At 43.6% G+C, this 72,089-nt stretch overlaps 1 protein-coding gene across 1 annotated transcript; it reads left to right on the top strand.

Annotated features, from left to right (window-relative positions):
* Window positions 1–30,549: 30,549 nt before the first annotated feature.
* Window positions 30,550–41,080, top strand: ISL1 (ISL LIM homeobox 1). Its single transcript, XM_059834188.1, has 6 exons — window positions 30,550–30,577; window positions 31,403–31,592; window positions 34,571–34,830; window positions 36,835–37,121; window positions 38,563–38,730; window positions 40,964–41,080. The coding sequence occupies exons 1-6, from the start codon at window positions 30,550–30,552 to the stop codon at window positions 41,078–41,080; spliced, it is 1,050 nt and encodes a 349-aa protein (XP_059690171.1).
* Window positions 41,081–72,089: the final 31,009 nt, after the last annotated feature.

Below are 72,089 nucleotides of genomic sequence, written 5' to 3' on the forward strand. Positions count from 1 at the left end.
CAAAGAGATGTCCTGCTCAAAAAGCTGCTAAAAGATTAACAGATATCTAATGCTCTAAGACACATTGCATTATGCCATTTTTGGAATGCCACAGTTTCACGGTTGCCTTAAAGCATAATTTTATTTCTATGCTGAGCCTACAGATTGCAGATGGCTCTATTTTCCACTGGTTTATTGAAACACAGGCAATTTGAAATACAGTACTAAAGGTCACACATTATATACAAAATGTATAAAGTGCATATTTACATGAAATTAAAATGAGGGTTTGCATGAATTGAAGGTTGTGAGGCTGATTTGGGATTTTACCCAATTTTTAGATTATTTCCTTTGTTACATAGTTAGTTACCACCTGTAGAAATGTTACTGCACTAAAAAAATAAAAGGCACTGGAGTGCTTGAGTTCAGCAAATATACTGAAAATGTCATTTCAGTTTCTGTATAGTATCCAGTGGTAGCATTTGAACAGGATGGTTTCCAGCTGAACACACACCTTAAAGAAAAAAAGAGTTTGGTGAAAATATTGCCAGTTCTCAAACATAAAGGGCTTTTTTTGTCTTTGAAAAATTAGCTGGCTCTATCACATTGTCTTTTTCATCAAAACGTAACTTATTCCTGAACAGAGGAGGAAATGTAGATATCGATTTTCTTGAGTGTTTGCAACCAGCATATTGACACTTTTTTTGGAGTTACAGAGGTAAGTAATCATAGACATGTTTATACCATTTAAGAAGGAGATTTTCTAACAAAGTTTTCTAACAATTAAAAAATGCATGTGATGCATTTTGGAACATTTGGGGTGTGTTAGGTTATTAACTTTCAGGTATGCAAAACATTTTTTCTTGCTGTTACAGTGGAGGGTTCAAAGTATTGTACTCACTCTGACCCTTGCTTTACCCACAGAAACTGGCAGAATTACATGTACTTATGGTCTCCTTGCTGCACCCATGGGGATTAAGTGGCAAGAGCTGTAGGCCTGGAATGCCAGCTTGTGTAGTATTGTTGCTGAATAATGCAGCGTGTAAGTTTTAACTTGGAATTAAACACTAATATGTGCTGTTAAATGAAGGTATTATGGTTCCATATCGGGATGGGGCAAATGCAGTGTCTGATCCCTGTCATGTGCGAGATAAGCATTGCTGGAGCCTGAAGCCCTCTGCTTGCACCTGGTGTTCAGGTACCAGCAGCAATGATGGCGGCTTTGGACTGGGTGGCCCCTGGAGCACCACAGCTCCTTCTCAGTGATGATCCACTGCTTATTTTCAGACGAGCCTGTTTTCAGAAACAAGGAACCTGTTTTGGAGATACTCTGAAAAGGTTAAAGAACAGAGATCAGGCCCCTCAAAAGGGTGCAGATTGATGTCACTTTTAGGTCTGCGAAGAATTTGTGTGAGGGGTGCCTATCCACTTGGAAAAGGAGTGGTAGATCCAATGAAGGTATTCAGATAAATCACTGAACAGCCTAACACTGTGAGCCTGTGATTCTTTAGGCATACATTACCACTTGAGGATAGATTTTGAACTCATGGACAATGCTCTCAGTGTCTGTGGATTACTGTGTGAAGATACTAGATGGAATAATTTGCATAACCAGAGTCCCTGAGACCTTCTCTTGGGCATTATATACAGTGGCCATAGAGATGTTAGAGGAGTCATTCCCCTTCAACAACATCTGAAGCAGGCAGTCTTCTGGGAACTGACTTTAGAATAAGATTGTTTTAAAAGTTTGACTTATACCTAAAATGTCACCAGTTCTGAAATGATCCTAAATATGAAGCACGTTAAACAGAATAATTCTATTATTCCATTCACTTTTCTATCTTCCATTCTCTATGCATGCAGATGAGCTCACATTACTTTTAATGACATACAGTGTCATTTTTAATGACATCACACACTATGCCTGATGTCAAAGGGAATTCTGTAGTATTTGGTAAGAGCTTAGCTCCCTTGGTAATGGGCACAACTTAGCGAGAAATACATACATGTAAACAGAATGACCACAGGGATCAAATTCCAGTCTTTGTTCTACTAGCATAAATCTCAAGTAAATTTCCTAAATGAAGTAGCTAAAGAAAGTTCAGAATTAATCAAGGTCAAGCAGTGAATGAATCAGGTAGTTTAAAATCTGTCTCTGTTAGAAATTTGGCTGCATCACAAATTTTAAAAACCCCTTAATTTTGTCTAAGCTGCAAACAGATGGCAGGCTTTGGAGACCCAAATCAGTAAAATCAGTGAACAACTGGCAGCCAGGAATAGGAATAAAGGTTGTGCTGAGAATGTGACCAATGGGGTCTTGGATTCTGCTTGACCAAAATACTCCCCATTTACATCTGCACTGTGAAATCTAGCACAGTGGTCATTGCAGGGGCTCTAAAGTAATCCAGATTAATAAAGCAACAACTGTGGGTGAAGGTAAAAATGTGAGGATGGCTTTAAGGGTCGTCCTGTCATCAAGGCCCATCTATCCCCATGTTCTGTGCCAATCTGAAGCTATAAGCTGATTTTTCACAGAATCACAGAATCACAGCATCACTACGGTTCAAAATTACCTGTAAGATCATCAAGTCCAATCATCAACCCAACACCACCATGCCCATTAAAACATGTCCCACAATGCCTCGTCCACACGTTCCTTGAACACCTCCAGGGATGGTGACTCCACCACCTCACTGGGCAGCCTGTTCCAGTGTTTCACCACTCTCTCAGTAAAGAAATTTTTCCTAATATCCAGCCTAATCACCCCCTGGTGCAACTTGAGGCCATTTCCTCTTGTCCTATCACTTGTCACTTGGGAGAAGAGACCAACACCCACCTCTCTGCAACCCCCTTTCAGGTAGTTGTAGAGAGCGAGAAGGTCTCCCCTCAGCCTCCTCTTCTCCAGACTGAACAACCCCAGTTCCCTCAGCCACTCCTCATAAGACTTGTGCTCCAGACCCCTCACCAGCTTCGTCGCCCTTCTCTGGACACGCTCCAGCACCTCAATGTCCTTCTTGTAGTGAGGGGCCCAAAACTGAACACAGGATTCGAGGTGCGGCCTCACCAGTGCCAAGTACAGGGGCACGATCACCTCCCTGCTCCTGCTGGCCACACTGTTTCTGATACAGGCCAGGATGCCGTTGGCCTTCTTGGCCACCTGGGCACACTGCTGGCTCATCTTCAGCCGGCTGTCAACCAGCACCCCCAGGTCCTTTTCTGCGGGGCAGCTCTCCAGCCACTCATCCCCAAGCCTGTAGCGTTGCATGGGGTTGTTGTGACCCAAGTGCAGGACCCGGCACTTGGCCCTCATACAATTGGCCTCGGCCCATCAATCCAGCCTGTCCAGATCCCTCTGCAGAGCCTTCCTACCCTCCAGCAGATCAACACTCCCTCCCAACTTGGTGTTATCTGCAAACTTGCTGAGGGAGCACTCAATCCCCTCATCCAGATCATCAATAAAGATATTAAACAAGACCGGCCCCAAAACTGAGCCCTGGGGGACTCCGCTTGTGACTGACCATCAGCTGGATTTCACTCCATTCACCACAACTCTCTGGGCTCGGCCGTCCAGCCAGGTTTTACCCACCGAATAGTGCACCTGTCTGAGCCATGATTCGCCAGCTTCTCCAGGAGAATACTGTGGGAGATAGTGTCGAAGGCTTTACTAAAGTCCAGGTAGACAACATCCACAGCCTTTTGTGGAAGAGTAAGAATTTAGCAACTGTATACCCTCTTATGTCATTCTAGCTCTAGGAGTCTCTGACCCAGATGTGTTTTCTGCAGAAGAGAGATGTAACAAAGATCACACAGACACCACTGGTTACTTTTTGTCTCCACAGTCTGTGATAAAGTCCATGTTTGGGAGACTTTGTTCAAGGTAAATGGAATGTATGAGGTCACATTATACCATATACTCTCATAAGATGAAAGGACCCACACTTATAGGACAGCTTTTATAAAAAACAACCAATCAAACAAAAGATAAATAACATGACAGAGCCTCTGGAAGGAAAATTACTCCATTCCCAGGAGCTTCCTGATGACTAAATGTGACTGGTACCCCCTGCTCCCGACCCCTGGTAATGTGGTTAGCATAACTAACACCATTTTATGAGGCAAGCAGCCATTCTCTGTGACCCAGTGAGTCATGTATTCATTCCCTTTCCCTCATTATCAGGTTCTGAAGGTCTTGTAAACCAAGTAGACAAACCAAATAGATTTCTTCTTCCCCTCCCTACCGACCTCAAGGCTCCTGGGCGCCAGGCTGATTACTCCCTTTCTCACCAGCCTTGAAGGTCCCAGGCACATGGCCAACCAGGTGGTGGTGATGATCCACCACAGAACAGGGAAGCGTAACAGTACCCAGAACACTGTCCATAAAATCAAACAGTTACAAGTCCTAAGTGGGGAACCTGGACCAGAACTGCTGCTGGACAGTGAGACCTGTGACCCCTCCAGTGGCCAGGGACACCTCCACCATCCTCTGCTTCCTCCGAGGACTGACTGAGCAACTCATATTCTTTCATATGATTTTCAAATCTAGACTGTGATTGTTATACTGTTACAGTAAACCATGTATTAAGATCTGACATGATCTGCAGAGGGTCTAGGTGATTAGAAATCATAAGTTGTATTACAAATTCTATAATATGTTACTTGTAGATTGTACTGCATTGATTCTGCTTGTAGAAATCCTGTGCCATTCTAATTGTAAATTCTGTGCTATACTAATCATAAAATCCTGTTAAGAAAATAAAGCTTTAATTGTAACTACAATTTAGTGCCCTCATCATTCTGCCAAGGATCCCTAAAAGAACCTGTCTGTCCCCTCAGTGTCAGATGACACTAAAGCTGTGGAATTTCCAGTTGGAAATACAAGAGCAAAAACAAAGAGCTATTTCCTCATCAAAACAGAGATCCTGCAGGTGTCACGTTTCACAGGAAGAATCCAGAAAAACATCACAAAATAGTCACTTCCCTGCAGCAACAGGACTCTGTTCCCTGAAGATTCCCATTATACCTAACTACAGATGTGGGGTGGGATCCAGGAGGTCATCCCAGGCTGCTTCTGACTCCATGTTGGGTGACAAGACTCAGACATTAACTGTCTCTATATCAAACTGTGATTCCACACAAAGCAGAACTGTTATAGAAGGCAGCAAGACACAGTAGCACGTTTTAACAGCCTCCTTGATTGAGACCATTAGGAGCCAGGCCTGCTCAAGACGTCCTTTTCCCACAGTAAACATGACTCATAAAACTGACCATCTCTTTCCTGATCAGGCCATACACTTCCCCCAAAACACATATCCAGAGAAAGAAGCAGTTTGGCATAGAGGAATTAATGCCAGTTCTGGGATTAATGCCAGTTTTGAAGCAACTTCGAAGCAGGAGAAAACATGATTTGGCCCTTTCTAAAGTTGAAGGGGAGAAACAGGAGATTCATCAGCTGTAGTAAAATTGATAAAGCAAAATACGTCCTCAAATAATTCCCCACTGGGAAGGACAGAGGAGCAAAATGATAAACAGATGACCAGAAACTTTGAAGCAGACTGTAAAACTCTCTTCAACATTTACTGTCCCATGGAAAACAATATATTGCAAATAACACGCCCTGGGCAATATCATGTTTTGCTCTCCACTTGCCTCAGCTTTAACCTTTTATTTCTGGTGGCATTAAACAACATCAGCATGTCTTAAAATAAGAGGTTGCCTACAGGTAGTAGAGATCACTGCATGGGTGTCTCTGGTGAGGACCTCTTGAAATCCACATAAGAGCTCAATGGGATAATTTAGATCTCAGAGTATATTTTTTGGTATATGCAAGAAAAGGGGCAGGAACATTTTGCATTCTGGAAACTTTGAGAAAGGCAGAGGCAATAATGAAGGATAAAACCAATTAGGTTTACAGGAATAGATCTGAAGCAGTTTCACGGAGGGGGCATAGTGTCTGGGTGACTATAGTCAGCCATAAGCCTCCTGAAACATGAGACAAGAGACACTCTAGGACAATGAAGCAAATCTCTGAGTGGCAGCCATGAAAGCAAATGGGAGGAAATAGAAAAGGAGAGTAAAAGCTAACTTTTAAAAACTCATTTTTTACCTGTCCTAAAAAACACTCGTTTCTCAGATGTTTTTACTTCAGGAAGCTAAGACAAAACCATGATTTCCAGTCAAGACAGAGAGAAAAGAATACCTGAAAGTATCAAAAGGCATGTTCAGCTCTGTATTATCAGTGTGAAAATGCTACAGGTTCTTAAATAAAGTAACTGAATAGATTTTTTTAAGAAGCAAAGAGCTGAGAATTTAACTTTTAGAACTTTATAGCTAGTTCCAATTCTTACGGCTGCAGCAACTCCACTAAGACAAGCTAGGCAAACCCAACCAAATGGTGTTTGGTCCCATATGCCTACAGGTATATGGGACCAAACGTGTAAAGTGGCATATCTAAAGTAGATTCTTTATAACTGAAATGGGCTTCCTCTGAACTTTAGCAATGTAGAACATTTTAACCTAGCAAATAAATTCATATTCTTCTCCCATATAAAAATGTGGATATATTCCACTGAAATAATACATGCTCCTACAGATTTACTTTTGGTCTTGCATGTATTAAAGTCATGCTATTAAGAACGTCATCCTTTTAAGGTGCTGTCCTTAAGACATCAAACCTGTAACTATTTCAGCTGGTAGTACTGTGTCATCTAATTAGGAATAACTAATTATCCATAATGCCAAGTTAAAAGAAACAAGAGTACAGTGAGACCAGAATTACCTGCAGAAGCCACGAGGAACTTGGAATAGGCATGGGGAGGTGGAAAGAGAAGTTTTCTATGGAGCAGTCTCCGCCAGCCCTCTGTACCTCCAAATGGCAAGTTGATGGCACTACTTCATAGAGCTATTGGAAACACACCACCTTTTCTGCACATTGCTACATCTTTGTTTTATACATGAGCCAACTCAAAGCCTAATTTTCAAAGATCTGTGAAAAACGTATCTTCACATTTGCATGGCTGAAAAACTTTCAACATCTTTATGAAAATCAAACACAGGGACTGAAACATCGTTCCCTATCCTTAGAATGTGCTGGGAAGAGAAACAAAAAGTATAGCCTTGAACTGCCTCTCCCTTTAACCTATGAGCCTTGACAGAGCTTCACTGTAGACTTCTGGGCTGTGGGTCCCTCCATGGGTCATGCTTCCCACACAGGTGTATTCTGATGGATGTGGTCATCATGTGAACAGCCCAAGCTCATTTAAGAGTGCCCATCCTCCTTCAGATTCATCTAACTGTATGGACAGCTGTGGTGCTGTAGAAATGTGATGGAAGCTAGAACCTAGCCCTAGATGTAGGCTATAGTGCAATAACCTAAATTGGCGCACAAATTTTCCTGTCTAGCCACGCTTTTAGGAAAATTTCAGCACCGTGAAGCTGTGAACTTTTTTCTATGACAAGGTTGCTGCATTTATTTATTCTTTGGAAAGCTTGTGACCCTAAACTTAGCAGGAGATAGTTTTAAGCAGAGAAAGGCGGGAGTTATTTGAACAGTGTCATTTGTCTAAGGTCTCAAGGCCAAAATCCACAAAAAATAGCAACATAAAGTGTGTAAACAATGTTGGTTTGATCAGGCAGGCTGGCAAATACAACAATGAAATGAAAGAGGCAAAAAAATGTTTTGTGCCTGTTAAAAACCTAAAGAATTTTAATTTAAACTTAATTAGAATTTCAAGTAAAGTATTTCACATTATCCAGTCACCAGGGAACATGTGAAATAGTGCTTTTCTGGAGGAAGTTAGTTTGGTTTAGTTCTGTAAAGCTGCCAACTGTCAAACTTAAGTAAACATTTTCTTAAGGAACTTGTGTGCACATAAATGAAAATATACAGCAGCAGAAACAAAAATGAGGATGAGACTGGAGTGGTACAGGAAAAGTCCTCTCAAGTCTAGCTATAATTTGTCTGGGTGGCTGATAGGTTTTGTCCCTATTGCATCAAAAAAAAAGTAAAAAGAAAAGTTATGAGGTTTCTTCTTAAGTATATCTCCATCTGGAATTGTGAGACCTTTTGCCAAATCAATTCTAATATAGTCACTAGAGACACTCATGTCTAACTGTCCTCACCTTTCTAGTACATTTATTTGTGTCTCCCTCGAGCTCAGAGGCAGAAATGGGGCTCCTACCCCCACTTTGGCAGGCTGATTCACATGGGTGGAGCCTGAAGTCTCCTTCTGTCTCTATGTGAGGGAGGAGAGAGAAACCCACGTTCATGTGGGGCTCAGCCTGTGTAAATCACAGAGCATCGCTCAGATGTCCGCCTTTCAGTGCGTACTCTGCCGTCTGTCTGACTCCACAGGTTTTTATAACACACTGAAAACGCCAGTATTTAGGCACCTAATGGTGGAAAGCCACTAATGAAAACTATTGCTAATGAGATGCAGTGAGATTTGGATTTAATTAAGCTATGCTGATTTTGGCTGCAGTAAAGAATTTCTGGGTGAACCTTATTGGCATGTCTTAGGATTTTACTGACACACAATATTTCACTTAGGCACTAACTCCTGGAATCAGTGCTAGAGGAGGGTCTTGGCTTTCACATACTGAGATATTTTAATTTTCTCGGTTGTAGACAGAAGTTTAAAGCCACAAGCTCTTAATATCTGAAATACCAAAGGTGAGCAGAAGGAACAAAAGTATATTGTGTTAAAATCTGATTGTTGGCGCCCCATTTAACAGTTGTGGCTCCTTGGTAACTGGCTGAAAGCAACATCAAAACTAAATGTAAACTTAAGCAACCCTTTTTTACGCCGTGCTATATACAATGCATAATCCACACCTGGTGATGCTGCCTTCATTTAAAGTCAAAGTGGACTCCAAATGTTTATCAGCCCATCACACTGACTCTGTGGACAAAAGGAAGAAAGAAACAAAAAAGGTTGATTCTTTTACACAAGGATACTGTGACAGATGCCCCCACTCTGAGTGAGGGAGCCGAACTTTGATCTGGGCGTCACCGACAAATAGGCCTGACTGCCATCAGCCCTGCTGTGCACACCTTGAGAACTGTGCGAGGCCGTATCTTCTGGGGAACCAAGGAGTCTAGGCCATGTCTTATCAGGAGCTAACAGTACCAGCCTGAGCCGGGACTAGACAAAACTAAAACTGCTACAGCTGCACAAATGCACACACACCAAAGGAAGGGTTGATTCCAAGTCAATCACTTTACGCTATAGATATCTGTAGCCCCACACCCCCCCCCCCACCCCCGAGCCCACTGAGCTCTCCTGTAGGGCAGTGGGCTGCATAGTGGTGATCTCCTCTTGAGCAGGGATGTCTCTCAAGGTTACTCCTAAAGGTTGAGAGACCCCTTACCCAGTATCCGATGCCTATAATGAGGTAAGCGGCATTTTACACTAGACCTAAAACTATATTGTATGCTAGCAACATTTCTATATCCAGCTATAGCTTAATTATTAGAAGTTCAGTAAGTTGTAGAGTGTTTGATCACCATCTAATCACCATCCAAATTATTGTTTAAATCATCATTTAAATCATTGTCAAATCATCGTTACATCATTGTCAAATCATCATTAAATCACTGTCTAATTGACATTCAATTATTGTTTAAACACTATCTGATTATCATTCAGTCATTAATTAATTATAACTGGATCATCATGTAATCATTAATAAAACCCTTCTGGTTAAGCCCACAATGACGACTTCTCTAAACAATTCACCTGCGACAGATACCAAAAAGAAAATTAGTCTTCTCCTGTCCTTCCTAACTTACTGAGCTGCCAAGGAACTTCAGGAGAAAATGACAGAACTTTAGGTAAAAAGCATAAATCCAAGCCCTAGGTACTGCAAAAAGGCTGAACATTACTAAATCTGTACTACAAAAATATTAGATTCATACCATTTGGCTAGAGAAAGTGTCAGGTTAAACATTCAAGCGAAATAAAAACTAGGAGGTAAATGTGAACGTAGTGCTGATGTTCCTCAGCTCATTCCTGCTGCAACTGAAGTACTCTTCTAATAATTTATTACTTCAAGGTTTACCTCCTTCTTGTTTACTTGTTATTTCACCAGTCCCATTTTCCTTCTGTATATTACAGGCTTGAACATAACCTGTTTAAGACACTACAGTGTTTATTGATTAAGCAACAGGTTATTAAGAAACTAATAACAATCTGAACACACCAATGTTAGTAATTTATCATTATACTATTTTTCACATTGCTATACACAGTAATACACAATACTATACACAATAATATTTTTTGTCACTCTTTAATTTGGTGGTTGTTTTACTCTTCTGAAGTAACTCTTCTTTAAGGCATAAGGCAGTATTGCCTTCTACTTCCATTTGCTGCCTCCAGACTCCTGCATACATGTCCTGTTACTGCTGGCTTGGACTATTCGGCCTCTGTTCATATATTGTTCAGAATGGTACCACTTGCCGGTTCAGTTACGGATTGCAGTTTCATCATCATTTTTCTGGAATATTCAGGGTAAACAGAGTCACCTATGCTACTTAGGTTTATTCTGGCAAATATTTGTGCACTGAGTAACATGTGATCTGCCCTGTTACCCATACTATTTTTTGAAACAAATGTAAAACCTACTAAAACTTTCCTGCTTAGAATTAATTTCTAGTCTCATGTATTCCAAGTAGTTTCTACTTTATACAGCATGTGCACAAACACGCACAAGAACCTAAGAATCTGTGTTTAGAAAATTTGTCTCACTGAGTAAGCCTAGCAGTGGAAGTTGCTGCAGCCTGCCATCCTGTTCAGCTTTGGTGATAAACTAGAGCAGCATGATGGGCCAAACGTGGCACAGCCAGGACCTCAATGAGAAGTGTCACCAGGGTTGTAGCCCAAACACTCACGTTGCAGAACAGGTGTGCAGAAATTGTTAACTTGCTGTTAAGGTTCACCAGGTCCAGAAAATGTAGAGAATGCAGCCGGGGGCAAGCAATCTGGACAAATTATACCATGAAACATACAGAACAGAGCTGGTTAATGTGCCAGTGCTGACCTAGCTTGGGCTACACAGAAGCATTTCAGGGATTAGAGAATAACCCTGGCACAATAAGTTTAACATCAAATATACAGATACGGGCTTAGCCCCAAAATTTACACCTTCAGACTGTGAGGCATTACAGAATATGAGTGGAGGAGTCCCCATTACATACATTGATTATTGTTCCCTTGAGAGTCAGAGTGGAGACTTTGTTTGGGTTCTCCTGAATGGGGTTGTGGTCTCCTATCTCCAGCTGCTCATTGTAATGGATGAGAGACAAGAATAGGAAGGGTTTTGAAGCAAACTCCAATTTACACACACACACATACAGAATCACACAGAATCACAGAATCATTAAGGTTGGAAAAGACCTTTAAGATCTTCAAGTCCAACCATCAACCCAACACCACCATGCCCACTAAACCATGTCCCAAAGTACCACATCTACACATTTTTTGAACACCTCCAGTACACACACACACACACGTGCGTACCGTTATGAAGGGAGTAAAACATAAAACCAGTGGAAACAAAAGGGAGTCAGATCGTGGGACAGAGGAACAATCTGGAACAGCAAGAAAGAGACTTCAGGGCTGTAGTGCCTTATTGTATGGACCTGCTTTGAGGAGAACCTGTACCACGGACCAAGGCAATGGGGAGTCCCACCACATACCAGAAGACAAGAGCTATGCCACACACAGTGGCAAGAGAGCTAACAAGCTCAGAGCTGTTGCAATTGCAGTAGGGGCAGAACTTGTTTCTGAGGTACAATTGACTCAAACCATGTAGGAATTTATAAATTAAATTTGGCATCACAAATTGACCCACAAGCAAACTAGAAGTCTGGGGGAAAAGAGATAATGTACTCCTTATAAACAACAATGCTAATTAGATAAGAAATTGTGCTCTGAACTGCTCACATACTGTCAGTGGACTTCAAAGCAATCTCAGAAAGAAAGCTCTGAAATCATCCAACAGAGTTTATAATGGCAAGAATAACTGCACAAGGTCCATATCAGAGCAATGAGAATAAAGGCTACAACCTCTTAAACAAATGGAAGCAACTGGAAATCTCTGCTACCTTGCAATCCAGGAACAGCTGTGCTTTGCTAATTCTGAAATTCAGGGTGGTCATATGCCTTCAAAAGAAAGAAAAAAAAAAATCACAAGGTCTTCTAGATGTATCCAGTTCATATATATCTAATATTAGGTGTGAATCTACTTCCATTCACTGCTTATAACCTGTTCAGTCCTAGAAACCCTTAACTGCTGATAAAAGCAGTTACAGAATCAGGCCCCAGATGGCTCTGATGACCTAGAAAGTCAGTACTGGTTGTGAAAGGTTCTGAATGTCAAAGTTAATCTGAGCATCCATGTCAAATAGAAGGTCCTTTTTCTTTACAGAGACATGCTTGAAAATGTGAGCCAATACAAATCAGTGTAGACTGATACTCCAATTAAATTTTGTCACTTTTTTTTCCCCCCTGAAATTCATGGGTTATAAGACTGGTCTTTGTAAGGCTGTGAAACTCCTAACAGTTCCTCCATTATCTGAGGGAAAAGGGCAGGCTAGGAGAGACAAAAAGAAGAGCTGAGGAGCAGAACACTGTACTAATTGGTGTTTGTAATGGAACTGAGGTGTCCAGGAAGTCATTAATGATGTTGAGGCCAATGCACCCCCACTCATTTAGCAGCCTGCAGCTGAGCAACACCTTTCCCTTCCTCTGATATAAAGGGGAAAGTTTCATTCTGAGAGAAGAAGTGCAGACTGGGAGCAAAGGTGGCTACTCTGTAGTCCTTCTCCCACGCCTTTCTAGCAATTCACTACTCCTCCATTGCAAGAAAGACAGAAAGGAGAATGAAATTTAAGAATGCCCTGAAGAGACATTGAGAGATTGCAGAGGGCAAAGTAAAAGAATGGGAAGAAAAAGGAATTGATAGTGCACACATGATGATGGAAGAGGTGAGCAGACCAGGAGTGTGTGAATGGCAGAGAAAGACCAGGAGGGGGGAAAAGGACACTTTTCAGAAAGAAGAATAAGGACAGGAAATAATGATCTGTCTTATAAAAATGTCCATTATCTGGATGCCTCCATCAGCACAAGAGAGCTGTGGGGTAATACCAAGACCATCCACAGTCGACTTTTCTGCTGCATTTGAGGGCTTGGTGGAGAATGGAAAGAGATGCAGTCATGGGGTTTCTCCATTGTCTATTCATTTCTTGCTACAGTTTCCAAGCATTCATGAATGTAAAACAGATACTCATGAAAAAATCTGCATATACTCATAGCACAGACACTTATTTGTTCCAAAAGTCACATTGAAAGTACTTTGTTGTTGGTTGTTTACTATGCATTTGTGTTCTCTTGGCTTGCAAACAATGAGAAACAATGCTATGTGTCACTGACAAACAATTATTTCTCGGAATTATCTGACAGTAAATAAGCGAACAAGTAATAGGAACCTTTCAGTTTTAAAGTATTCTTTTAATTCTCTTTTGTGTTCTTACTGATACACTACTGGGACTCAGTATATGGCACACAGATGATGAGACTTTGGAGTATGTCCACCCCAGGTCCACGTGGTGTCACCTGAGCTCACACTGAGTAGGCTGTGCTAATGTGTGTGCAGTGTTTCTGACACTTTAACTGGCTTCTTCAGAGATCAGAAAAGAATTTAAGATTTATAGGACCAAAAGATGAGAACCAGAGGAACATGATTCTTTAATCTGCTGGTTGAAGAGCAGAGAAGGTCATATTTCTAGCTCCTTGTCCAACCACTATATGAAGCATCCATGAACAAAATTTGTTTATAAGCCTTGAGACAGAGATCACACCCTGGGTTTTTCTTCATCCAGGTCAGTGACCCGTCACTGAGCCTCAGAATCATGTTTCTTCCTGTTCTCGCTTTCTGGTTCGGCACATCTCTTCTTCACAGTTGTACATCTTCAGCAGAGTGGCTGGAAGATGTCTATCCTTTCCCCTGTACCCTGCTCCCACTAGGGTAATAATAACGAGGTGATAGGAGCTCTCTCATGGGACGTGGAAGGTGTCATCTTGAGTCTTCTCAGGTACCTCTGGGCCAAGCCCTGTAATCTCTAGGTTATTGTATAACAGGTGCCTGACAACAGCATGTTTTGGTTTGTTTTGTTTTCTGTTGGTTTTGTTTGTTTATTTTTAATAGGCACTTCAACTCTGCTTTTTCATAAAAGATCTGTGACACCACTGAGCTATTACTCCCAGACACACTAAAGTGCTTTTTTGCAGCCATGGCTAAGTAGTTGAAGCTATGAACAGGGAAAAGACTGAAGACCTAATAGTTTTCAGGTGCTTCCCACCCAGGAGCTCTACACATCTCCTTGATCAGCATGCTGACTGCCGGCAAACATTATTATGGCGGATGTGCATTTGGGATCACGTACCTTGCCCTACCCCTGCAAGATGAGACACCTAACCGGGGGTTCCAGATTTTCCTCACAAAAAAATCAAAGAGTTTTGGAAGACAAGACGTAAATCTGCTGTAATTACACCACTTTTATTGGACCTAGCCCTCACTGTACTTATGACGATGTATATTCAGCACACAATATATACGGCTATTCAATAACATGGAACACAGGAAACCTGTATTTCATTCCGTATTCTTTTCATGCAAGCTGTTTAATCTTCAAAAACTCAATTTTTGTACCATTTCTGTTTCCCCTCCTTCCCTTTACCAGTATTATAGACTTTAAAAGGTTCAAGGCAGACTTTTTTTTTATTATTATGTTTTTATGGTGGCAAACATGCTACACCTTGATTCCTACTGGGGACTGTAATGCTAATAGTATCCCTGGTGATGTTCAAGGCAACCAGAACCACAGCTTTTAAAGAAGGGACAGCTAATACTACCTTAGTACGTTTCTGTACCCGTCATGAATGTACTGAGGCATACCCTGAGAGCCACTCTGGTCCCCTTCATGTCAGTGATGCAGAGAAGCTGTTAAGCTTTGTATTCAGTCAGATGCACAGAAAACAGTAGTAGCTGCTGAATCTAAGACATACTGAAGAGATGCCCCATGGTCAGAGCATCGCTATACTCCAGTGGTGCACACATCATGCCACAGTCCTGTAAAAAGGGCTGTGCGTTCTCACATCAGCTCTTAGGACCCCAAGATGCAGGAACTTGAAGGATGGTCTCAAAGTCATAAACCACTCTCAATCAGTGCACTGAACAGAGATTTTTCACAAGCATCTGCATACAGCAGTATCTGCCAGTTCCTCAGCTTTTTGGAAGTTTTTTTATATCTATTTTTACATGGATACAAAAAGGTGTTTTTCAATAAGTTATAGGTCATAAATAGTCAACATTTAGGCATTACTTCATCAGCAAAATGACCTCCAGCACATTCATGTCAGGGTTCAGTTCACCTTTGCAACAAAATCAACAGGTATCAGTCAATAGTAATTTTAAGCTAAGTTGTAGGACTGACCCTGGTAGTCAGTATTTATAAAAGTAGGTCCCAAAAACACAACTCTGTGACACACCCCTTATAGTTTTTTTGCCATGGCTCAGTCACAAGAATCAGGAACTGAGGATATTTCTCTTTTTCTTAACTAATTGAATTGTTAACAAGAAAGTTAATAGTCATAGCAATTAGTTTGTCTGTTTCTGCTTCAGAGTTTGTCTGCATATCCCTGCATTACCTAAGCAAAAACAAAGTGCATATTGTCTCAGATATTCAGCATTTCATACCCAACAAAAGCTTGCCATGGTTTTAAGTTAGTTTCACAAGCTTAATGTTGTATCAGCACTCTCTTTTGTCTGTGAATGTAATAGCTCTATTACTGACATATTAAGGGGGGAAAAAAAAGAAAAAAAAAGAAAGCTTCTTGGTGAAAGCCTGCAATTAATCAGTTAAAGATCTAGCTGCAAAGTCATAATTTACTGATGGTTGCACAGAGGATACTGAAATGGTAGTGAGTTGGTAGATTTATACAGATTATATGTGTTCTATTCACAAGCACTAGACACATTTTGTCCCTGTAAGTTTCTGAATATAATTGCATCAAGACGTTTATTTAGCAATCCAAAACTTTCTTAAGAATAATATGGGGTAGTGGGATTATCATAAAAAGTAAATATTTACAGTACATGGAAAAACATGCTCATTCTGTGTTGGAAGTTTTCTAAAAATCTTGTTGATGTTGGCAGATTAATTGCATATTTGATTGAATTTTTTTAAAAAGGACAGAACAAACCTAAAAAAAGGAAGTATAGTACAACTTAAATATACTCACTGTTTAGGATTCTGCTACTAAAGTAAATCTGCTACCCTATCGGTTTGACTCCTAATTATATGTGGTTCTACTACCAATAACCAGCCACAAGATATTCCTTCTATGAAGAGATATAGTTTGTGTATGACTCCACTTAATTCCACTTCACTTCTCACCTCCTCCTTTTTTCTTTTCCATTTTATTTCTATGTCATCAGAACATGAATTGGAAGACATTAAAGGATTCATAAAATTATACTTCATTTTTAATATATATTTAAGCCTAAGAATTCAATTTTCAACAGTATTTTGATGTCTGTAAGTAATTTCCAGTGCTCATTTTCTTTCCTATAAAAGCACTTTTGTTAATTGGTTTGAACAAATTGGGTTTATCTTAGGTACAATTTTATGAAGCTTATATAAATTTTGTTTCTGTAACCGGACATAGATTAGAGAGATATTTCCAGCTTCTAATGAAAAGTATTCTAATGACTATGATATACTCAATCTTGTTACTTTACTGATCATTCCTTGACTTTCCAGTTGACAAATCAACTTATGGATTGGAACCAGGGAGTCTCGAACGGTGCAATATTGTCGCCAGTGCACTGTCATGGTAGCAATTGGCACCTGCTGTTCTTTAACTTGCAGCAACCCCACCACAGAAGGATCCTCTGAGAGACCGGGCAAGCTAGACAGCTGTTTAATTTCCTCCGTACTCAAAGCAGCTATACCAAAAGCCCACAGGTACCCTTTTGGGTCTTTGAAGTACCCTCTCCTGAGATACTCTATGCCAAGGATGCACGGAGCCTCTGGACCAGTCACAATAGGGTGCTTTTGCCACTCATTCCCAGTTAGGCTTACTTCAGCCTCCAACACAGACAGTTCTTGGGATCCCCCCATCACTCCAGAAATGCAGATGGATTCTGCCCCCTTGTAATCTGATAGAATTACAGCACACTGTGCACCAGTCTCCACTCGAGCTTTATACTCCCGTGGGGCTGATGTGCCAGGCCATTGAAACCACACAGTCCCGTAAACCTGATTGTCCCTTTCCTCCACCTGACCGAAGGCAGGGCCCCTCTATTCCTGGTCTGCGTCTTCATTACTTGATTTTGTAAGTGCAAAACAGAAGTCCCTTCATCAGGATCAAAAGTACAGTCAGCCCTTCTACTCTTTCCAACAGACACTGGAGCAGTCATTTTCCTGGATGGATGCTTTTTAGCTGTTGTTTTCCCTTGCAGTTCCTGCACCAGAGCTTCTAGTCCCCAGGTAGGTTGACCATCCCACTTCCTCATGTCCTCCCCCTGGTCACGCAGGAAGAACCACAGGGTTGCACATGGTGTGCGCCACCGGTACCCTTTCGCTTGAACAGGAAAAAGCTGACTCTTAATAGCTGAGGCTTTGGTTGGAGTGGATGAGGAAAACCTACCCTTCTCAGCTTGCTCGAACATGTTTTGAGTCAGTCTGTGTCTGTCCACAGCCGAGACACAAGCACACATGGAGGGAGCAAGATTATCTTCGTATTCTTGGAGCTGCCTGGCCAGTTCATCTATAGTTGGTGCCTCAGTGTCTGTCCAGCTCATTATCGCCAGGGTGTGGGTGTATGACGTCGCTGCATTTCATGCAAACTTTCGCCACTTGGACCGTGTGCATCGGATTTCATCTGGGTCTTTGGATGCCTGGTCATTATAGATCACCTCCAACACGGCCAATTCCCTCAGATACTGGATGCCCCCCTCAATGATGGTCCATGTCCTTCAAGAATTTACAAGTTCTTCCTTGAAGGGATACCTGTCCTTCACACTTGACAGGAGTCGCCGCCAAAGACTGAGGACTCCCGCCTTTTTTCCAATCCCTTTGTCAATGGCCTTATCCTTCACAAGGGATCCCAGCTGCCGGGCTTCCTTACCCTCTAATTCCTGACTACTGGCCCCAATATCCCAGCATCGAAGCAACCAGCTGAGAATTAGATCACTTGGTTGATGGCTAAAATCTTTTCGCATATCTTGCAGCTCACTTAGGGATAGGGAGCAGGTGGTTTCTGTCTCATTGATTATCTCAGTCTCTTCCTCCTCCTGTTCTTGTGGCTGCTCTGCCGCAGAACAGGCTGCCTCTTCTGATTCTTTCTCCTGCTCCTTCTTAGGAGAAGCTTCTTCATCCCTTACTAAACGAGCTGACTTCGGCTTCCACTGTTTGTTTTTAGTTATAGGGGTGACTGATATAGTGCCTGGTTTAGCCACGGTGTCTGTTGGTTTATTTCCCCTCTCTTTTTCCTGGGGGTGCTCTATGATATTGAGCAGTGTTTGGTAGATGCTGGCCAGGGCCCAGCACAGTGCTGTAAGTTGTGCCTCTCTGGAGTAGCCATGGCATTTTTTTTTCAAACTTTCTACCACTTCATCAGGATCCTGTAGTTGTTCCGGAGTGAAGTTCCAGACCATTGGAGGTGAGAAGTTCTCTAGATACCTCCCCATATTCTCCCACATGCCGTGCCACCCATGATCACACTCTTGCGGAGCCCAGGTCATGTTCCTAAATTGCTTGTTAACCTCAGACAAAACTGAAGCAATATTTCTAAGAAATACCAATAGAAGTATTTTAACTACCCAAGGATGTTCAAGATACTGAGAAGTCGTCGTAACAAGGGAGACAACATCACAGAATAAGGTAGCAAGGGTGCCGTTCTCTATTTCCTCCACAAAAAACCTCTCAGAGGAAGAAGTATAATTGTTAAATGTCTCCATGACATGGTACCCGAAGTACAGCAATGGCTTCAGTACAGAGAGACCAAATACCAGATTAAGCTCAAGGTCAGTGTTTTAAAAATTAATCTCCCAGGCAAAACATCACCAATCACTACAGAGCACAGCAAACTGGAAAAGCCAACACCAATCTTTAACAGGTACAGCAAAATAAAGAGCATGGTGCAGATCAAATAAACTAATGTCAAGAACAGATGAATCAATAATGTGACCTGTAACTTTTAACAGATAGAAACCCCTTCTAATAAGTTCTGTTGAATCTATTATTATCTCAAACCCTTCGAGCTCCACATTGGGCACCAAAGGACTGTCGTGGTTTAAGCCCAGTTCGCAACTAAGCACCACACAGCCGCTCACTCACTCCCGCCCTGCCCCAGCAGGATGGGGGAGAGAATAGGAAAAGTAAAAGCGAAAAAGCTCATGGGTTGAGATAAGAACAGTTTAATAAGTAAAATGAAATAAAATAAAATAATAATAATAATAATAATTATAATAATAATAAAAATTGTAATGAAAAGGAAAATAACAGCAACAACAAACAAGAAAGGCAAGTGATGCAAATGAAAACAATTGCTCACCACCCTCCAACAAATGCCCAGCCCAAGCAGTGGTCCCCTGGCCATCTTTCCCCCTAGTTTATATGCTGAGCATGACATCATATGGTATGGGATATCCCTTTGGTCAGTTGGGGTCAGCTGTCCCGGCTGTGTCCCCTCCCAACTTCTTGTGCACCCCCAGCCTACTCACTGGTGGGGTGGGGTGAGATGCAGAAAAGGCCTTGACTCTGTGTAAGGACTGCTCAGCAGTAACTACAACATCCCTGTGTATCAACACTGTTTTCCACACAAATCCAAAACTCAGACCCATACTAGCTACTATGAAGAAAATTAACTCTACCCCAACCAAAACCAGCACACTTTCAGAAAGTCCTTGCTTCCTTTTCCATAAGAGTTCTTAAGGGTAGAGGCAAGATTTCACCCAAAACAACTGAAATTGGTCCTTTGATGATGAGAGTATGTGAGAAATATTGTAAATGAATGAAAGGTGACAGAGATTCAGGAAGCCACATACTTTGTGTGCCTACCTTCAAACCTATGTGCCAGGCTATTTATGACCCTGGACTGACAGTGGTCCTTAAAAGGATAGGACAGTGGTCCTTAAAAATAGGCAAATGCTTAACCACTTTATAAATAGAGGTCTTAGGCCCATAAGGAGTTCACTTGCATAATAAATAACCTTACAGTCAAAGGTCATTTATGTGTACTGTAAAGTACGTAAGGAAGAAAATACTATCCAAAATGTTGTGAGTTTTTTCATTTTACAACTTCTTGCTACTAGGCAGGAACATCTGTAAGATTTGCAGATTTAGTTGGATCACAGATGAAAATGTATGTCAAAGTATTTGAGTTTATGTCTGCTTAAGTATTAAAGCTGATGCCCCAGTATAATATTGCACACACAGCTACCTTTATAACACAGACATTTATTTGCCGGAATGTAAAGATGCAGAGACAGTGTTACTTTGATTCTTAATTACGTCAGGGTGTTGCACTATAAATCAACACCAAGACTCCCACTGTCAATATTGGCAGTAGAATTTCACCCTTTTTCACTTGAAGGACAGTTCAGTGTATCTGTAAAATGGGTATAATGACTATTTCCTGCCTCACCGTGTTGTTTGGCTATTGACTGAGTCCTGCAGATCCCCCCCGTGCACAGATATCCACAACTCCCATCCTATTATTAAGGACTGAGTCCCTGAGGTAATGACTGCGTTGAGTCTTTGAGACCCTGAGAAATCAACAGATGAGCGTAGTATTATCATTAAAGGCAATAATTACAGCCTTGTTACAAAGTATATTCTAAAATAATTTTCAGTGGTGCTTCTAAACAGGTGCTTCCTGCGTCTGGTGTATCTTATTTTTGTCTTAATATGTTAGCCATTAGCTCAACTTTTGAGTCATGGATGCTGTAACTGTTCATATCCGTGAAGCTTCACGGAGAAACACTGCCAACTATCTTACAGAGATTTGAGAGAGAGGAAGGACTATTCTGCTCATCTATTCTGACCTCCTGTCATAATTCCTGCAACAAAGTTGTTTTTTCCTTTCCACCACATAAGCAAATGTTGTCAAAACCAACAGTTTCAGTATCAACAAAGTAATATTTATGGTGCAGTCTAGGTAGCGAGGCAGGAGGCCTGAAACAAATAAAGCTGACCCCAATTATCTTTGAAAATCCAAGTATGGCAAAATATACACATATCATAAAAACTTTCTTATCTTGTCACACAGAGGTGGAAGAAGGTTCATTGCAACATGTGGTGCCAGTATTAGGGTTTCTAATGTCACACAGCAAATCAATTTCTAAATTAAAAAAAAAGTCATTTTATGTTTTAAAAAATCTGATAAGAGTTCTCCATCTGCCATGTGCCACAGTTGACAGCTGCTTCCTTTTGCATAGCTAAGATCAACCTGACCTTATCCAGTCAGCCTGTGTAGGGTATACGGGCATTGTTGAACATATTAGTGGAAAAGTATTAAGGCTTGGCAGAATTTTATGTTCTTTGCCTTCTGTCTTTTGCTCTGATTAATACCTATCCCTTTCTATACTGTTCCTGTCTGTCTCATATTTCTTCTCTGTGGTAGATGCCTTTTAAGAGTAGCTTGATTCAGCTGCAGTTGACCTTTTATGGAGCAGTGCTGACTCACATCAAGTTTTTATAGGCCTGCTAGTTTCTGCACATATGCGGAGCAGGGGTCCTCTTTGACCTACAGGAGTTACAGAAAGAAAGGGAGATTTTCAGGGAGGGAGGTTTGGTGGGAGGGGTACTTTCTTTTGAAAGAGCAATGCTTTCTTAAAAACAAAACAAACAAGCAAACAAAAAAAAAGCATTTTCTTTTTTAGGAAAAAGAAATGCTATGCAAATCCCAAACTGGCAATTAATTAAACAATTACAATGTTACAATGAATGTAAACATAACCATGTTTTGCCAAATATATCAAGACTGACTGTAGCCCTAACAGAAAAATATTTTTGTGAGAGAGAGACTGGAAAACTTTTGCAGTCAAGTACCGTATCATCCTCATCGGTGGCAGCATCTGATTTGTCACAGCCTCAGTGTTAAACACAAACACACACAGCATCTCCAAGAAAGCAGCTCCCTTATTTCTATTTTCCCATCCTGCTTCCATCTTCCCTCTCTTCATTCCTCATTCTGCCATGCTCTTTCTTTTATATTTTTTTCACCATCAGTTTCTTTCCTTCTTCCTTATTTTCCCAGTTTTCTATGGCACTGCATTCAATTTCTTAAATGTTTCTCTTACCTCTCCCCTCTGTGATTCTATTTATTCCTCCATACATTTTTGCTTACACTTCTCCTACCCCTACTGCCACGTTCATCATTTTTTATCTTTTCTACTAGCCCTCATTCCCTTTACTATAGTCACCCCTCGCACACACATTTTGTCCTTCCACATGGCACAAAGGCATATGGTCTTTAGATCATATCTAGCCTCTTTCCAAGGCCCCCCATTCATTTTGGCGCTCTTGACAACAGTGGGAATGACACGGCCTCTTTACTGATTGCACTTGCAATGTTGCCCAGAGTATGTGTCATCAAGTATGGTCCTGGGGCTAGAAGGCATTTATCAGCCTGCCTCCTCCAAAAGACGAGGACTTTTTTTTTTCTTTCCAACCTTCCATGAAACCAAGTGGACTAGTGTATAGCAGATGATCTACAGGCAAACTGGAAAATCGTTGTAAAGACATCAAATTTCCTCTGATCTGCAGTTCAGATACATTATATGTGCGGGTAGGAAGTTGATACCATTTAAAAATTCCTTATCTGCAAAACATATTTGGCAGTGAAACTGTTAAAGTATACCATACTTGCAGGATCTTTGGATGCTGAGTTGACCCTATACACGTCTGTTTACATAGGAAAACAGAAGCTGTGTGCAACAGAGTTGGAAAAGTCACAATATATGGATGCAAATAACCATACAGGCAGAAATACACATCCTATAGAGAAATAGAACAAACGATGACAGGCAGCTCAACCTCTTGCTACACTTGCTCATGATACATTTCTTTTCATGAGCTAGGGCTGAATGCAGGATTCTGAGCAATACAAAGGAAACCACAAGTAGCTTTAATAATGGTTATATGCTCCAGATGAATGTTACAAATGTGTAACACATGTATTGGTGGTATCTATTGCATTAATACTCTGATTGTCTTTCTATCTATATATATATATAACCCAATACCACTGTATTGTATGATATACCTTTCATCTTCGTACATAATGGATGGCACATGTCCCACTAGCGGGAAAAAATGCTAAGCCATAAGTATGTTGTGCGTGCTTGTTCTTAATGTAAGATTTATGATTTATTGATGGCTTTTATTTGCCTCTGTTCAAAACAGAGACCACTGAACAGTGGACAGTACATAAAAATCCCCCGCCCCTTTCTTTTGCTTTCATGCATGAGAAATGATTGTACAAAGGGTCACGGTCCATCTTTAATTCATCCTTCTAACATGCTGATTGCACTGCTTTCACTCAGGATTCTCCGACTTTGTATGTAGCCACTTTAACAAGTTCGTGTCTGCAGTTTTGAAACTTGCAGGGTTTATGCAAATTTTGTTAAGGTTTTTTTTTGTTTGGTTTGGTTTTTTATTATTTCCTGTTGTAGGGAGGCAGCCTCTCCTCAGAACAAGTACAATAAACTGTGTGGATTGCAGGGATATTCATGTGAGCACACCGAACTTGCAGTATTTATGTACACTGAGTTCTAACTGTTCCCTCTTAAGACTTCATTGCCTTTTTGGGTCTCCCTACTGCTTCTCTGGTCGTTAATTTTGCAAGATTTGTTTTCAAGATCTAAGCAACAACAGCTAATTTAACAGGGCATCATTTTGTGTTTATACATATCTACTCTCTTCAGCTAATTAACTTGACCTGTCTAACCTCCATGCAGATAACTCTGTGTGTTCGTTTTCAAAATGCATATTTTTTTTCAGGTTGCTGCTGTCAATGTTATTGTGCTCTTTTGGGAAGCAATAAATATACCTTATGATGACCAAAGACGGGTGGTACATCTTCTGCCAGGTCTAAAGCAGACCGCCACCCGTCAGACAAGTAATCCACTACCAATCGTCAAACTTAGTTTCCTCTAGCTGCTGTACTCCTTCATTCATTTGGTGTTATTTCTCCTTCGCTGCTGTTGTTGGGTCTTGTTGGGGATTTTTTTGCACCGCTTGAAACCCTGTTGCGAAGGTCAGTAAGGCGCGGGGGAGGAGAGCGAGCCTCTCGGAAGGACAACCGGGCAGTGCCTTCCGTACGGCGATATTGGAAGTTGGTGAGACATTAAAGACGTCGCTGTGCGCAGGGGTAGGGGCGAGGGTGGCATAATGAACGCCTAATTGCCGCTGAGGGAAGGCGTCTTCGCTCAGCCGGGAGGAACCCTTTGTACGGCAGCTGGTGCCGCTCGCACCGGGAGGGTTTGCAGCTCTGCCCGCCGCCTTGGGCTCCTCGCCCGGGCCCCGGGGCGGGCGGCCCGCGCAGCCGGGCGCCCCCGCGGAGCTGCGCGGAGCGGGCAGCACCGGCCGGCCGGCTGGGGAGCGGAGGGGAGGGGAGCCGCGCGCTCTCTGCCGCCCAGCGGGGCCGCGGGCCCCGGCAGACCGCGCCTGCGAGGGTACGCCGGAGCCCTCCGGCCGCGGCGAGGTGGGCAGGGAGCGGGCAGCCCCCTCCCGCCCCGCGGCCTCCGCAGCGACCGCGGCCTCCGCAGCGACGGCGGACCCCGACAGCAGCGGGCCCGCACGCCCGCCTCGGCTACTGCTCCTGCTATTGATATTGTTACTGTTGTTGATGAGGAAGATGGTATTAATTATTTAGGTGGGGTTTTGGTTTTTGGTTTTTTTTTTTTTGGGGGGGGGGGTGTCTTGCCAAAGCCACACCCCAGAGCTGGGGGTCTGGGCTGTTTTCCTGAAGAAGAGACCATTGTAGCAGCACTGAGCAGGGATGCCGCTTGAGGTTATTTCGGCGAGGCAAATTTCCAGTGGGAACGAGCCTGATTACGAGGGGATAGGAGCAGGCTGCCCCCACTCACACTCATGGCAAGACGGACCAGTGGGGGACAGGTTTTTCCCGCTGCTCCGCATCCTCCCTCTCCCGGCGGTTTATCCGCCGACGTGGGCCGGGCGCCCTTTGGGGCCGGCGTGGGGCCGGGCTCGGCTCGCTGCCTTCCCCCAAGACCCCCCACGGCACCCACGGCCCGCGGGGGGAATGCAAGGGCCCGATCCCCTCCCCGGCGGCATCCCCGCCAGAGTCGGGACTGGAAAGCGGGCCTTAAACTCCCCTCTAACCAGAGATTTCTGTTCACCCCGGAGACGAAATCGCCGCTGTATTTCCTGTCCTCGAACACTTCCTGACACGGGGAAGATAACAAAGGGGAAAGTTTAAAGCAATAAATATCTCCGATCCGCCTCACCCCCGTGTGCACCCGCGTCTGCCGCTGCGGCGGCCAGGCGGCACTCGGCTGGGGAGAAATTGGGCTTTTCCAGTCCTATCCCGGACGGCTCGGCCCGACCCGCGCCCTGTCACCTTCTTAACATCTTTTGGGGATTTTCCTCTCCCCAGAATTTTTGGGGCTTTATTTTCCCCCACTGCCAAAGACCTTGCTCCCCTGCCTGCACTCCCTGTTACAGTGTGCCCGCTTCTGACCGGATTAAAGAGGGGCCGGTGCCCCTGGCCAGTCCTGTGACAGAGTTAGTGCATACCGAGAAGGCTCTAGGAGGGAAAGAAGGGCGCTTTTTTTTTTTTTTTTTTTTCCCCAAGCGGTAGCAAGGTTTAATAAGCCAAATTGTATTATTAAAGTCAGGAAGGTTTCCTGGGCGCGCAGAAGCCCACTGACAGGTTTTCTTGTGTTTTGGTAGGTTTACTGCTGTTACGGTACACTGCTCTCCCACACGCAGTAGCTAAGACTTGAAGATAAAAGATCGCACACCCCTAGATGAGTCAAAGCCTACACCTCGGAGCAGCTAATACGTTTCGCGATTGATTTCCCCGCTGCGTTGTTTCCAGTTTCAGCCTTGTGCGAAACCCTTTTCTGCTCTCGGAACATTGCACGGGCTCAGCCCTGGTCTCGCCGCATCGCGCAAGGCAGCGAGGGCAAAACTGAACCTCTGGGATCCCAAACACAGACTCTTCTTGCAAAGCATTTTTCTGGCCCGAAGCTCCTCAGGTAAAGTTTTAAGCCGGAGCTGACGGATGGAGCCTTTCTGCGTGCCCGAGTGGCGAGGCTGCGCTGAGCCACCGCGATGCAGTGGGACAAAAATAGCCCTCCCAACGGGAGTCGGAGTGGTTGGGCAGGGGGGGACGGGGACACGGACCTCGCTGCCTCCCGCGGCCAGGTCCCGGGGTCTGAGCCCCGGGACGGTGACGGTGACAGGCCCCGGCCGGGCGGGTGGGAGGGGAGCCCCCCGCTGCCCTGTTCGCGCCCGGAGCTCGGCCGGAGCAGCCCGGTACTGCCCCAGCCCTGGCCGGCAGGAGCATCTCACCCAGCCCCTAATGCTGCCCCCCTTCCGAAACCAGCGCTGCCCCTTCAACCATTTCCCAAAGCTTGTTTGTTTCTCTCCTTTTTTGTCCCCCTGGGAAGCCGTCCTAGTTTTCGCCACTAAGCAAGCTCAACACCGAATTTATAGCTGTTCTTCACGGGACGGAAAGGGTTAATCGCCGCTGTCGGTTTGGGGTTTGGTTTGTTGTTTTTTTTTTTTTTTCCCTCGAATGCATATAATCTCATTTGAGCCCCCCAACGTGATGAAAGCTATTGATTTCTGAGCAGAGCTACCGACTTTCAGCAGGCTCCCCCAGCCCCTCCCCAAAAGTAAATAAATAAGAAATGGGAAAAAAACAATAAGGAATAAAATAAAATTAACATATATTTTAGAAGTGTCTCAAATACGTACAAATCCCGTTTTATGTCTTCCCATTCATGTGTGTATTGATATCATAAAAGATAAATCCTTCAGCAGGGTTTTTCTCTAAATACCTTACTCATTGAAACTGGCAGTTCCACTCATTATTCCACTCCCTTAAACCCGATTCTGATGCTGGCTAAATATAGAGCTTCGCCTTCCCGGGAACGCGAATCGAATACACAGCAAGCAAATCAGTAGGGCAGGAGGGGGGAAAAACCCTTGCTCAAAGCCCTCCTTTTCTTCCCAATCCTGGTTTGCTGGGGCGGAGACAGGTTTCTCGCTTATTGCGCATCAGTTGCAAAGATCACGCTTAAAATGCATGCACCTCTCCCAGAAGTGGTAGTTAAAACCCCAAAAGTTAGGGGGTGGGGGTTAATAGAATTAACATCAGACCGGATTATTTTCAAACCAAGGTGTAACGGTGGAAAATAAGATACGTTATTTCGGAGCTGGGAGGGGCTGCATTTTAATCAGGCCAAATTTTAAAAAGAAATACAAACAGCCGCGGGGAAAAAAGCACAGGACGTAGCACGGAAAAACACATTCCCCTTTCCAGCCTCTCTCTTAAAATCCGCGGATTTTTTTCCTCCGTCATTGGGATGACTCTTTTTTTCTTTTTTTTAATTACTCGGACCTTTTGCCAGCTCGCAGCCCGCGAGGTCACCCGGGCAGGGCGGAGGGCGGTGTCGGTATGCCCCGTGCGGGGCAGAGAGGGTGGTTTTCGCGGAGTACCCGGCGGAGGGGCACAAAAGGTCCGGAACGCGCCCACCGCGCGGGGCCGCGGCCGATCGCCCCTCGGCCAGCAGAGGTCGCCGCGCTGCCCGCTCTCCGCGCCGCGCCGCGCGCGCTGCCCGCGCGCTGCCTGCGCGCCCCGGCGCGGGGAGAGGCCGGCTGGGGACCGTGCGGCCGGGCGGGGGACGGTCCCCCGCGGAGGGACGTCCCCCGCCACCACGGTGGCGCCGCTGTGCACGCCAAGCACCGCAACGCGGGCCGCGGCCCCGCGGAGGGGGGGCAGCCGTGCCGAGCGGCGGGGGCTGCGGGGTGCGCGCCCGACCGCTGCGGGCGGCGGGGGCACGGGGAGGAGGGGGGCACGGCGGTGCTCCCCCCGGCCCGGGCGAGCGGCACACAGGGGCGATCCCGCAGCCTGAGTCGATTTAAGTGAAATTGGCCATTACTCAAGGTTTGCCCCAAACACGTGCCAGGCTGTCCGAAGCTGCCAGCATCAGCAGTAATCCCGAACAACCGCTTTTTGGTTTACTCAGCTGAGACACAAAATCATAAAGTATGCGTATACCTAGTCCCTTTTATATATATGCATGTACATAAACACCGCCGCATATACGCATATCGCCAGCTCTCGGGTGTAGAAGCGATCACCTAGCAGAGCTGCATTTCCCGCTGTTTATTTAAACGTCGAATATGTAAAGCGACTGTGTGTGTGTTTACAGCCATATCTTTACCTCCTGACACTATCTTGAGATCATTTCAAGACAGCCGAGTTATCTCTACAAGTGGCAACGCTGGGTCCCACTCTTGTTTGAAATAAAGCTGGAGGGTGTGTTTGCTCCCTCAGCTTCGCAAAGGAGAACATCTTGCAAACTGCGTTAAGACGCCGAGGAGGTCCGTTGTTAGTAGCGGTCTCATCAGCAAATGCAAGTCTCAGAACTTTTTCCTGGCTGTTTCATTGCAACCGGAAGATATTCCGCGTGAATACGGCTCTGCCTCTTTCACACAAACTCGGTTGCCTTTTAAAAAAATAGGACTTTGAAAAAATTATATTTTCCTGATGAGTAGTGATTGGAGGGCACTTACACACTACGCTGATGAGGGCGGTGTAACAGCCCATATGGAACAGGACACAAAAATGGGATCTAAACAACCTCAAAGGGGACGTTTAAGATGGGGGGCACAGGGGGGAAGGATTCAGAAGGGTTTGGGGTGGACACGCTCGGGAGCGGCTGCAGTTTCGCGCACAGACTAAAGGAAAGGCACAGTGTAGCCTAAGTGGAGTGGGCCCTTTGAAAAAACACACACAAAGAAATCCGTGCCCACGGAAAAGTTGCGGTTTGCCTGGTTTGGGAAGCTTTCAGATAACCGCCCGCTGGAGCCCGCAGCCCCGCGGAGGCCGGTGCCCGACGGGGCGGGCTGCGGGGCACCGTGCGCCGGTGAGCAGCCGGGGGCGCGGGCACCGCACCGCACCGCGCCTGGCAGCCGTTCTCGGGTCCGGGCTTCCCACATCTCCTCCAGTGAGCCGTGCAAACGGAGGGTCCGCGTCTTCTCCCTCTGGTTTTGTTTCTTTTTTTTTTTTTTTTTTAATAAGAATTTTTTAGGGACTCTCCACAGGGAAAGGCACAAGTTCTTCACTTTCCTCCGCGAATCTCCATTCCCGGCCAACCTACGAAACCGTCTAAACACAGGATGCATTTCTATTTACAGATTGTGGGAAGAAAAAAAAAAAAAAAAAAAAAGAAAGAAAGGAAAAGGATCTAAAAGGGGTTGGAAAACATAAACAGAATGGAGGTAGTGTTGAGAGACAATTTAAGGTAAATATTTGTACCTTCTTCGATCTTGTGTTTAACAAAAATACATGCAGCTTTTATCCACGATTTTAAGAGAGAAGGAGGCTGGAGGACAAACACAAACAGTCCCATCTCGTGGCTGGGGCCATGCCCAGCCAGCCTGCCCGCTGCGGGCAGCTTCGCCTGGGCAAACCGGGGCAGTGGCTCCCGCCTAGGAAAGATAAACGCTCGGGAAGGAAATAGTTGGATTAACAGCACCACCACCCCCAAAACCCAATCAATAGATATGTACGGAAATGGTAAATATGGCACGGCAAGCCCGAGAGGGGGAAGGGGTGGAGGAGCCCGAGCGGGGCCGGGAAGGAAAATGAAAGGTGTGACGGGAGATAAGCGGCGGGGATGGAGGAGAGCGACAAGAAGAAAGTATAAAGGGAAATACAAATGAGGAGCGAGGAAAAGTTGCCTCCGAGAGCCCGAGCCGGGGCCGCCGCGCCGCCAGACGCTGAAATATGATAATCAGAACAGCTGCGCCGCGCCGCCCGCAGCCAATGGGCGCCGCGCAGGCGTGACGTCCCCGCGCATGACGTCAGGCCAATGGCGAGCGGGCTGAGTTGGAGCAGAGAAGTTTGAGTAAGAGATAAGGGCGAGGCGAGTGCCCGAGTCGCCAGCGCCCAGTCCGGCACCGCCGCGCCGCCGCACCGCACCGCGCCGTTCCCGCGCCGCTCCCGCTCAGCTCCGCTCCGCGCGGCCGGACCCCGCCGCGCCTCCGGCGCCGCGCCCCGCACCGCACCTCACCGCGCGCCCCCTTCTCTCTCCGCAGCCCTGACAGTATCTCCCACGCCGGTGGTGTTTTGTTTTGCCTTTTTTTTTTTTTTTCATTTCGAGTGTCTATTTTTTTTTCTTTTGTTATTATTGCTTCTACTTTTTTATTTTTATTTTTAGCGACAGCTCTCAAACCTACTTTGGGGTCTTAAAACGAAACCGTACACCATTTCACTGTGGACATTACACCCTCTTACAGATATGGGAGACATGGGAGACCCACCAAAAAGTAAGGCGGAATTTTTACCGTTGTTGGAATAAATGTGCTGTCTATTGTAATCGTCTCAGGCAGGCGAACTGCTAAAGAGCTGAACTTCATTTGAATGGTAGAGAAGGTGCCTTTGTTGCCATGCCTGCATGCTTGCTGTGTTTTAACCTCGTAGCCTTGTATGTTAATAGCCTGGGGTCCTGCTCTCCTTTAGAGTTTGGGGAGCAGTCAGGATTTTAATGGGATCTCCAACCATGGAGCCTTAAATTCTCCTGCTAGACTGCGGTGAGGCTGTCTGACTATCCAGCACCTAGCCCGTCTAGGGGAATTATCATTAGACTTGCAAAAGAGAGCAAGTGACAACCGTAATGATGCTTGCTCTTGCTAGCAGCCTCCAGTCCCCTCTTCTGTGGCAAAGGGCTGAATGGGAAGCGCACCCAGCCACGCGTCCACCGTTTCCAGTCCGAATCTCTTAAAAAATGAAATCGAACATATAGGTGCTCTCCCCTTAAGGAAAGGAATCCAAACATGCGAACAATAAAGTAAAAATGAAACAACGAGGGAGTTTGGAGTTTTGATTCCGTGCAAGGCTTGCGAAATGAGGACCTTCACCCCGAAGACTGTTCACAGCTGCATTTTAACATATGATCCGCCTCCTTTCTAAACGAGGCAAGGTTTTGATGGCACACCTCAATTACCATCCAAAAGTGTAATACTATTTAAAAAAAAAAAAAAGAAAACAACAACACTCCCAGAGTACGCCCTATAAGGGAACGACACTAAAAGTGTGTTTATCTCTGTAGGAGAGTAAACGGTTAGTCAATCATGTATTTATTTTCATTTCAGAAAAACGCCTGATTTCCCTATGTGTTGGTTGCGGCAATCAAATTCACGATCAGTATATTCTGAGGGTTTCGCCGGATTTGGAATGGCATGCGGCGTGTTTGAAGTGTGCAGAGTGTAATCAGTATTTGGACGAGACCTGTACGTGCTTTGTTAGGGATGGCAAAACCTACTGTAAAAGAGATTATATCAGGTACGCCGTTTACGTTGTTTAATTCTTCGGTGACATTTCTTTTCTTTTTTTTTTTTTAACTTTATAAATCTGACAGAGGCAGGAAGAGTAAAAATTGTGAGAAAGAGGGGGCAATTGGTGTGTTTTAAGTGATTTCCCCATAAATAGACAGGCGATGAAAAAAGTTCGAGTCGTCAAGTTTTTTTATTCCACAGATTCAAACTCAAATTTCTGTATAAACAAAACCACATTCGAAAACAGCTAGCGACTGTGTGGGACCCTCCTGAGGACTTTGGCAACGCATCCTGTGATTCTAACAAAGTGGGAAATCATAGGTAATGGAGAATATTTTCAATAGTGTAGATACTATGAGCAACACAGAACTGCTCACTTTTTAACACAACCTGAGAAACGCATCTCTGTGCGTTTTTGCGAAGGCATAATGGCATTCATACGAAAGGCACTTCAAGCATGTATGCCGTAAAAATAAATGCACGGGGGAAAAAAACCTATTTAAACTAGGCCTATCAAAAACAAAAAAGCAAAAGAAAAACAAAACCGAAGTTTTCTCCAGAATGAAGGATCTTTTTACGGGGAGGTTAAAACCTAGACCGAAATGTTTCTTCGCTAAAATAACTGACATTTAATCTTTTTAAATATTAACCCCTTTGGTGATATCTGACTGCCTTTTCTTTCTTATCTTATCTGTACTGATGAATTAGACAGACCAGATCAAATTGCCCATCATCTGTTCGCGAACAATCGGGTATATTTAGATAATGGAACCGCTTCCTTCCTCACATTAAAATCTGGTAACTGATAAAATGTGAGAGTTGCCAATCCTGACACTATAGAGAAACCAAAGCAGGAATTTCGAGTGTGTTTATCATTTGTGCTCCTGGGTCATGCTGATCTGTTTCAGTGTCGTCTACTGGGTTTGCCAAACCAGAACTTTGCATGACACTGAGGTATGGACAGTATTTATTTTTTACAGAAAGTTTTGGGAGCAAGTACCTACCTAGCCACCTGAGATATCTTTTCTAGTTTCTTTGTAATTCTGAATTGAAATAAAGCACTTGAGTCTTTCCTTCTCCAGTGCACAATTCATAAGCAGATCATTGCTTCAAGCCATGTCGTGAGATTATTCTCAAAGTTTTACCATGGCGAAAAACAGTCCACTTTTTTCTTTCTTTCTTTCTTTCTTTACTTTTAAAAGCACTTCGGAGCCGTGCTTTTAAATGTTGTCCTTTCAGCAATTTCAAATGAAAGAAAAACGTCTGGACTGAGATGTGCTCACTTACCTCCTGCTAGAACTCAGCGAGCGAAATTTAAACAAACAAACAAAAAAAATTGCAGCTCTTTTAAGGTAATACGGAATACATTTAATTTGCTACAATTTTAGAAGTAAGATGTACGTTATGTGCAAGTCGACTTTGAATAAGACCGTGAGCCAATCTATAATTGTCAGACATGTGGGCAACACCCCCCCCCAACTTTTGTATCTATTAATGCATACACTTTGCGATCGCTCTGTTCCTTTGCCGTTTAGCTGTTTGTTCGGGTTTTTTTCTTCTCAAAACCTTAGAATTCGGAAATATGTAGCTCTGAACATAGGATTAGTACACCTCGATAGACATAGCAGCTAAAGATGTGTGTAAATAAACATCTGTACCCACAAACATACATCAAAGACTGTATGTCTGAGGGAGTGTACTGGTGAGGAAATGTGTGGGGATGAATATTAGCTCCCTTTTAGGAACTGTGGATTGTGTGCGTGCATATGTGCGTGTATCCGTACATTTGCGGAAAGATGTTAATTTTACTTAGTCCCAGGGAGGCTGGCTAAGGAGCATTCGGTGGGAGCCGAGAGACTGTGCAGTTTTAGACACCCGAGCTGGAGTTTTTTCTCATGTTCATTTACGGATGGGTGAACTGTCCCACTCTCCTCCACGAGAGTCGAGGGACCCGCCACCCACTCCAGCGTGTAACCCCAGAAATCCATTATTTGCTGTGTGGGACGGTCAGCGAGAAGTTGCCCTTTCGCTGCTGCCGGTGGGCTTGAGCCCCGGCTCAAGGTGGGACCGTCAGCAGGAGGGGAGACGGGGCAGGGAGGCTGAGGTAGGGGCAGGCTGCAGAGCCAAAGCACCCAAAATGCCTTTTAGTAGGGGGCGGTGGAAGGGAATTACACTACTGTATATATGAGCCTGTATATCTATAAAAGGGGGGGGTGGGGGGTGTATGCCTATACTGTTGTATAAAATGAACCTGGTGAGAGAGGATAAGGGGAAGAGCCCCAGCCGCTGGCAGAGCCACCCCTGCCGCGTCCCTGAGCCTAAGCTGCGGGCAGCCCGGGCACGCATTAAGCGGCAGAAGTTCCGAGTGGGTTCCTCGCAAAAAAAACCACCGTTTGGTGAGGCTGGCACGTTTCTGCGTGGGGAGTGGATGGCAGCTTCGCCAGCCTCGCCTTTCCCCGGTGTACCCAGACGGTCCGGTTCAGCCCCGCGACAGTCTAGGTCAGGTCCCCCCGCCGTGAGGAGGGAGGGAGAGGGCAGGGGCGGCCCCTCGCCCGCTGCAGCCCGGGCGCTGGGGCAGGAGGGAGAGGTCGGCATCTCCTCGGGAAGGAAGGGGGTCGCTTTTTTGTTTCTCCCCTGTTTCTCCTTCCACCTCCGCCGCCCCTTCCCTCCCGCCTCTCCTTGCCCACTGGTGTGTCCGGGTCCCCACCGCCTTTTACGTAGTGGGGATCAGGGCATCGGCAGCAAACGAATCCGTTTTATTCCTTTCCTCTTCTGGCTTCTGTATTTTCGAGGCTTGTTTAACCAGTGGACTGCGTGTGGCGCGTCTACCCGGGGCCACGGGGCTGTCCACGAGCGGGAATGAAAACCTCTCTCTTTCTTTTTTTCCTTCCTTTCTCCCCCCCGGCCCCCGCCCTTCCCCTTCCCCCTCCCGTGCTCTCCCTCCTTCCCTCCCTTCTTCTTCTTTCTGGGCTGGGCCCTGCTCAGGTTATATGGCATCAAGTGCGCCAAGTGCAGCATCGGCTTCAGCAAGAATGACTTCGTGATGCGCGCCCGCGCCAAGGTGTACCACATCGAGTGTTTCCGCTGCGTGGCCTGCAGCCGCCAGCTCATCCCCGGCGATGAATTCGCGCTGCGGGAGGACGGCCTCTTCTGCCGGGCGGACCACGACGTGGTGGAGCGGGCCAGCCTGGGCGCCGGGGACCCGCTCAGCCCCCTGCACCCCGCCCGGCCGCTGCAGATGGCAGGTACCGCCCGCACCCGGCGCCGCGGAAGCCCGCGGGGTTTGGCGCCGCCCGGCCCGGCGCCTGGCGTGGTAGGGGGGGGGGGCGCCGCTTGCAGCGGGTCCCGCGCCCCCGCGGAAAGGCGGCCCCGAGCGTGCGCGCCCGCGGAGAGGAGGAGGAGGAGGAGGCGGCGGCGGCCGCGCGCCCCACGCCCGGTGCTTGCCGAGGGTCCGGCTGCTGCCAGAAACGCCCGCGTACGCGGTACGCGCGAGGCGGAGACACCTGCGCATGGGGCCGCACCCCCGCCGGCCTGCCCCCCTCCCGCTCCCACCGCGCACCGGCGGCGGGAGTTCCCCCCCGAGCCCGGGGCAGCCGGAGCCTAAGTCTGAGAGGGACGAGCCGCCGCAGGTCTGCGGCAAAGCCCAGACCCCTCTGCCTCCGGAGCGTGTGGCAAAGCCGTTCTAAGCACTGGTGGAAGCGGGGGCCGAGAAGAGATAGACTTCATAACTACAGGCGAGCACTTAGGCTGTAATTTAAAACTGTCAACAAGCTAATCTTCGGTAATTGCCTTTTAAAGTGACTCTGCCTTCTTGAAACGTTTTATGTGATTTGATGAGAATTTCACCTTAAAACTCAGCATTGGAACTTCAGGGTCGCCCCACCTTACAACTTTACTTACACTTTTAGTTCTCGACGGGTACAGCAGACACTCAGAGACGCTTAGCTGTAGGAAGGGGCGCGTCTCTGAGGCAAACTAGGCTGGACAATACAAGGTTGGCCGGCGATATTGCTGGGCAAGTAACTGTAACTCGAAAGGTTATTTGCAAACACAGCTATGTTTAAACAGGCGCCTTCCCCGCTTCCGAGCTGCTTTCAGGTCACATATCTATATATAGGGAGAAATAATCCCGTAGCTGATCATCGCAGAATTTTCGAGAGACTGTGCGTGCTCCCTATAGTGTGTTTGTGCATGTCTCCGAAAGGCAAATTGTGTCGGCAGGTACAATATTGCTAAGGTTTGAAGCCTTCGTATTGTCTTAATCGCGTTTGCTGATTTATTGTTATAATCAGAAAAGTCGGAACCCGACTGTACAGAAGCGAGCACTTCTGAATATCAGCTAACCAGAGTTTTGGCAAAAAAAAAAAAAAAAAAAAAAGTAGTGTTTTTATTTTTCCCTTGACTGGGTCAGATTACATCTAGATAGCTACAGCTACACAATACACAGAAGAATAGCAGAATCACAACAACACTTTTAGCTCTTGATGTGACGCTACCCGTAGGTTTGCATTTCTTTGCCGTTTCCATGAGTTGCTAGGCTTGGTCCCCTTTTAAAGAATTGGCAAAACATTCATATTTTTTAAGTATTCATCAAAAGTCGACATAAATTCACCTAGCACCCCCACTTTCAAAGACAGACCCCCGTCTTCCGAGCTCTGGGATACGGGGCTTTCACAGGATTTTCCTCCACGGTCACGGTGCAGTGGATTTGGCTTGTTTTGCTTTTATTTGGAAGCATCAAACTGCCGGGAGCATGTTATCGCGGCTTCTGGCTAAACTGAGCTAGATTCAGTATACAAGAAGCAGACCCGATTTATGATTAATTTAAGAAGTACTCTTTCATTACTTTTCGGGCCAAAAATCTGTTTTGATGATTTGTCAGGAAATAAATACATAAAACCCTCCCCCTCCTTTCCTAGCGCACGCACACCTTAGCGAACTCTCCCTCCCCTGTCAAGCCTCATACAGGTTCAAGCTTCTGTCATTAAGGGTTTTAGGGGGGTGGTTTGTTTTTGCAAATTAATTATCTGTGGAGTCAGAAATGTCAGTCCTGTCACTCCACCAGCGCATAAAGCAGAGGAGTCTGCAGGAGCTCCGATAGATCTGACTGCTCGAATGGCCTTTGCAAGAGGGTTCATCACACCCCCCCCACACCCCCCCTTGTCCCACCAACTTAGATTCATAGCCTCTGCAGAATCCCTGCTTCCTACTCATGGGGATCCTGTTCCTCCCTTCCCCTTACCTTACAGCAGAACCTATCTCTGCCAGACAGCCAGCTCTGCGACCCCACGTCCACAAGCAGCCCGAGAAGACCACCCGAGTCCGGACTGTCCTTAATGAAAAACAGCTTCACACCTTGAGGACCTGCTATGCTGCCAACCCCAGACCTGACGCCCTCATGAAAGAGCAACTGGTAGAAATGACTGGCCTCAGCCCGAGGGTCATCAGGGTTTGGTTTCAAAACAAGCGGTGCAAGGACAAAAAAAGGAGCATTATGATGAAGCAACTTCAGCAACAGCAACCCAATGACAAAACTGTAAGTGGCTTCAGCCTCTGACCGTGCGCTGCCTTCCTTCCCAAGGAGAAACGCCTGGGCTATGTCCAGCCCGGCCAGCCTCTGGGGTCGGTTTTGACGATTTTGAGTTTGTGGGGGCTGCCTTAAAAGAAAGAAAACGATAACTATTATCCGCTTGTTGCTGCTGTCAGTGCAATTAAAGCAGACCACAGCGAGAAGCCGATATAGGCTGCTCGAGCTGCACATCTCTTACGGTGGGGCTAAGGATACGCGGTGGATTAGACTAACTTCTCTGCAGCATGAATCGCGACCTGCAGAGCTTATGGGATGTAGTAAGCCCAGCCTTGTGTAATATTTATATTGCAAATGCAAAGGGTTCCTTGAGGGGAAAATGACGCTTTCGCCCTCTTCAATGGTTTTACAGAGGAGTAAACCCAGAAGTAAAACCCATGAGTAAAAGGGAAATTTGATGTCTTTTCTTAGCACTTTATATACTACAATGTTTATGTATGTGTTTGTCTGTCCGTGCACTTACTGTAAAAAAAAGACAAATGAAAAGCAAAGGTTTTGGGATTACCATCGGCTTCACAGGTTACTTAAAATATATATAGTTCTCGCGCAGAAATATATTGAGTTTTTGTCTGCAGGCATATGCACGTGTGATGCAAACAAGCGGAAAGCGCCGGGTTCAGCAGAGCAAAGTGGCCGTCTCCATTTTAAGCCAACTTTTTCCCCCCCTTTTTTTTTTTTTTGTCTGTTGTTGTTAGTCCACTTGAAGAAGAGTCTGTTATTCTCCCTGTGTATATTGACTGACCTGCGAATGACTATTAACTCATAAGGCTGCCTAGTTAAGTGGAATTTAAGGAGTTTCATTTTACCCTGTTGGAATGCAATAAAACACGATGTTATTAACTCGCCTGAACAATCTATCCGTGGAGGCTTGGAGTTATTTTGTACACAGTGTCCACACCACAGAGCACACTGAGAGGGCTGGGGTTTCCTTTTCTTTTTTTTTTTTTTTTTTTTTTTTTTTGAAAGAGCGCGGTACTGACGTGCCCCGGGTTTGCCGTGCAATGGATATACGATCCAGTTAAGGTCACGCAGAACAAAACCAGCCTGGATGCGGCATAGAAAGGCGGCATGATTAACCGTTTCTTGTGCCGAGCAGTGCATCGGCAGCCAAGATATCGGGTGCTCGTGTTTAAGAAATCTTGGGGCGAAGGGGGTATGCCTTGAGAGAAATAGGAGGATTAAAGGGAAAGAAAGTAAACTTCCACCGTGATAAATGCAGCGGCTAGAAATAGGCTGACCTAGAGTGGAATCGAGTAAGACATTCGCAGCAGATTAACAAAGCAAATACAAGCGACTGTATAGATAAGATAGAAAGCAATTTATTGACTCAGCGCTTATATACAATAAAGTTAACCAAGCTCATTAACATCTTTTGCTGGGCTGTTTACAGAATATCCAGGGGATGACAGGAACTCCGATGGTGGCTGCTAGTCCGGAGAGACACGACGGTGGTTTACAGGCAAACCCGGTGGAGGTGCAGAGTTACCAGCCGCCCTGGAAAGTACTGAGCGACTTCGCATTGCAGAGTGACATAGACCAACCTGCTTTTCAGCAACTAGTAAGTGTCGGTTCCCAGCCGGAGCAGGCCAGCCTGCACCCGGGGCAGAGCAATGGGGGGTTCTCTGAACGTGCCGGGTGCCCTCAGAGGGATGAGCAATCCGGACTAGACGGGTTTTCATGAAATTGCAAGGTGGGCATGCTGGCACTCTGTAAACGCGGCGAACTGAATGGATTTAATAGGGCTTGGTGCAAAATCCACCTCAGCGCACAGCAGAGCTCTTGCAGAGTTGAGTGGAGGCAGGATAAGGCCCGACACAGGTCCGAGACTAACACAGCTCGCACACTCCTGAGAACTGAAAGCATCTCTATGCAGAGGACTAAAACATTCTTCACGTGTCATTTAATTCTATGTACGTTTGTGAAAGCAGTCTCTAAAATTCTCCCCTCCCCCCTTCGGGCCAATTTCGCCTTTAAGCAGTAGGGTGGATTTTATATGATTGTGATGTCAGCCTGGGCCCCTGTATTGTCACACAAACATGAATAGCTTAAATTAAATTTTTCAAGTCCTTGTTTAAGCATGTACCTCTAGATATAACTTTATATATATACACACACACACAAATACATACACAGGTTACATTAAGTGTTGTGCTTTGGAAAGGGAATTGTTAGTACATATTCATGTGAAAAAATCAAACAATATAATAAACTGCCTTAAGCCGAAAGAAAACAGACATTTTAGCATGAATTCTGTTCTTAACTCACTTCCTTATGCCTACGTCATTTGGCAGCTTATATGCAACCGTATCATCTACAATACTTAGGCCCAGCAAGGTGAATTAAGGACAGAAGTTCAGCCTTAACTCAATTTCCTGTCCTAAGTGTGTTAAAACCAGATCTTTAAAATAATAAGGTACATTGTGTATGTTTTTTCAGTGATTCAAAATAATACTTAATGATGAAAAATTAACATACAGACCCTTTTTTGATCTGTTGGGCATTTTTTTGACATGAAGCAATGGAAGGCGAAGGTTTGTAGCTGTGTCTAGAGTTGTTTTCAGGTCTTTTCAGTTTAGTATCACAGTCTCTTGCAGGATCGCTTTTCTTTTGCCCAGTGGCAGGCTGCAGGGTGCTTCCCTCCCCTGGCACACCTTGCTTGCTCGGGAAGCTGTAGCATGGCAGCAGGGCTGTTTGCATCTTCTTACCTCTAGTGTTTTCCAGCTTTAATCAAGCTGTCAAGCAGACACAAGAAAAATTGATCTCCTTCAGCTGCCTTACTTACTGTGTCTTAACAGAATAGGAGACTTTTAAAACCTTTGATGCAGTGAGGTTTTGTGTGGAGTAGTTCTAAAAAAAACCCCAAAACCTCAAGAAATGGCAGAATGGAAGATGGATAGTCCAAATATACATGCACATGTATATAGATAGATGATTAGATAGACAGATTTATATATATATATAGGTCTGTTATATATATTGTCTGATACTGAAAGGAGTTAAAACAAAGAATAGTGGATAGAACAGACAGTTCATCGACCGTTCAAGGCACGTCTCTAATCTGGAAAGGGCCTTAATCAGAGGATCAGCCAGCTAAATAGGTGCCAAAGAAATGCTTTTGGGTTAGCAAAGCTCCACCCTTCAAATCATGCCTTTTCCCAACGCTGCTCCTAAACTAACGGGAGCCACGGGGCACATTAGGATGGAGAAGTGTGACCTTTTTTATCAAACTGACTCTCGTTAAAAAGAGATAGCACCCGCTTCAAATCACAAATGAAAGAGGATGGCTTGTTTCAAAAGCCTTCTAGTCCTGGATACTCCTTCCAGGTTTATTTTGGTATGTGCACAAAAGGGGAAAAAAGTAACCTTGCAGTTTCTGTCAAAAAAACACATGCACTCTTAAATAATTGACTAGAACATCCTGTAGGGATTGCCACTTTTGCAAGACAGGGAAGAAGGCCTCATTAATAAGTTTGTTTGTTTATTTGCTTGATTTCTCAGCCTTTTTTTTTTTAAGTTTTTTTTTAACCTGCTTTTTTTTCGGTGGTTTGGCCGAAGGCCTGAAGAAGATTCCTGTGAAGTCAATGAGGAAGCTAAACAAAGCAACAAAGAGTAACACAGCCTCCCGTGGAGATGTATCAGGCTGTTCGGCTGCATGCCTGTGTATTTATTTTCGCATTCTTCTTTGCCTTTGCCTGCTACTTTTCTTTGATTGTTACAGTTGTAACAACACTTCTTTTTCTTATTTTTCTTCTTCTTCCTTTTTTTTTTTTTTTTTTTTTTTTTTTTGGCAGGTTAATTTTTCGGAAGGAGGACCCGGTTCCAATTCTACTGGAAGTGAAGTAGCATCAATGTCCTCTCAGCTGCCAGATACGCCCAACAGCATGGTAGCCAGTCCTATTGAGGCATGAGGAACGTTCATTCAGATTTCTGTTGTTGTTGTTTCTGCCCTTACCCTCAGCCCTGTTGGAGAGAGTGGGAAAGTGATCACGTTGGGACTCCGAAATTTAGGGGGAAAAAGTATTTAACAACTCTGTAATGAACCTAGCAAGGAACCGCTCCATGAAATGAACGGAGTCATGTTTGAAAAGAGAAGGTAATATGGTAGCAACACTGTGAAGACAATCATGGGATCTTACTAGAATAAATACTAAAAAAAAAAAAAAAAAAAAAAAGCGCTATTCAATGATCAGAGGATGATCGAAAAACGTTTTCAAAACGTAAAGGATTTGTACTCGTGGATCTCAAAAAAAAAAAAAGTGAAAAAAAAGAGATCTTTTCATTTGACTGCACATCTTAGGGAGAAACCAAGGTAGAGGGACTTTCTATCCAGTCCCTCCCGATCTGAATGGTGCTGTTTCTATATTAGTGACTGCCTTGCCAAAAGGAGCTCCAGTAGGTTTTCCATCATCAGGAAAGAGACGATGTAGACCTGCATTGTTGAAAGATTCATTGCAGGAACGTGGAGCTGCATTGGTTTGCAATGTTGTTTTTAGTTGAATCTTAACAAGGGGATATTTCTTGGGTCTCTTCTAGCATGTACTGTAGCCGATTTTTGTTTGGTCGAGATCCACTCTTTATCAAGTCTGAAGCGATTAAAAGTAGGTTTTTGAATTCCTCTTTAAAAAACAATTTATAAAAGCATTGCAACAAGGTATACCTCTATTTTGCCACAAAGCGTCTCGGGATTGTGTTTGAAGTGTGTCCGTCCAAGAACCTTCCCCTCCCCGAAGATGTGTATAGTCATTGGTTAAAACGACTGTTTTTCTCTCTTTCTCTTTCTCTCTCTTTCTCTCTCTGTCTCAATAAAGAGAAAAAAAGCTAAAAAAAAAAGTAAAAGGAAAAAGAAAAAAAAATCACCCTTTTTGTTTGCTCTTGCATTGCAAAATTATAAAATAATTTATTATTTATTATCGGAAGACTTGCCACTTTTCATGTCATTTGACTATTTTTTTGTTTGCTGAAGTAAAAGAAAAAAAGCAAAAAAAAAAAAAAAGAAAAAAGAAAAGGTTGTACCGTGGTCTTTGAATTATATGTCTAATTCTATGTGGTTTTTGTCTTTTTTTTTGCTTAAATATTATGTGAAATAAAAGCGCCATATGTAGAATTATTATATCTTCAGGACTATTTCACTAAATAAGCGTTTGGAATAGAGAAAATAATAATAATATTAATATTAAATAATGAACAAAGTTCCCTCTTTTAAATATTTACAAGTTAGCAGCTAAAATACCTGAAATAAAATATTGCATGCAAAGCAGGTCGTTAGCGAATAAAAGGAGTGTGATATTTTATTGCAAGTATTAACGACCAGCTTGTAAATTTCCGTTTCAACAACTATATCAGGGCTAGTTGGATGCCTTAGCTTTCGATCGATAACGTTAGAAACTCTCTTGTCCCCGTCCCCCCATCCCTTGCCCTTAAAAGTTATATTACTCTAGGCATGATCTGACATAACGTTAAGACATCTAAAGAACTGGGAGCTCAGGCTTTTTGCTGAGTTCTATTATTTTTTAAAAATAATAAAAAGGAAGTGCTGTATACCAAAGCCTCGTTGTTGAGATTGTTGAAGTGACCTGTACTTTAAGTATAAGCTCCTGATAAAAGGGACGCTTTTTGCTTAACAAGTCAAGTATGACCATTATTTATCAGTGTCTGCTGTCAAAACGATTGAAAAATGCTGCAGGAGGAATAGTTTGAGGGGATATTGCTGTGAAATTGCACGAATAGTGTTCCTTATTTTCTGTCGACTTCCCTCTCTTCACTCCCTCTTTTCTTCCTTTTTTAATTTGCGGGGGAGAGGGTGGTGAAAGCTAGAAACGTGGGCTATTTCTTGGGGAAAAGTAGAAGAAGAAGAAAAAAACATAGGAAAGGGTTTGTTTTGTTCCAAGCCAAGTGCTCCCTAGTGCTCCCGGCCAGCACAAGACAAAGGCTTGCTTCAAAAAACCCTTAACAACTGGAATATACAGAGATTTTTAGTCTGAAGACAAGTTGGTTTGCATGATAGTTACTCCAAACCCTAATGTTTTCTTAACATAACCTTCTTTTTCCTCCCTCCTCACCATCTCAGCCCACCCTGAGCAAGCTCAGCTATAGATACAAACCATTTCGACAGTACAGAGAACATAAAAAAAGGTTAAAAGTCTAATACAAGGATTTCAATCATCCTGATTAGAAACTGGATTCATTTTGTATGCTCAAGTGTAATACATTTTTGAGTACTTGATGAATATTTAAATAAATATGAAATCTACCTTAAACTGTGTGATCAGTAACCCTTGTGTTTTCATGCAGGATCAGAGGCTTGGTGCGACGCTTCGGGGGGCGGGAGGGAGAAAGGGTGTAATTTCTGCCCGATGGTATAACGCGTAAGTTGCTTGAGCCGCCCTGACCGACCGGGGGTTGGGGGGAAAGGGGGAGTTTGGAGGCCGAGCCTCCCATTCCGGGGGGGTCTTTAATTGGCGCTGAAAAGCCGTAAGGTCAGGGCAACACGGGGGCCTTTGCGTTCGCCTTTTACCGCCTGGAGGCTAACGCGTAGGTGGGAAGCGCGGCCACTCCGCGGGGAAAGGCGCAGGGTTACGCCGGGGCGACCCCGCGGGAGGGGCTCTTACACAACACGGTTACGATTTTCGGTAACAGGGCGCTGCTGAGAGCCTCCCCCCCACCAGCCGCCCAGGGCAGGACCTTCCGGCCGGTGAAGGTCTGTCGTCTCCCAGGGCCACGCAGGAGGGAAAGGAGAATCTTGGCTGTTGCTCCTGTGGCTCCTTGCGAGGGGGAAGGCCCCCCCAGCCCTGCGCGGGGCCGGGGTTGCGCTGCGCGGCGCCCCGCGGTCCCGGCGCGCCCTCCCGGCGGCTGGGGCTGCCGCCGAGATAAGCGGCCCGCCGGGAGGCAAGGGGTCTTGCGTTTGGGCTGCCAACGGAGCGTCTTGCTCCTCGAAACACACAGGGCGGCGTGCCTTCGGAGGGCTGCAGCCGCGCTCCGACTCCTCGGTTCTGCAGCTGGCTGTGGGCGGGAGCCCCGCTCGGGATGTGCCTGCACCCACACCTACCGCCGGGGTCCTGCCTGCATCCCCCAGAGGGCCTGAGTCCCCCCGAGCCTCCCGGGGGGCCTCTGGTCGCTTCTGCGGTGACCGCTCGAGGTTCTCCACGTCCCCCCGGCCGCCACCACCCCGCTGCGGCCCGCCCTTCTGCGCAGACCTGCGGCCCCGGGGTAAACCCGGAGCCTCCCCGCTCCAAACTCCAGTTAAACAAACCTTGTCTTATTTTAAGATTATTTCTTTTTGCGGGGCGGAGGGCGTTCTTTTATGGCCTTTGGTTCCCTTTTCCATTTCATATATTTGTGGCGTTTTTCTTCCCTCCCCCAAAGCTTGGAGCATTACCCGCTGTGCAGCAAACAGAGCCAAGCTTTCGAGCAGTCCCTCCTGAGCTCGGACAGCGGGATTTGTGTACGCGAGAGAAAACATCCTCTCCATGAAATGCACGTCATTACGGTGCTCTGTGCAGGTTCCTGCTCTGGTCCCTCTTTCCGATACGGGCAAGGGCGGCAATTAGCAGTCCCAGGTCCGCCGGTTTTCTTCTTGCTGCAGCCTCTCTTAATAATGTCAGATAAGGTCTGTTGAAGCCTGCTGTCATTTCTCTGAGAATTTTGTTTGCACACACAGAGACCAATATTCAAACTCTTCTCATTTCAATGTTTGTATCAGGCTAATTAGCTCTCAGCATCTCCAGCCAACGTAGCAGTGAGACGCAGAAGCCGGGACCGTGAATTCCAGCGTTGAGATCAGTCGAACATCTCAACAGTAAGTGCTTGCCTTTATGTACCTATGTATACATACATATCTTAACAAATCCACCCAAAAATGGGCAGCGGGGAAGGAATGAGGGTCCCCCCCGGCGGTGCCGGCCCTCGGGCCGCCGCAGCCCCGGTGCAGCGCCCGCGACGGAGCCAGAGCCGGAGCCGGAGAAGGTTCAGGGTTCGCGGTGCCGGGCGGGTCTCATGGGCACCGAGCCGCCCTCGCCCCCTCTGCACGCCCCAAACGCCGACAGCGTTTTACGGTGCGAGGTGCCGCTGCTGGGCGCTTTGCGTGCTTCAGCGGAGCTGTAAGTAGTTAATAAAGGGGCTGGAAAGAGATCCTGTTTACTGATTGTTCCTGATTGTTGTTTTCTTGATAACAGAGCGAGCCACTGAATGACTGTTTGAGCTCAGGCGCCACAAACATAAACTTAACAGCTCCCAGTGTGCCGGCCGTGCTGGAGGATCACTCCTCACCTCCCGGGACTTGTGAAGTGCAGGCGGAGAAGCCAGCTCCCAAGGAGGCAGGCACCGGGGGGTGGGGGAGGCTCGCCTGTACCACCGACCTTTCCATATTGCATGGTATCTGCCGTCATTAGCCAGGGGAAAGGCGTGTAAAATTAATCGGTGCCTTTCCCCGAGCCTCCTGCCCCTGCCGTGGGTCGGGGCAGACTGTGTGCGCCGCTCTTCCCAGCATCCCGAACGAGAGATGCGGCTTCTCCATCAGGCTGCTGTTTCGTTAGAATTTCGTTGATTTTTCTTGTCGCTGCTAAGCACCACCGCACCAGTGCTCTGGGCTCGTCCGGGGCCGGGGAGGGAGGGCGACGGTGGCAGGGAGGGCACGCAGCCTCGCCGCGGCCGGCCCGCGCTCTCCGCCGGGCCGGGTCTCCCGGGACCGGCAGCACCGGGGCAACAACGTGGCCGGGCGGCCCGGCCGCTCTCCGCCGCGGCTGCAGCGGGATTAATTACCTGCAGCTCGGGCTTTCTCCGGGAGCGTGTGGAGGGGGGAGAGAAGGAAGTACGAAGGTTGCAAAACAGGATTTTTGCTGGAGTGTCTCTTTGCTTCTTTTTTTTGTTTGTTTTGTTTTCTTTTCTCCTGGCAGACAAAACAGGGCAAGGTGTGCTTGTGGGGAGAGCGGGGGCGGAAAAGTTTTCCAGAAATAAGTGACACGGAGCAAAGCAGAGCTCCGCTCCTATCTCCGGGCAGACCTCGGGCGGGAATGGGAAGAGGAAAATAGGGTGTTACTGCGGCTTTTCCTTCGGAGGGCTGTTCAGGTCGGTAGATCTCCAAGGCTAATCCAAACAACCCGTTTGACTTGTGAGGTCCGGAGTCTAGACAGAGCTGGTGGCTCGGCGGCTCCTTATCTGGTTTTGGAATCAGCCAAAAGAGACTTTTCTTAATGTCCACAGCAGCACTGGGATCTGCCGGGGCCAGGGAGCCACCGCACCTCGCAGACAGGACAACAAATACACCCACCACCTGGAGGCTTTACAGCCCGCTTTGTTGTTCCCGGGCCGCCGCGGCTGCGGCCCTGCCTCCCCCCCGCCCCCGGCCGCCGGGCAGGGGTGACCGGCGGGCTGCTCCGTAAGACGTACAGCCCGCTGCTTGCCACCGCAGCTGCTCCTGTCGCCCCCCCGGGCACCGAAGGGCCACCTCCGCCGCAGGATGTGGCAGTGGGCACTCGAACCCCGCTGGGGTCAGGAGAGCTGTTTTTCTTTTTTCTCTCCCCCCTCCCCCTCCACGTGTGTGCGTGTTTGCCGCTACTAGTATTTTTCTCTTTTTTTTTCCAGTAGAAGCTTTGCAGAGAATGGGAAAAATGTCCAAACTCACTCTTGTTCACCAAGATGAAGGAATGATCGAAGCAAATCAATTAAGAGAGAGGAAGTCAGCTTAGATACAATATCTTCTTTGGGAGCAGAAAATTGCCTTCTGTATTAGTCCCTTTATGCTGGGTTTGTGGATATTGCAAGCTGTAAAGCTTGTTTCAGGCGGTTGGGATCAATAAAAACATTTAGCTCAATAGCAAGCAGCATTTTGGAAAGTAGGGAGAAAGAGGCATCTTTTAACTGGATGTCACTCTATTTATTCGTTTGTTTTCTTGAGCTTTGAAAACTCTCCTGGCATGTTGGGCGGGTGGATGGTGGGTTTCCAGGTTTCTGTGTCTGCTGTTCCTCCACTGCAATGCAAAAGGTTTTGCTGCGAGTCTATGCAATTCCTCTCCAAACTCTGTGCTGTTCCTCAGTGCGGTTGAGTTCAGGGCCATGATACCCCATTTTGGAAGAAAGCAAGTTGATTGCTGTAACTATGATGCACTGATATGCTATTTGCAGCGGATATTGCAATTGAGTCTGCTAATGTGGAATTATGAAATTTGCCAGTGGGTAGGACTCTTTCTCGGTGCGGTTTAGAAGGTTTGTGGGTAAGTGCTGTTTCCTAGATTTAGTATTTGCAAACTTCCTCGTGTACAGAGCAAATTGTATTGCAAGGCTTTTGTAATAATTTTCCATCAAACACATTTAAACCATTTTAAGCTCCCAATAACTCAGGGAATTCAGGATCAAGAGAGCAACATTTCCTAGAAAAGGAATCTTAACCACGATCCTGGTACTCCTCTTTTTTTTTCTCATGGGTAAAACTTCGTGTTTATTTTTAACTGTCACAAATACAAGGTGTTGTTTGAAAAGTGTTAAACTTAGCAGGTATATAGAGATAATACTGACGTGTCACTGTGCATGATAAAGTAAAATATGGTGGGAATTAACTTGAAAAGTTTATGAAGGTTTTAACTACAGCCCATAAATTAACCTTTTTTACAAAGATATGATGATATGTAGAAGATCGTACAATATATATGACACTTAAAAAAATACTCCAGTATTTGGAGCCCAAACATTTTTTCCACAACTTGAAGACACAAAATGAGGTCCTAGCCCTTGAAGAGCTTACTGTAAGTAATCTGAAGTAACTGATATTAGACCACGCTAGTGAATCATGAATTGCAGGAGCAAACTTTCTGGTTTACACAGGGCCTTCTGTGAAGGTAGTGAAAGATTTGCTGCTAACCTCTAGTGAAGCAGGAATGCGTAGCTCTGAAGGCTCAAGTCCAATTCTCACTGAAGTTAGTAGCAAAAATCCTCTAGACATGTGGGCATAAAATCAGTGCTGTGATTTTGTAGGGAAAAAAGTAATTTCCTTTTCACCACCCTCATTTTTTTTCCATATTTGGCCTTAAATGACTGCATTATTCTCTATTATAAGAGAAAAACCCCTCTTAAGCTATCGGTGCATCAGTAAAAGCATCTTGCTTGGTGTGGTAATGAGAAACAGGAGCCAATAGCTCATCCGAATGTACAGAATATTATAAAATAAAACAGCCGCTCCCTGTCTCACTCATTGCCTGCCGCCTAAGGGAAATTTCATATGTTGTGAATTCTGGGGTAGGAGACTACATACAAATTAGTTACATTATATTTTACAGGAGAGAGCTCATAGCAAAACTTAACACAATTAGGCCCACACCAGCTCTGAAGTTCTAATTTACATGTATTTCACCTTCATGATATGAAGCAAGGAAGGTTTTGCAGGATTTGGCCCTACCAGTGTGACTCAAATTCAGGCTTGTTCTGAGACAGGTAACGGCCCACGCTGGCTCTTGCAGAATGATCCCGAACCTCACACACAGCACAGGATTTGATGCTAAGGACGCAGTGTGTCCTTTAGTGAAAATGAATTGATAGTAAATATTTTTTTACTTTACTCAGACTCTTTTTCTGCAGCAAGAATTTAATCATTTTAACACTTGAAAGGCTATACATTTTTTTAGTTATTCAAGTAACCTTAGGCAGGGTTGGGCCTTTTCTGTCTGAAAACCCTTGGTAGTTTTGGTATTTAAGTCAGGATGAGCAGGACTGAGCACTTAGTGGCCAGAGATCTCAAATTGTTGTATCACTTTAAATGGAAGTGGTTTAGTCCAGCATTCATTCCAGAGCTTACTGGCTTACTGGTTAGTGTAAACTGGGGAAACAACTAACTCCCAGTGTTCATACAGGAGCAGTATATTCAAGACATTAGAGACATCTTCTTCTTCACATTTTTTAAATGCTAGATTTTTAAATCTCTGTTCCTGTAGTTCACTGTTTTTCTTCTGATGAATTAGTTTTTGAGGCATCTTTGCCTGTCATTCTAGTAAGCACAGCTGGTTTATGCCCAGATCTTATTTTTTTTTCTGAGTAAAGCCCCGGTGGACTTTAAGACAGTCAGGTGTCCTCAATTTAGTTGAGCCCATCCCATTTCAAAGTCAGCGATCTCTGCCAATTATATAGTGGCAAAGGCAAGAACATTTAGATTTTTGCAATGACCACCACATATCATATTTCTTTGTGGTAACAATACTATTATGAGGTAATTCAGAGAAGAAGAGCTGGTCATTAAAGTAGTCCTGGAAGTGAAATTTCATCTTTTGGGATCCTGGTTCCGTAGCACTTTGGCTCTTCAAAACTGATTATATTAGGGAAATGTGTTTGCAGTTTTAATTTAACTTACTAAATCATTATCACAAAAAAAAAAAAGAAAAGCCCAGAAGATTAAGAAAGGCAGGTAACACTTCTTACAACTATCAGATCAGTTTGCCATTTTTCCTGGTGAATATTTTTTTTATAGAAAGATATTTCTTTCTGAAATCATGAGGTCATTCAAGCAGGGATTCATCTGAGGGTGCTTACGTCTGTTGCATGGTTGTGCAGTGCCTAATAGAATAGGCCATGCTCCTCACAGCTCCTTAGAGCAATGCTGTAACCAGTGTGGTCGATAATAGTAAATAAAATAGTAAATAAAAGAACGTGGTGATGTTAATACAAGTCTACAGTAATAACTGCTAATATAGACATAAAGCCTTGTGTTTTAAGGATGCTAAATTCCCACAAAATAATTTTTCAACACTGCACTTATTCCTGTTTCTATGGCAAAATTGTTGCTAACCTCAAAGAAAAAATGGGAATTAAGAATGAAATAGCATGAGAAGTAGCATCACTGCAATTAGCAATACAAGTTTTATGCTGCAAGGACTGAGTCTGGATGGAAAAAACCCTGAAAACTGAAAGTCTTGTACTGCAGGATCAAATGTTTGGCTGACTGCTACAGTCATTAAAATCATATGTTCATTTTTTAGAGTTTTATCTGCCTTCAACTATTTAGCAAGATAATGCTACGCTTTATATTTCAGAAAGTATTTTTAGTTTTGATATACATTTGAATATACTGCTGAACCAAAGGCAGCCATTAAAGCAGCTGTTGATCAAGCAGAGAATGCAAAAAATTTAACCAGTTAATGATCAATTAAGTATGGTGAGTTATCTCCTCCAATCTTAATCATGTCTTTTAGTCAGGTGGTGTTAATCTGAGCTGCCCTTTAGTTAATGATTGTTTTATCCTTTTTTATATTGGAAGATATTTCCCTTATTTGGGGATAAAAGTGAGTACAGTCAGAGGAGGTATGGACTTTTGTAAATGTCGGGTCTAAAAGGAACAAATAATTAGTGCTTCCAATTAGGTCAGTGAAACTCCCAGGGGCAATAGAATGGTAAATGCAATTGTGATGGCAACGTGAAAGAGAAAAAGGGAGGATAGAGGTGGTTCATGTCTACCTGTGACATGACACAGAGCATGTGACAGCCTGATAACACTCTGGTATCGAAGCCCTTGTTTCCCGGCACAGCCCAGCCTCACATGGGCTTGTGAAGGGGCTGACTGCTAGTGAGAGACAGTGGAGCTCCTCTGGCAAAGGACAGTTTCCTGCCTCTTTTGTAGAGGCTGAGGAGTCCTTGACGGGGATGGTTATATGGTTATACAGGTACTCTCTTCCTAGGAGGGATGCTGAAAAAAGTTGTGGCAGAATAGTTCCCAAAGCATAGAGCTGCCTCAGATTCACATCTGCACAGGAAGAGGCACTGACCACAGAGAGAGCTGATCTCTTGATGATGGATAGAAATCAGGTGTTTCTGATGAACTTCCTCATGCCTTTGTTCCTATTGAAATGAAGTATTGGAAGCTGGTCTGCAGCTCTTACAGGGGAGACCCAGGCTTGTGTTTCAGTCAAGGCTTTCTTCCTCTCTATGAAAGCCCCTCCAGAATGGTTGCAGGGAGGCTGGAGCTGGGAGCTGAAACTTTCCTATTCTCAGGAGTGCGGCTGCCCACCCTTGCCTTAATGCATCACTGCTCTTCCTCCCCCTGCACTGCTCAGGCCGTGACCTGGAAGCCTCCAGATGTGGGAGAGCCCAGCCCTGGCTGACTCCTCGCCCTGAGTTCCCACACTCCTTGGCCCTGCCTCCGGCACCGGCTGTTCTTGCTCCGGCAGTGGAGTCCCAGCTACGTGCAGGATGCTGCGGCCAGCTTGAGTGAGGCTTCACCTGGGCCCCCTCCATCCCCTCAGCCGGCAAGGGATCCGTTCACGTGCTTGGTGATGTGATGTGATGTAGGTTTCCGTCCAAAAAGCTGGGACTTGAGAACTAGCACATAGCACCCACTGTGTACAGCCTGTGATGGGAAAGGGCCAGCATGCTTCTGCAGGCGTCCCACCCGAGCACGGGGCTTGTGAGGAGGCGCAGGCTGGGGCTGTAAAGTGCCTGTGCCACGTGCTGCCTGGAGTGGAGCTGCAGCTCTGCGCTAGTGCCGTGCTCGGCCTGCCTCAGAGCCTGTGCCACAGCCAAAGCTTGGGAGACAGCAAGGGCTGCCCACGTGTGGGAAGTGAGCTTCGGTGGGGCAGAGCATGCGCTGCAATGGCTACTTTTGAGACCTGGCTCTGTAATGGAGCACAGGCTGCGGAGCGGCATCTCGTGCCACGGCGGGTGGATGTGGAGAGCTGAGGGCTCCTGAGTGGTCTTCACAGAAAAACAGCTGCTGTTTATTGAGCAGAGGGATACATCACAGATGTTACCCTTCTTCAGGCCGTAGGCCCCAGTGCTACTAGAAGTCACCTCTGTCCTCTCAGAATTTACAGCCCAGGCCCTTTCTTAATAGCAGGCACTTATGTCCTTTCTTTATTTTTTCCTTTTTTTTTATTTGAGGGATGCAGGGTATCATTTTTAGCTTTCAGAAGATGCCTGGAGCGGTAGCTCCCCCTACTCTAAAAGTGATGGGTGGTTTCAGCGTTTACTTAGGACGTGACAGACCTGGTTTCAGATTCCCTCCATGCCTGAGGGGATGCAGCCATGTGTCCCTCCCCCAGCCAAGGCAGCAGTCCCTAATCTTTGGGCTATAGGCTATGTGTGTATAGGGCTGGGGTGTCTGTGTGTGGTGGGGTGTTTCCATCCTGACAGCTGAAGCTATTCTACCGCACAGGGAAGACAGGAGAGAGGAAATGAGAGTATAAGGGTTGAAACCTGCGTCATGCGAAGCAGGTTTGAGTCAATTTGGAGAATGGGTTTTGCCTGAGGTGCGTGGCCTGTCGGGAACAGGCAGGTCTGGGCATAAGCACAGGCAGAGCTGTGGGTGTTTGAGAAACTCCAGAGTAGAAAACTGAGGCCTCTCCACAGGTCAGATGCCCCTGGGACTGGGCATCAGCTGAGCAAAGTTTTGAGGATCCCAGTTTTAGGCCTAAGTGCTTAAATCACACCCAAGCCTCACGCTGGTCACCTCAGCCCCTTTTTGGAAGGCTGCTGTTGTGGAGGGTGTTTGCAGTGTGCTGACAACACCCGCCAGAAGGGGCCCAGAGCCTCCATGGGAGGAAAGATCTGGCCAGCTTCCATCTTCCTAGCAGTGTCAGAGCAGTGTGGCGGGGGTCGCGTGAGGGAAAACGGGGACCCTCGATCCCTGCCTCATTTAACTCACTCACTGCTGTCAAATGTTTTGCCCGATGTGTGGGTGAGACTGAGAAACGGCTGAGAGCTTGCTGGCCACAGCTCGATCCGCATAAGGCTTAAGGCAATGCTGCAGGCTGGAGGAAGCTGACAGCAGGTAGGGCAGAGCTTGTACCTGCTTTGCTCACCGAGGGGTCTGCCGGCTGCCAAGCTGGAAGCGTTACTGAGGCTTTGGCTGCTGCTGGTGGAAGGCAAGCTTCCCCACAACACTTCCCCATCATTTTCTGTTGAGTCATTCGTTCTTACTACTTTTGAATGAAGACCTTGCTCTTGTGATCTGTTCCTCGGCACCTAGGTTCTTGCAACAGTCTCTGTTTTATATGGCAACCACATCAGTCTGAGCTACGACTCGATCAGAGTGCCGCCTCTGCTCACCAGGCAACATACCTCGCTGGGAACACAAGACCAGTGTTCCCAGAGCTCTGCTAGCCACTGGTTGGTCTCCAGGTGGAGTTGTAAAGTATAATTTTGACCTGCAGAGCGTACATAGCCTGCCTATATGAGAACATGGGCTTCTCTCTGCACAATCTGTCCACAGCTGCAACCTGCACTAGTTGGTGCTAAGTTGGAGCAGCCACAATATGAAAATGGAAAAGAACCACCTGCCAGCAAGTTTCTCCAAGTCTCTGCTTCTGAGTTTATTCTCTGGTCTTGCCTGTTGTCAATGGAGTCAGAATACGCTGACCTGTAGGACATGACCAAGGTTTTTGGGAGGGTAAAGAAGAGGAGATTGCAGTGGAAGAGGCATATTTGAGAAAGATGGGCATGGATAAGGTTCTGAGCCCATCTTTGGGAAGCTATTTGCTAAGTTAGAGGTGAATCTTTCTTTATATTATTTTTAAAAATACTATATTCGTATCTGTAATAGCTGTGATCCTAGATTTCCCCTTCAAAGACTATGAATAAAAATTGTGTTTCTTCCAGGAGTACTAGTAGACATGGACTCCTCTTGAGCTCATCAGAAACTCCCTGTCATATTTGTATCAGGGATACCACTGTTTTATTGAGAGATTTCCAAACAGTCCTACTTGCTATGCAACTGTTCAGTGCAGTGTATGAACAACTGAGCAGTTCATGTGCAAGAACTTGACCTTGCACAGAGCTCTAAGGTACTCTTACCTCTTCAAATTAAGTTTGGTAATCCTTGCTTTATTCAGTTCTACAGAGTGAGTCAAGCACCAGCAGCTTTAGACAAGCAGACTTGTCTAAAAGCATACTGAAAGTATAATTTGGATGATAATTGCAATTTGTAATGCAGCTGACTCCATGAATATTAGGAGAAATCTCTTGGCAATGGAGGGCTGTATCAGGGAGTGCAAAAGAATCTCACCAGGGTTTTTAATGGAAACTGTTGCTTGGATCATTTAAAATGATCATTTAAAAATTGATGGAAAGTAGCGATGGGGAGTATGTGGTCAATACAAAGATTCAGCTGCATGTGGAAAGAAATGCTTTATTTTGACCATTATTCATTCAAAACTAAAGCAACAAAAATAAGGATTGGGATGGGCCGAATAGAAGAGCAACGCCATGTTTTTTTTCCAGAATAATGAGATTTTAAGGATTATCAGTTCATTCTGATCATATTTTTTATCAGCATGTAATAGATATGCTACAAAATAGTTCAGTGCCATTTAAAACTCTGTTTTAGAGGAAATGAGGAAACCACAGCACTTTTCCTTCCTCTTCTCATTCTACCTTGATTAGGTACACTGTTCTGTCCTGATACACAACATGCAGAGCGTGGGCTCATGGAGGTGCGACAGAGGCTTACAGGGGCAGCTTTTTGTCTTTTGTACCACACCCACAAGACGAAGAGGTTGGGGCATGGCTTGAAGATCTGATCCAGGATGTTTAAAAATATCATATACCTAATGACTGAGCTAACCCTCCCCAAAGACATTGGAAAGAATTTATCCTACACTTAATCACCAAAACGTTCTTTCTGTTTGCTCCTAGCAAGATTCATGGTTGTAAAGAAAAAGTTAGAGATTTTCCTACAGGAAAGCTGTCTGTCTGAGATTTGGAGATTCTACCTGGTATAGCATTATACAGCAGAATGCCAGAGTATGAGGCATTGTATGCTTTTTTAAGGATCAACCGAAACTCACTCAAGCTGCAAAGCAGTTATGGGCTTGATTGTGTTTTTCCTGCTCTTTAATATTAAATAAGTTTGTAGCCTTTTCTTCTTTAGCTAGCTTGTGTGTTCTCATTTGAGAACAATGTTTGCTCTTTAAAAAGTATTTACAGTGTTTCTATTATTTGTCAGTGTTCTGACACTATTAATTCTTTGTCATGATGCGTTAGACTGTGAGTTTACTCAGATATGCAGACTAACATGATGTATTTTAAATAAAACTACACAATCAAATATATTCCAGTTTCTCTGTGTCTGAGGATCTACAAGAGACAGACGGTGACTTACTACTCTCACTTTCATACTGCTCAATTCCACTGGTTTGAATACAATTTAATGGGTATAAATCAGAATTTGACCCTGGAGTATCCCTTAGCTGTCAGTCATATTTGTAATAGCGTATAAAGTAAAACAAATGTCCATGGAGACTTTCATTTCATTAAGCAAACCAGAATGCTGTTTCCTTCAAAAGCAGCATTCCTCTGCCTCTGTCTGGAGGAGGCAGCAATCATGCTTCAGCTCCATACAGCAGCAGCAGAAGCGCAATAAATCCTATATCTGGTGAGTGCCCATACAGGTAGGGAAACAGTAAGAAAGTCACTGAAAGAGAGCAGCCACACACTGGCATGACCAGTTACCATTACATTTCATACATCTTCAGCAAAGTGCCGCCTTCTATGCGGGCAGTGAGGCCTGACATAAGCTATTGCTCTTAGCAAGTGTGATAGAGCACTGACTCGACCTGGTCCACTTTGGATGATTACCTATAAACATGATCTTACACAATGCCTCACTGGAAATGGGATCCACTGGATGTTCCTGAGGAAGAGATGACTGAGCACAAGAAGTTGTGCTGCACTGAAGTCCCTTACAAAACTGAAAACAACATTTATGTTTTTTCTCGTTGGAAATACCTGTAAAAGTAGAGTACATTTGTATTCTTAGCAGATGCACAGGTTCTGTGCCTACATTTCTGTACGCTGAAGTTTTAGTTACAAACCCACTTTGCTTTAACAGTCTTTCTTCTTTAAAAGAAAACAATACTGTACTACAGTAATGTAAAATAAATAGTAAAGAAAGAAAGGTCTGCTATAAACCCCCAGAATATTTTTAGAGGGAAACTACATTTACCTCAATAAAGGCAATAGTTCCTAAAATATTCTTATAGAAGACAGTAAGAGCTCTTCCACCATAAAATGAGGGACTCATAGTATGATATAGGGTAAGTCAAAGATAAAGAATAAGAAGCCTATTTGTCACTTGAGCTACTCCAGTTTATCAGGCAGCAGGTATAAAAGCAAACAATATGTAACATTTTTCAGGCAACCTATAATTAATAACTATGCTGTGCTCACTGTCACATGATTTTACGGGTGCTGAGAGGTAAATAGAGTCCAAAAGGAACAAAATCAGTTCATGCAGACAAATTTTGGCCTCTAGAAGGATATATCAGGGATGGGTCACTCTGTGTGCATCTTGTTTTCTTATGCTTTTCCCACAGACAGGACAGAAGGACCTTGTCTGATGTGGTGCTGTAGTTCATAACATGGTCAGGACTCAGTCTTGTTTGACTGAATGGCACGGAATTTCAACCTACTTACTTCACTGTCAGGATGATTGAGTCCTTGCTATTTTGTAGGCTTCAGCCTCTTTATTAAAATAAAGCTTTGACTCATTTGTACGGAAGTGATGGTACTTGACATCACCCTCTTGTCTTTCACTGGAGGTGACGGTTTTTGACATTTCCTTGAAGTTCTCCTCCTTGAAAGACCGGGATCTACCTTTTTAGCCCATACAATTCCAGTTTATTTGTTCCCAATAAGTTATAGGGGTGTTAACAAAGATTAAACATTAATATTTCAGTGTAGTAAAATATGTCTAAATCCTTTCAAATGAGTGATAATATTGTAACATTATAAACAATCACCCTAATTATTATTCAAATATTTCCTTATGTGTGTGTGTGTATATATACATCTAAAGTATCATTCTCATTTAATTATCCCTGAAATTTTAGTTTGAACTCTCCAAGTCAGAAAGAATTCAGGGGTCAAAATTTGCTATAACCTCCCCTTTCACAAATTCTGAACAACTTTGCTACTCTTATTTCTAGCAGTCCATAAAACCAGCAGGTAACATTATTTTGTTGACTACTCCTTTTGATTTTTATTTCCAATCAAATGGTACTGGATTTTCTAAAAACACTTCTTGTACGGTCAGTTACTTTTCGTTCATGTCACGTCATATATTAACAGTTCCATGCAGCTTTTTTAAACTACAAAGCTTTGTCTACCTTGTATGTATTTTTCAAGTCCTACATTGTATATAACTTATGTTAATGACTCTGCTCTTTGTATGCACAGAATGTACCCTCAGTGAAGGTCATTCCTAAGGAAACCATATTTCAAAAACAGTGATAAGGGCAACGCCTCCTTCTTATCATTCAGGATTTTGTCCAAATGTATGAACTTAAGTATCAACTGAATTCACGTAAGTTGATAGGATTCTGCAAATAGAAGAGTTTGGATGGGTTTTGTCATTAACTGGATTCCTCCAAGCCAAGCAAATGACAGGATCAAAAATAGTTCAGAGAAGAAGGAAACTCCGGATGTGGGATCTGATCTTTTCACCATCATGGTACGTATAACGCTACCATTAGCATGGAATTTTTTCACACTAACTGCAACAACATGCTGTCATGCACTGCAGCCATAAAACATTAGGACAAGAGACAATTTCAAATGAAAACTGCATTTTCCCTCCTATTCCCACTGGAGAAAAAAGAAAATGTATTGAATTATGGCATTTAGAACTCAACTAGTAAAATCTTTACAAGAGGCCACTATCACTGTAAACCACCCAGACTCTTTACAAATATACTAAGAACAATTCTGTGGCATTTATGTGAGTTCTTGTTTGTTACTGAACTCAGCCTTTTGAATAGATCCCTTTTTAATAGCTGTCACAGTTACCTGCAAAATGGCATTTTCTTCTCATCCTGGTTTGCTCCTGCTGGAGGTGGATGTGGTCTGAGTCTACATGAGGAAGCTGAGCAGAGGTGCAATATTGACACACACGTCCTTTCTAATGTTGTGATAATAAGAGAGGGCAACCAACCTAGGAGCAGGTACAGAATTCCTTAAGTCTCCCCTTTCTGTATCAGCTCTCAATCAAAATTTCTCTAAGTAACTTGGTTCAGTACTTGCGTTATTCTCTCCATGACTTTCTAACCACTGGTCAGCCTTCTTAAAGAAGAATTTCTTTTGTAGCAGGAGCAAAGCATATGACTGAATATGAGCCAGCAGTGTGCCCAGGTGGCCAAGAAGGCCAACAGCATCCTGGCCTGTGTCAGAAATAGTGTGGCCAGCAGGAGTAGGGAGGTGATCATGCCCCTGTACTCGGTGCTGGTGAGGCCGCACCTCGAATCCTGTGTTCAGTTTTGGGCCCCTCACTACAAGAAAGACATTGAGGTGCTGGAGCATGTCCAGAGAAGGGCGATGAAGCTGGTGAGGGGTCTGGAGCACAAGTCTTATGAGGAGCGGCTGAGGGAACTGGGGTTGTTCAGCCTGGAGAAGCGGAGGCTGAGGGGAGACCTCATCACTCTCTACAATTACCTGAAAGGAGGTTGCAGAGTGATGGGTGTTGGTCTCTTCTCCCAAGTGAGTAGTGACAGGACAAGAGGAAATGGCCTCAAGTTGTGCAGGGGGGAGGTTTAGGCTGGATATTAGGAAAAATTTCTTTACTGAGAGCGTGGTAAAGCACTGGAACAGGCTCTCCAGGGAAGTGGTTGGGTCACCATCACTGGAGGTGTTCAAGGAATGTGTGGACGTGGCACTGTTGGACATGGTTTAGTGGGCATGGTGGTGTTTGGTTGATGGTTGGACTTGACCTTACAGGTCATTTCCAACCTTAGTGATTCTGTGATTAGGAAAGAGAGATTATGGTATACTCAACACCCTTTAAGTATGACTCTTTACCTAATAAAATATCTCTATAGCAGACAATTTCCTCAAATGACTCCCAGGCATGTTATGTCTCAATATGGCTCTCTCAAGCTGTTCCTTATTGTCTTGAAAAAGAGATTCTCCTTTTTTGCTCTTCTGGGCTTTGACACCTCTGGAATTGTTTTGCAGGTATCTGGAGAAAATATAAAATCTCCAAAACTAACAGTTTAGACACTGTCTTAACTATCATTAAATTTGTGTCATGTAATAGCTTATCTGATGACATTGCTTCCTTTACTATTCTTCTGTAAATCCTTAGTTTAATAAGAAGTTCTAAGCCAATATGATCACAGAACAAACATCCCACTCACCTAATTGACACATACCCTTGATGAATGATTACAGGCTTGCTACCTTTGAATCCAATTATAATACGACAATAAAACTGTAGGCCAATATCTGCACCTTATTATGGAGCAGACAGGACCCATCCAAGTACATACTGAAGAACAGAACTACTCCAAAGTATGAATCTGTCTCAAAGACATAACATTTTAGTTCCATAAATCCTTTAATTTATTCTTCATTGCTCAGTATTTTACTTTTCAAGTCCTCTCATTTTCAGATTCCTTCATGAATCTGGAGTTTATGCTTTTTCTTGTCCTCTGCTGACAAGAGGAATATTGCACCATCCAAATGAAAAGCTGTCTTAGGCAGTTTTTCTGAGTAATGCTTTGGATGAAATTACACATTTCTTAGAAAATTTGTGGAGAATGCCAGGACGTGGCATGAGTAAAATTGGTTTCAATGAAAAGTACAAGGAAAACATCTATGTCTTTTTTGGTTTTAAATGTATCAAGGCATTGGTGGTTCTTATATATTATGAATGTCACTGAGATTTGTTTATTCAGTATTTCCGCAAAAGACCTGAGTGCATCTCTGTGTCTACCTATGGCACAATGCCACTAACTCCTGTCATGCACAATCAAGCCCCAGGTGAATAAAGCAGTGGGAAGAGTAACTAAAGGATATCACAGGGATCACACTTTATTAATCAGTAGTAGTTATGACTCTAAGCCAGTGCTACGAATTTTTATCCACCCGCTTGCCCTGTGCAGGTTTTTTTTTTTTTTTTTTGATGAGGCTATAAAACACCACTAGATTTTTTTATTAGTGTTAATCACAAAGGTAAAGGGCAGTCAGGTATGATAAATTTTAGTGACAGATGTGTGAAGCTGGGTTAAGATGAGTACTATTCAAACATTATTTGCAAAATTATTTTCTCAATGATTTTTCTCTGCCTTTTTATTAATACATTATCTATGAATGCATTGTCTGGTTCCCCTAGAGAGATGATCAGTTAATATTCCTCTTCCATACTTCTTGTGCTATTTTTCTTATCAAATAGATTGATTATTCAGTATTAATTTTCTGTGGTTACTTACTGTCTTCTGCCTTTTTGGTAGCTCCATGCTACAAAGGCACTCTACCCCCGCTACCTGAGTATCCCCATTGAAATCACTGTGACAGTCACATGTATGTAACTGAGAGCAGAATTTGGCCCCCTGTGTTGAAGTTGCTGCTTTGAAAGCTGTTCCACCTCCTTTGGCTTAATCCTCCCCCATTAGGAGAATGTAATCCCACTCTTGTATAAGTGTAATGTGACTCGAGTTGCAGCTTGATAACGGGAGGAGGGAATCCAGAGGCAGCATAGCTTAAATTCAAAACCTCATTATACATCTCTCCTGGAAATTATATGAACAGTTGAGTCAGATAAAGAGCACATTCTCGTTTTTCTCTCTCATATCCCTTTCATACTCTTGCAAATCCATAAGAGGGACTTAGCATCAATACAGCATACACATTTTCTTTCTCATGCACTTTAAACACTTTTTTGATTTTAGAAAGCAAGTGTAATTTTAGGCAAAAGATAAGATCTTCAAAACTGGAGCAATAATACCAAAGAAAAAAAAATCTGAGTAATTCAAAAGTCATTAAAAGGCTGGAAGGGACTTCTGGAGATCACCTGGTCCAACCTTTTGTTGAAAGCAGAGCTTTAGATTAGGTTTTCCAGGTCCCTGTTAAGCCATGTCTTCAATACTTCTGGCAAGGGATTTTCCACCACTTATTTGAGGAGCCTACTCCAATGTTTAATTGTTCTCACAGTGAGAAATATTTTTCTTATATCCATAGAGAATTTCTCCTGAAGCAACTTGTTTCCATTGTCTTGTCACCATGCTCCCTTGTAAAGACAGTACCTCCATCTCCTCTACAAATATACTTAAGATATTGGTGGAATGTGATTGGGTTCCCCCTGAACCTTCTGTCCTCTAGATTGAACAAATTCAATTCCATCAACATTTCCTCATAGGTCGAGTTGTCCAGCACTGTAACCATCTTGGTGGCCCTCCACTGGCCCCTTTCCATTTTTTCAATGTCTCTCCTGAATTTGGGGATGAAAGCTGAACATTTTTCCAGTTGTGGACTAATAAGTGCCGAGTGGAATAATCATGTCCCTTGATCTGGTGATTCTCTTGCTGATGCACCACAGGATGCTGCTGGCCTTCATTGCTGCCAAGACCACAGTGGCTCCAGGGCAGCTTGTCTCCCAGCTGTTAGATGTACTAAATTTCTAGTCCTCTTTTCTATGTTTTTACAAAAATATGAATCATATAAGCTGTGTTGGCCATACCAACCATGACATCAGATTTTAATTCAGTTGAGATTTACACCTGACCAGGTGTTCGAATTTGGTGGAGAAAATTAATTCCTTTTGTTCAACCTCACTTAAACTAACATTGTTGGAAAAGAGAAATAAAAAGAATTTTAAAATAACTTGTAAGTGATTTAATTTTCATGTGATTTAGATGCCTTAGTCATTTCAGCACTGAAGGATGACCAGGATTACAACAGGATGAGTGAATATGAGTTCAAACTGGTTGCTTCAGGCTATGAAAACATAATGAAAAGTGCATCATGACGGGTGGGTTTTCTTGTGCACCTGCTTTTTTGCAACCGAACATTCAATCTCTGCACTTATTTTTGTATACAGATTGTTTACAAGCAAATAATTTGATAGAATATTTAAGGCAAAATGCACCTGGGCTGAGGACTGGAAAATCTTTTTAAAGTGGCAGTGACCCCATAATTAGGGTTGACTACACCAATGAATAGGTATCAGCATAAAAGGATAAATATGCATAGGATTGCAAAAAATTTTAAATACTCTCTCGTGATGAGAGTGCATGATGGAGAACAGGAGCTGTGTGGTTCAGAGGCGGGAACTCAGATCTCACCCGCCTTCCTTTCACTTGCTTTTCCTAGTTGACCCCCTCATAAAGAACCATCTTGTTGGTGAATCAGAGGCTGTTGGGCACAATGCCAGTTGTTTCATTTGTTTCTCTTCCATTTGCTACAGAAATTACTGTTACCTGCTGTGGCCCACCAAGCTGTTTAGGCTCATGGGAGAACTTTTGACCTCTTTTTCTTCTTTTTTCTTTTACTAAATACTGTTGAATCCATTTCTAATGAGGTGAGAGTGGAGAATCAGGGAACCTTGGTTATGCTTTTTTCTTCCTGAGTCTGAGGTGAATTAAAGAAAACCAAACATATTTGTGAGAAAAGTTAACCACCAACCATCCCTTTTGGAAAAAGTATGCCAAGATTATTTGGTGGTTTCACTTTTGCACTGTAGAAGGTGTTTGTTTAAGATTTTAATTTTATTAGATTGAGTGATTATTTTCTTTCCCTCTTTTCACCTTTTTTTTTTGAAAAAAAGCATTTACTTCATTACCCAAGTCACCATAAAGAACTTGTGTAAAGATGACATTATGACAGGTTGTCTTAGTAAAGAAAGAAAAGAAACTTCTGTATTTGAATAAATTTGGAGGTACATTTTCCTTTGGTTTCTTGGGTTCCTCTAGGTTTTTTTTCTTGAAAAAGGACTCCCTGTCTATCTTATCTTATCTGACTGATTCTTTTAAGGAGGAATTTATCTCTCTGGAAGATTTGTTCAAGGCGTTACATTTAACCCTCGCACAAGACCAAAGCCAGGTAGGTCTTGTGATGTTCTTTTGATTGAAATGAATTTCAATCAATACTTCAGTGACTGTGAATGAGGGACAGTACCTCAGTGGTGGCATAAGACAGAGTCTGCAAAACGACCTGAGCCCTGGTCCAGAGAACCCACTTTTTGTATTAGATTCACCCAGTTATGCCACTGGAGCTCTTGTCAGTCTCTCTGCAGAATGTGCTAACTTTATCTTGAAGACTGGCATGTTCACCATTACTTGATTATCAAAGAACTATCAGCCAAATTCCAATATTTTGTCAATTTAAAATGCTGTTGGTTAGGACAATAAAATACAGCATTTAAGTGAATGGAAGTTTTAGGAACTTCAGGGGTGGAGTTTCACTAATCTTACAGTGATAACATGTCGTGCAAGATTCTTGAACCCCCAGCTGCTTTACACAATTTCCCTAGAGTATTTATCATTCAGTCAGTCAATCAATTGAGCAAACAGTCATAAAAGCTTTGAGTTTCTAATACTTACAGCTGTAGAAAAAAACAAAACAAAACAACATGTGATATGGACATTGCCTAATGATTTAGAAATCAGAAGATGAACACAAAGAAACTAACTGTATTAACTGAAAAAAAGCTGGTGACTTTTAATGGTAAGTCAAGACTTGAGACACTTAAAGTCATGTTTTCTGAAGGTTTGGTGTTAGATTAGATCAAATTTTAATTGTGTCTTGGAATAAACTTCAGATAAATGCACTCCAGAACTTGATATTTTGCTTATATGAGTTCTTGAGTAATGTCAACGTATACAGAACACCCCACTTGTTCTGTTGTGAGCAGGTTGTATCAGTGTTCTCTCCCGTATACTTACCCACATGCATGTTGTTCCCTTCCCCTTTGTTTTGTTCTTCACAGAACTCCCATTAGCAAATACTGTGTGTAGCTAAAAAAAAGCAAATCTGTAAAAAAAATTGAACTAAATTTTTTTTTTCAAATGTAGCAGAACTGACAGAACTCCTTGCATGTTTCTTTGTGCAAGTAATGACACCATTAAAGACTTAATCTCTGAGAATCTTATGTATTCCAGGGAAAATCCCAGGACCAGAAAGCACAGAGGAAAGAGTAGCTGTATATAACTTTAAAAGTCCAATGAGGTTGTAAAGCATCATAGGAGAGACGACAGTAAAGAACTCTGCCACAGGCTCTCAAAAAAGACTGATTTTTTTTTTTTTTTTTTGAAAAGGCAAACAGCCTCCTCTCTTCTGATTGCTTTACTGTGTCAGCAGGCAGGAGACAGTCCTTAGAGCATTCATTGTCTCCTACTGTTCACATATATGTTCTGAACAGTAGGAAACTCACTCATTTCCAATGCATACTTTATGGTAAAAAGATGATTTTGCTCCATTTTTGTATTCTCACTCCCATAATTTCCTTTCTTATGATTTGAAAAATGTCTAAGCAAATGTTGGCAAAGGGATGTTAGTTTTTGTAGTGCAGACTAAAAGAGAGCAGTTTAGATGGAAATCATTGTAGCTCTTCAGCTCACTTCCTTACTATTATGAAACATGGAATTGGCAAAAAATCTTCAGTGATGATGGAACACAAAATAACCAAAGGAGATGAAGAGGTGTGTGCACAATATCAGCATGCCTGATGCTTCAGCTCACCAAATTAACAGCTATATTATGTATGAATTACCAGCACAGCAAGTGAAATGAACTACCTATTACTGTCTCATGATGTCTGAATTTTAAAACCGGGGAAGGTTAGACTCATTTAGAAGAAACTGTCAGATTCTACACTGAATGATTATTCCTTGGTTATGGCAGAAATCCAGGGCTCTACAGCTGTCAATGCTGCTTAGGGCAATACCCACATGGAGACATAACTACCCAGTTTTTATAGTACAAGGGCAATATTTTTTTTGAGCTCTGCCCTCTTATATGGACATATTGCCCCTAGCCTGTGACTAGCATGTCTGTTTTGTGGTAATGGTGAGGGATACCTGTATTTAGTTATGTGATGGTCGTAACTCCAGTCATTTGACAGAAGAAGGATATATAAACCATTAGGAACAAAACCAACAGAGGGTGGACATCCAGGACATGCTGTGAAAGAAGGCACCAAGGGGAGAACCACAGTCGGGATAAACTGATTAGATTTAGTCCACAAATCAGAAGTTCACCACTCTGATATTGTAACTTGATATGCAGTTCTCTTTTTAAAATCTGTAAATTCAAGTACAATTTATCTCTTTTTTTAAAAAAAAAAAAAGTAAAGAGAAAACTTCCTTTGGGGCCTTTTAAAACTTTTTTCATTCCTATCTTCTCTTTCTTTTCCTTCCATGATTTTGTGAGTCTCCTTTTTAAAAAAAATTACCTTCATGTAAAAATTTTTAATTTTTCAACCTAGCATTTACTCCCATGCCAGTCTAGGCACAAAATGAACAGTCATTCTACAATTATGGTGACACTGAAGTGTAATGGTTGTGCCTCAAGGCTAATAAAAGCATCCTCAAGGCTAGTAGAAGTCACATCTCTGAGCCACCATTTCAGGCTATCTTCAGACTTTGGTGAGTATCACTTCCAACAAAGAATGGATTGCCTCTGCAGTCAAAAGGGCCAGAGGTCATTAGATTTTAGTGAAAAAACTAATGTTGGAAAAGCCACAGAAATACATGATGTGGGTCAGCTGTAGCATATGCGTATTACACACTTGCTTTAGAGCTTACAGATGTCTGATTCACATATGAATGCCAAAAGCCTAGAAGACTGCACTTACTCTGGGGTGTCAGTACTGATGTGGAAGATGGTGAATTCAGCTGACTGAGACTTCCATTCGTACTGAAGCCTCCTGGAGCCCAGTTTAACATCTCTTTTTCTTTTTTTATGATTCTTTCGCAATTTGTCACGGAAGTAGAAAGCAATTAGGTCAGCTTTAAAAGAACGCAAACCCAGAATTAATGATGTGCATATAGCTACAATAGGAACTTTCAACTTCTGTGATTAATAAAAATGCTTCTAAACCTGAAGCAATTATCGTCAAGCAGATCTCCTTCAAAATAAATTAAGCAATTCTCAAAACAAGGTTCAGTGCTGGATATGGCCGTGGTTTGAGAACAAAACTAGAAGATTGATGGGAGATAGAAATGTGCAACAAATACTGGTTCATAATAGTGATTCTACTTATTAGAAGAGCTTTCTCTCTAGGAGATAACTGTAGGTGTAGAGACTCAGGGGAAAGATCCCCTACCCATCAGTCTTGTGGCAAGATGGAGACATGTCTTGGTTCATATTTTATTAAATGCTATGCCACCTTGCTTGTATGTAATAGACATATAATAAGTTATAACAATCAAAGAAGTTACCAGCAAACTGGTTTGGATTACTCTGTTTTAACAGAAAATAGAAGGAAAACCATAAAGAGCTATTGATAATGAAAATCTCAGGAGCCCTCCCTAAATAAAGATACTTGTAACCACAGGAGGCAACGTGTACAAGTAAGACTGGAAGAGCCCAGTGATCAGGTCTTCTTGATCATAGAAAAAAGCAAAGAAAAAATCAAAAGAAATCTGACCCATATCCGTAAGAGTTGTCTGCATAAGAAGAACCTGCAGTGGCATAGGACTGTAATGACTCCAGACTCACACTTTCTCTTATTCTGTTGTAGATGATCATACAAAAGGAACCAAACTTTCCTATTCCCCTAAACACTTCTACCTGTAAAGCTGCCTTTTCCTTCTAGGCACCTAGTCCTCCGAAGTCAGATATTGAAGAGGGACTGATATGTAAAATTTTGGAAAGTCAAAATCTAGTCCTACAATACCATACTATAACTCTATATATACAAGCCCAAACTAGCTCCCAAATGAAGTGTAAATGCACATTTCAGGCACTAAGTCTCTGTGTTGTCTGTTAAGCTTTCTTCTAGGGAGCTCCAGATGCTGGAGCTCAATACAGAAATGAAGACGCTTACCAGGTACCCCGCACAAGGGAATCATCGACAGTGATTCATTGGTAAGTTAAGAAACATCCAGGAAACAGCAGAAAGTAATTGTAAAATATGAATATATAGGTTACAAACAAATGAACAGCCTGTCCTGAGAATAAATAATCTAAAAGTTCCTACCTGTAGGCTCAATTTCTTAAAACTAAAGTCCTCTCTCCCATGAAATGTCTGTGTTTGTAGCCTTTTACTTTTACACAGTCAGGATATGCAGCTGATGGGCCATTGTGAAAGGCTGTGTGCATAGCACACCTGTTACCTTGTCCTGATGTCTGCCTGCACTGGTCAGAATTGGCTGGGGAATAGACTGATGAAGAGGAAGAGCCAGACCTTGTTTCATCACTTTGAATAGCCTACAGAAGCCATGCAAGAAATACAAGTAACAAGAATTGGCTAGTGCACAGGAGACAGCTTAAAGGCTTAAAAACAGGACTTAAAAAAAGCGGAAGAAATAATGAATTTTATATGAAAACCAAGGTTCTTGGCATGGTTGGACTTGATGATCTTACAGGTCTTTTCCAACCTTAGTGATTCTGTGATTCTGTGTGATTATTGTATTTTTATGCTTTTACTAAGATTATTCCAGGGCAAGGTGGAATGGGGGAAAGGGTTTTGTCAGGCATGTTTCCTTCCTGGAGCCTGGAGGATTCTACGTTCAGCACTCATCAAATTGATGAGTACCTTCTGATGAAACCTCAGTTCATCAAATCAAGGTTTCAAACTTGAAAAATAATAATGAAGAGCTTGAGTGGTTCCATTTCTGTTCAATACAGTATGTGAACACCTCTCTTTGTTTGTGGTTAGAGATGAGATGAGCCCTGTGGTCTGGCAGCTCTCCACAAATTACCTCTCCCTTTCCCTGGAATTGCTTGGGATCCAGGCATTGCTGTCTGAAAGCGCTAGGGTTTCACTCTCTTCTGCAGGACAGTACTATGAAAAACAAAGTTTCCCACAGTTCTGGGTCAAGTTTGCCCAGGCCCTGTGGGAAGCTGCTTAGTGGTGAGGACATTGCTGACATTTCCATGGTGATCTTGGGAAGGGTGGCTCAGTAAGTTTTAGTGCCCTCTCCATAAGTGGGTCTCAGCTTTACTATCCTCACCCTGATGCTGAGTAAAGCAGAGTCGTTACAAGTCTGAATTCACAAAAAGAACCATTAGTACTCTGGCTGTTAAGAAAATGGATGAAGATATGCAGTCCTTCCTAGTAAAAGTCTCTTATTTAGTTTCACAAAAGATAATTATGTTTTTACAACCCACTTACTGTACGCAGAGAACTGAAAAAAAAACCAAAGAGCTTTAGAACACCCAAGAGGCAACAATTAGTTTGATGGGGGAATCTGGTCATTTGGAATTTGTCTTGTCTTGCTAGGCTTCAAAGGATGACCCTATACTTTACTAAAGACAGGTTAGAATGCAGTCAGAGCCCTTGGATTTTCAAAACTGTTGGGTTTGTGGTAGCTCCTCGTGCTGCACTGCCGTGGCTGCTAGCACTGATGATTCATTTATACATATTTTTCAAAAGAAAATTTCTGTGTGCAAGAAAATAGACTGCTATGGATTTTGTGTCCAGTAGAATATGGGATTGCATTAAGAATCTCTACTGTGCATATACAGTAAAAATGGGAATGTTTATATTTTATTTGGAATAAACATATTTTAAAATTATTTTACTTCAAAAGAAAATAAATTTAACATTCTGTAAATTAAAAAATGCTATTTTGCCTTCCCAAAGATTCTGGTGTTACCTCTTTTAGCATGTTTCTATTTCTGGCAAGTATGATTTTATTGGCTGAACTGAGGCATTAAGGTATGAGGGACCAGAGTTGGACTAGGGTTGTATTCAGAGAGAGAGAGGAGTTGTCTATTTTTCCTTGAAGTCTGGCTTCTTCTTTCCTGCTCCTGTGAACATCTGATGCTTGATGCCTTTAGCTTAATTCATAGCCACCCACTCCAGAGATGAAGGAGCCTGTGGAGATTAGTCATGAAGGACCTGCTATCCCAACATGTTTCAAGAGAAAGACTTTTGCTAGTGGAAGACATGTGGGTGTGGAGTAAACTGTGATGCCTTCAAATTGATCCTGCTGGGTGCTGGTTTAGAGAGAGGTTTGACTCATTTTCTAGTTAACAAGCTTTACAGTGAACTGAGAGTGACCACAGCCAAATTTACTGATGGTTGTTAGACAAAGGGCATGCAAGGAAAACCACTAACTCCCGGACGATGATAGAAAGCCGGTAGACTCCACGTACAGGTAGGTAAACGACACATAGCAGTGAAGGTTACAGGCGAATCTGGAAGGTGCGTCTCCAGAGGAGTCACTGCTGGACTTCCTCCGGCTGTCCCGACTGGAAAGCCTCTCTGCAGTGTGTCCATTAGCCACCAGATGTCTCTGTGTTATGTTGGGTCATGCAGGCTCTTCTCTGGCTGGTAAACAAAGGAGACAAGGCTGGAACTCAAGTTCACGTCTGTAGGTTTTAGTCCAAGTTGCTTTAATTTTATTTAAAGCACTTGCTCTTCAATAAAAGCTTACATCGTATGAATGTCCTTGTGCTAATGGTGAGTTACAGGTAAGGAAGCAAGGACAGCAGGCCAAAAGCCTTTTCAAAGCCCAAATAGTGTTAACATTATTAAAACTAATATCTATGTCTTTTTCACCACAAGTCTTTGTTCAGGATTTTTCTTGTGTTAATCACAGTTTAAAGTACCAATATTATGGTAAGATAATTTTTATCTGACTGTGCACTGTATAGTTAAAATATATTATTAAAAAGATAAAACATTTATTGTCAAAAATCACCTGCAGGTACTTGAAGTCCTTATATTTCAAAACTCACAAGTTACTACAAATTTTCTTTTAATGAATTTTGCATAAAATGCTGGATACAACTGATAGTTTTGGTTTTGAAACATCAACTTTTTTTTTCTTTTCTGTTGGTGCAAAGCCAGTGTTGTAGAAGGGATGCAAATTGGCAACAGGCCTAAATACCGGTGGGAATACATTGTGTTGAATTTGTGTTCTTAAATACTACCTTAAAAGCTCTGTATAAAGATTATTGCAATGATCTTGGAAATATCAATCAGAAAAGGAGCTGATAATTACTAAGCCTGTAACAGAACATGAACTAATTAGACTTAACTGCAGATTTTGTGTGTATGTTTGTGTAATTGATGAAAACACTCTTCAGTGACCTGCCTGGCATGAAGAAAAGCTGCTTGTTTCTCTTAATAAGCTCCTTAATGGAATACAGAAAGAAAGAGAAAAACAAAAAGTGAACAAGTCCAATTAGTTGTTTACATTTTGGAATCTATACCTAGCATTGATTTCTTTTATTGGCAGAACACATTCAGATGCATGCAGCTGTTCTGGAATATAAGACTATTCCTCTCACATCAGTCAGGATTAAGATAAAGTAATTTTTTAATGGGTGATTATGAATTATCCCCAAAAATCTGTATTTTCTGTACAGTGTTTTCCACTGTTTTGTAGAACAATGTATGTAGTTCTCAAGCTAGGTTATACTTTTTGCCTCTCATTTCATTAGATATACTTCTGGTTTTGGTGGTAAAATTATAGTTTCAATCACATCAGCACTTTACCTTATTCTTGGATTGTATATTTGGTGACATGTATGCAGACTCACACAAAACTTACCTATAGTTAAAAATGTGGAAAAGAAGGGTGATCCAGCTTGTTCTCTGCTGTGCATGTTCTGCAAGACTAAAAGAAGGAAAACACAGTAAAGCTTAAGGTTTGTTTTTGCAGCCAGCAGATACGACTCCAACTCTGAATGTGCACAAAGAACAGATGTGCAGAATAAGAAGGTGTCATTTTTATATCACCTTCTTTTAGGAGGCACTTTTAGGACTATTTAAAGACTTGTTGGTAGGAGAATATCCTGGATCTTCCATGCCCTCTGGTTGTTTTGGACACAATATTAAAAGTAATACCTGATAAATGTCCTGTAACATCAAAAGAGTGACGTGACTTCTTTTTGGCTCATTTTCTGACATCATGCTAGGAGACTGTGCCAAACATGCAGGTGATGTGTAAATCCATGTAAGTTGAGTTTGCTTGAGTTTACTCAGACTCTCCTTCACTTTTCTAGGCCTAGTGAGCCAAAGGCACAGGTGAATTTTAAGTGAGGGGATATAAATAACAAACTGGCAGTTGGCAGCAAGTTCTGGTAGTGCATGTTGGTTAGAAAGAGTATGCAGAGAATATGCAGAGCTAAGATATTGTAGAGAAGGTCCAAAATGATGCAGGGGCCGCTACTTAGATAAGCTCAGATTTCTGAAGATACCTGCTCAGCACCTGTATAAATGATATCCGATTTTGACTTCATGGTTATGTGAACACAGTTTATACACAGAGTACTGAGATTCTAGCTTCTGTCCTCAGATATTACTCCACACTGTGTAAGCTGAGGCTTGAGGTTACTTAAAAGCACTGATTAGCATCAACACTGAATAAACAACATGGCAAATTAACATGCCATGTAAAAATTATCCCATTGTCATTGTTTTTTGCAGGCAGATTAAACACAGGGTAACCAAACTGGCTTTGATCTGATGATGTCTTGTGTATCAGTTTGGGTGCAAGCAACACTGTCTGTCTTTATTGTAAAAAAAATATAGGCCAGAAGTAAGAGAAACAAAACAAAGCGCTCACTGGTTTTCAGGTGGGTACTTTTGTACATGCCAGGCATTACCAGTCATAGAGCAGTACAGTTAATGGATTAAACTCACAATTTCTCAATTTTAGTTAGGAGTGGCTGGTAGTGTGAAGTCTCAGACAGGTAAAGTAACTTACACCAACATTTCAAACTAGGAGCCACAAGTGAGACTCTTTAATCTTCTTTTAGATACTCATATAAACATGGTCTGATTTCAGGTATTCAGAAAAAATGCTTGCTGAGGTCAATTTACAGGTTCTAGCATCTTTTGAAATGAAGTTTGAAGGTCAGTTTTCCTAGATAGCTATAGCCAAACACTCTATGCTTGCTAATTTTAGTATTTCCACCAGTAAAATATTTTAAAATATTAAACTTAATTTTATGGGCCACAGATGGGTTTTTATAAGGCATTATAGATTTATTTGGGAAAAACAACTGAAGAAAAGGGTAGAGCATAGAAGTAATAAGTCTTAGTAGTATATATCCTAACTATTA

The sequence above is a fragment of the Gavia stellata genome, chromosome Z, assembly GCF_030936135.1.
Source record: "Gavia stellata isolate bGavSte3 chromosome Z, bGavSte3.hap2, whole genome shotgun sequence".
In the NCBI taxonomy this organism is placed as follows: Eukaryota; Metazoa; Chordata; class Aves; order Gaviiformes; family Gaviidae; genus Gavia; species Gavia stellata.

What these genes read in the sequence shown, in the direction of transcription:
- ISL1 (XM_059834188.1), top strand. Translation starts at nt 30,550, where the DNA reads ATGGGAGACATGGGAGACCCACCAAAAA. An exon ending in CATGGGAGACCCACCAAAAA is followed by an intron (nt 30,578 to 31,402) that starts GTAAGGCGGAAT and finishes TTTTCATTTCAG; the next exon opens with AAAAACGCCTGATTTCCCTA. An exon ending in AGCAACCCAATGACAAAACT is followed by an intron (nt 37,122 to 38,562) that starts GTAAGTGGCTTC and finishes GGCTGTTTACAG; the next exon opens with AATATCCAGGGGATGACAGG.